At 38.3% G+C, this 72,089-nt stretch overlaps 1 protein-coding gene across 2 annotated transcripts; it reads left to right on the top strand.

Moving 5' to 3' along the window:
* The first annotated feature begins 13,854 nt into the window (after nt 1-13,854).
* Nucleotides 13,855-71,076, top strand: SMG1 (SMG1 nonsense mediated mRNA decay associated PI3K related kinase). Of its 2 annotated transcripts, XM_088523192.1 has the most exons (63): nt 13,855-14,011; nt 21,840-22,003; nt 26,062-26,217; nt 28,010-28,146; nt 28,939-28,997; nt 29,272-29,485; nt 30,276-30,401; nt 30,487-30,559; nt 31,089-31,186; nt 32,753-32,926; nt 33,445-33,669; nt 34,291-34,392; nt 34,848-35,117; nt 35,691-35,821; nt 36,316-36,477; nt 36,837-36,955; nt 37,679-37,766; nt 37,847-37,948; nt 38,956-39,096; nt 39,359-39,558; nt 39,854-40,050; nt 40,586-40,753; nt 41,576-41,730; nt 42,781-42,926; nt 43,572-43,770; nt 44,504-44,613; nt 44,984-45,131; nt 45,496-45,655; nt 46,061-46,181; nt 46,862-47,110; nt 47,402-47,686; nt 48,555-48,699; nt 48,939-49,077; nt 49,371-49,601; nt 49,704-49,881; nt 50,790-50,951; nt 51,261-51,478; nt 51,651-51,805; nt 52,611-52,833; nt 53,168-53,414; nt 53,774-54,003; nt 54,371-54,619; nt 54,993-55,131; nt 55,220-55,329; nt 55,851-56,069; nt 56,456-56,646; nt 57,217-57,389; nt 57,819-58,098; nt 58,849-59,121; nt 59,253-59,487; nt 60,045-60,271; nt 61,050-61,200; nt 61,288-61,477; nt 61,676-62,145; nt 63,147-63,284; nt 64,221-64,373; nt 64,653-64,832; nt 65,037-65,264; nt 65,729-65,940; nt 66,132-66,238; nt 67,328-67,507; nt 67,633-67,739; nt 68,435-71,076. In XM_088523192.1, the coding sequence occupies exons 1-63, from the start codon at nt 13,923-13,925 to the stop codon at nt 68,510-68,512; spliced, it is 10,986 nt and encodes a 3,661-aa protein (XP_088379318.1). In that variant the 5' UTR covers nt 13,855-13,922; the 3' UTR covers nt 68,513-71,076. The 2 variants fall into 2 exon arrangements, with proteins under 2 accessions (XP_088379318.1, XP_088379319.1); XM_088523193.1 differs by lacking the exons at nt 13,855-14,011; nt 21,840-22,003; nt 26,062-26,217; nt 28,010-28,146; nt 29,272-29,485.
* Nucleotides 71,077-72,089: the final 1,013 nt, after the last annotated feature.

Here is a 72,089-nt window from a genome sequence, read left to right as displayed (position 1 = left end):
GAAGCCGGCAGTGAGCTGAGGGCCTGCGGTGACAGAAGGACAGCAGGGGCCACCCCTAAATCCTCTGGGCCCTGTGGGGACGTGTGGGATGTGGCCCTTGTGCTCCAAGGTCATCACATGGAGGTTGCATAAGGGCACGCAGTGTTGTGATCTTTTCAGCCTGAGGTAACTAAGCGAACTTGGGTAAAGCCTACTTGTTTTCTCCTCCTCCAGCCAGTGGGAGTTATCTATCAGATGTTCTCCTCTCCTTCGCCCTTGAAAGGTAGTGGAGAGGTTTTCTAGGAGGTAAAGAGAGGGAAGGTGGCTTTCAAACCCACAGAAATGCAGTGAGTCAAGAAAGGCTTCTGAAAGAGAAGGGCAAAATAATAGCACAGTGATTTTCTTTAGAAAAGTCGCGCTTTCCTAAACAATCTCTTTACATCTCTCTGCTGAATTATTTCTGAATTTTCTCTTTCCCTCAATGCATTTTTCCCTGCAACCTCCCCCCCATATTGCTGGGATTCTTGGCACTGGCTACGGCACTGGTTACTCCTTCAGATGCTGTATCCAGGCGGCAGGTCACGCACTGGGGAGCAGCAGACCAGACCCTACAGAGGGTAAATAGAATAGGGTAAGAAAGGGGAATATATACATGGCAGAGATGCTGAATTAGTGGGATCCAATATATGGATGGTTGCCACTGGCATGAGTAGCTGTCCTTGGGGTGTCCCTTTTTGAGGGGGCTGGGGTGCAGGCCCCTCTGGGGTCGCTATCCTCTCTACTCCTCTGCCAGGAAAACTTTTTTCATTGTTTTACCCAAATATATGCAATTTTTCACTCTTTCTATGCATGTCAGAAAGATGGACATGTCATTTCCAAGCATTTTAGGCTGGCTTTCCTGAGAGAGCCAAGCAATTGCAAAATTTGGACGCAGATGCTGTTAGAAATGCATGCAGCCAAGCCTGTGTGTTGATCACGGCCTTTTCTACTGCTAATCCAGTCAAGTACAGTGGGGTGACTGGTTAGTTTTGCTTTATCCTATAGTTAAAATAAATCTAGGGATAATTGCTGGCGATACTACACAGAGAGTGAGGTACTCAAGCCAGAGCTATGGGGGAATACCTGGCTGTTAGCTGAATCTGTGGACACAAATTCCCCATGAATGAGCAGTCTGAGTTCCAGACTGAGTGTGATGTTCCTTTCCTCAAAAAATATCTGGGCGATTCCTTCACTGTGCTAACTAAAAAGCTCTGTGCATGTTTGTGTACTCGCTTACCTTGATCCCAAGTAGAAATTTCTTTGCAAGCAGTTAAAATCTGTCTGTGAGCTAACAGCATTCACAGCAATTGTATTTGAATTTCCTGTCACGTTTGATAGTTTAATAATATCTCCAGAAGCACTTAATGCTGTTGTATTATACTGGCCACATCTGGTGTAGCATGAATATCTAGCAGTTGCAAAATTGGAGGTTGTGTTTTTCATGAAAACTTTTGAGGAGAGGAATGCAGTTTTCACAGCGCTTCATCATGCGCTCGTTCCTGTTTGCCCATAGCTCAACGCTGCATCACTGAAGCCAGGTTGGATTATAGTTCCTATTAGGCCATTTGGGCAATATTTGTCTTCAAGAGACTTCTCTAACTTTACGCAAGATGTTTGACTTCTTAGAGACCTGAGCAACCCCCTGTTAATGTCTGGGATGGAAATGGTGACCCCTCTGTTCAGACCTGCTGCTGAGAGGTGTCGGGCTCTATTTCACAGCTATCTCTTTCTGCTCTGGAGGCAGAAACGGTGAAAGAAACCTCAGGCTGGAGAGCTGGCAAAGTTAAACTGAGCACGCGTGGAGTCAAGTCTTGCTGCAGGACAAATGTTTTTGCTCACACAACACGAACGAGATCTATCCCAGGGCTTACAAAGACTGTCAGCTTTGTATGCATGGATAAAGGGCACTGAGGAAAGCTCACTTATTTTTCAAACATGTTGTCCTTCCTGGGACTTACCTGTGCTGGTTTTGTGCTCCTGTACTGGATGCATTTGGAAACTCTCCCCGAGTGGTGTGCATTTGATTGGCTTCCTGGGCAGGCACCTCATGTGATGCAGTCTGTCTCATTGGCAGCCTGTGAAATATTTTTCCCCTGTTCTTTTTGATTTGGCACACGCAGATGCTTGCACGCCAGGTTCAAGACACTAGTGACATCATAGTCTCTGGAAGAAACACTTTCATCAGGAGCAGGGGCAGTCCTTGTGGCTTTGTGCTATTTCCAGAAGGGAAAAAAAAAGAAAAAACGCTCCACTTTTTTTGTAGAGAATGAAAAACACCAGACAGATAAAAGGGGATAATAGCATTGAATACTAGAACATGACATGATGGAATGAATGCAGAGGTAACACAACAGTGCTTTGCCCTGTAGCAGCGATTGCACCACTAAGATGAGTTATGGGTAGGGTCCACAAGGTCATGGAGGAGCTGTTGGTGTTTGGTGCCTATCCGAGCCACTCTCCACCAGCCTTCCTGTTGCTCCAGCTCACTGAATCCATCCTCATGCTTGCAAACTGTGGTGCAAAGTGATCTTCCGTGGGTCACCAGCAGCTCACCTGGGTGAAGGCAGGTAGGTGGGATGGGGTTAGTTTTAAACTGGAGCTTGCTATGCCCTAGGTTGTGACATGGAAGCTCTCCTGTGGTTCTTGCTTTTCTTCCCCCAACTAGTGGACTACTAGTGGTAGTAGCAGATGGTAGAAGTCCTTTTTGCTGACATTACTGTAGAAAGCTTCCTAGATTCGTCTGGTTTCTAGGAAATGCTGAAAATGTCAGTGCAGGGAATAGTTGGTTGGTAAGGAGAAGCACACTGGAGGTATGCACCTTTCCTTTGACATTTGCATCTTGGAGCTAGTAGGATCCAACAATGGAATTAATTTGAAATTGCCTGAACAATCAAAAGGCAATTATGTCATTTAATTAGAAGAAAGCTGAGGGAAATCAGTAGGATTTAATTGCAATAAAATCTCAATTCAGTTGGAAGTTTTATTTACTGCCAAAATGATGGAACTTGCTGTTTTGCAGTACTCTATATACCTAAAATATTGTGCTTTGTCTTCACTATTAACATGATAAATGATGGTGCGGACTTTGCCTAATACCCAGTCACGATGCTACATTTTATTAAAGAATAAAATGGGGATCTATGCTCTGCTTTTAGGTTGCAGATCCAAGGCTGTCTGGCAGTGTCTGTCCTCAGCGCCAAAGTTCACAGGCCCCAAAGTTGTATTTGTGCAGTATTTACTTATTTGAGCATTGCTTATGAATTACACCCTTTCTATCCCCAAAGTATCCTAGTCGCTTTAGCACGTGGCTATCCTGAGCTCTCCCTCGCGGAGGTGACGGGTCCCCACGAGGTCCAGCGAGAGCCCGTGGGAGCAGCATTTGGGTACTCTACTATGGAGTAACCTGTAAATCTAGGAAAACAGGGAGAGAAATGAGGGGAAAAAAAAGTAGCAGCTGAATCATTTGATTGTTGGAGCAATGCATGTGAGTTGGTGAATCGTACATGTGTAGAGCACTTCTGACTTCCTGCTGTTCTTACCCTTGTAGCTGCTGTTGATGTTTTAGCCAATATTTTTAGCACTATTCCAGTTTGGTAACATTTCACCTTGCTTGCAATACTAACGCTGCAGAAATTTTCATGAGGGAATTTATTCCATCTTATGAATGTGTTTGCACAGCGTGAAGTAAAGAAGGCCTGAGGCAAGCTATCGAACAACGAGGAGAAGACAAAATATTGACTCACCTGTTTAGCATCGCCTGCCTGGTGCACTGAACAAGGTGGGGGTCCTTGGGAGAAAACCTCACTTGATCATGTAATTAAGGAGTGTCTCATAAGGTGAATGAACACAGAGGCTGCGCATAGTTGCATGGCTTGTATTAAGCCTGGTAAATTCTGAATACTTGACTCTGCAATGTGGGAATATACAAAAAGTGTGTGGAATTTGTATATGCGAGCAAAGGGGCTGACACACACATTGCCAGCTGGGGTAAATCATTTGTAGCTTCATTCCTGGCGTTAGTGGCCCTGTTTATTCTTGTCCCTGTGCCTGTTGCTGTAATTTGGCGTAGCCTCCTTGTGCTGTCCTGAGTCACTGAGGCCAGGGAGGCCGGCGAGGACCTGGCTGCAGCTCTGCTAGGCAGCTCCAAGTCCCAGGCCTTGTTGTTGTCAAGGAGACATATCTCTGGCATTTATCTTCTCTGTGGTTTCTCTTCTTAGCAGGCTTTCCCATTGCTATGGAGACTATCAGAACCTCATTTAGCAACTCCCAGCGCCCTGCCTGGACCGTGTGTTTCGTAACTCCTGCTCTGGAGGAGAAGCACAAGAGCCTGAGGCTGCTGCCTGGCTGGGATGCCCACGCCAGGCCCTGCTGAGGGCACGGCCTGGCTTGAAGCTGTGGGACATGTGGTCTCTGCAGGGTGGCTCTGAAGCTGAGGCAAGGCTGACGTGCTGAAGGTGTTTGAGGGCTTGTCCTGGCTGTCTGGCTTGCTGTGCACGTATGGAACCTCCTCAGCTTCATCCCCTTGTGTTGTGCTGAGCGCTTGTGCCCTGCCTGTCTCGAGGAGAGCCCTTTGGATGAAGGAGTAAGTGTTGGGATAATGGGGGTGACCTGTAACTCTGCAGACCTTGAGGACTGTCTCAGCAAGACCAAGGGCTTCATGCTGGGGGCACACAGTTACAAGAGAGGTTATTAGGAGGCAAGTCCCCAGCCATGAGAGGGACTGAACCAGCCAGGGCAAGAGCAGGAGCAACTCATGGGCTCCAGGCAGGGAGCAAGGAGTGGGGCAGGGAGCGCAGGCCAGGTGGGCTTCCTTGGTCATGGTGGGAAGCAAAGGAGATGCCCAGTTGGAGCTGCATGAGCAGGGCCACGAGAGCCACGTTGGTGGCCAGGGCAGAGTGCCAGGTATGGGCAGGGCTAGTAGGGATTACGGGCATGGGGGCAGACAGCAAAGGGCTGGCTCCGCAGCTTCATTTGACTGCTCCAAAGCCCATCCTCACCACTCACTGCTGGACTGCAGACCTCTGATCCGCATTAGCGTGTCAAGGGCACCCTGGTACCCAGCGAGCAGCTAAGGCAGCAGGTCCTGGCAATAGCAGAAACCGCCCCGTGTCCTGGCAGCGTATGCGGAAACCACCATGGCCAGGAGAGTGGTGCAGGCTGTCACTAAGAAAACCAAGACATGAGAGAAGTTGTCATTTGGGGTTTGCGACCGCTCACTCTCGGGAGAGCGGTCGCTGCTGGGCTGAAGGGCTGGCAGGCGGTCGGTTTCTTCTTTCAGAGATGGGAGGAAAAACAGATCTAGTACAGCAGGGGCTCGCAAGAGCAGGAGGCACTTCTCCAAGTGGATGCCAAGAGAGCAAGCAAAAAGTCAGGAATAAATAGAGCAGCCTGCAGGAAGGATGAAATTCCATGCTCGGCCTGCAGTTTGTAGCTCTGCTGCGGTGGCAGGAGAGGCCTTGGTGCCCCCCCACCAGTCCCAGTGCCCGCTCCAGTGCTCCGGCCGCCCCAGCAGCACGCTGCCTGGCTCCAGGCTGCATTAACGTACCGGTCTGAGCCGTGCAGGAGCTCGGGAATCGGGATACTGCTGCTTGGCTACGGCACTAGGAGGCTGGAGGAGGCTTCCGACATGGAGGCAGTCCTCCCTTAGCTGCTGGGATGAAGCATGGAAATCTGTGCGTGGGACTTCGGGGCAAGAGAGCCGGCCCAGAGCGCCGCCTTAGTGCACCAAAGGTCTGTATGTATTTAATAGATTAAAAAAAAAAAAAAAAGGTGAACCCAGCTACAAGAATTTAAATATGTTATTCAAATGGACTATTGATATTATTTCAGGCATTTTACAAAAATGTGAGTCTATTTTACTAAGCCATATGATTTCTAAGGAGAAGGGTTTGGGGAATTGAAAGAAATTACACATGTTCTGTCACTATGCAAGTCACTGATATTCTCTGATTTTAAAAAAGGGAAAAAAAGTTATCTCCATGTTTTTAGCAGGCTGCTGTGTGTCTCCCTGACGTGCCTTGGCTCTAGTTTATGCGTGCTGGGCTGGGGGAGTTTCAGCACGGCGCGAGCCGCGCTGCTTTAGGAGGCATCCCCACCACGACCCGCAGTGCTGGGGAGCCGGGGCTGCCGCTCACACGCGTGGGCAGCACAGGGTGAAAGAGGAGGCAAGCGCATTGAGAAGCTCCCCTGCATGATGGATTTCCTTCTCGCTTTGAAGTGATGGGCTCCTTTGTAATTTGCCTCTGTGTCATTTTTTAATCTTTGGGAGTTCAGAATTTAAAGCACGTTTCCTTCAAAATTCCCCATTTCTTTTTTTCAAATTGGTTCCCAGAATTAGAGTAAATTGATTTTGTTGATCCAAACAGTATGTGGAAATGTATGCATGTGTATATAGTACACGCACATTTCAGAGTGGTAGCTACACTGAAACAATTATTTGTGCGTCTGTAGCATTTGCTGCTGCAGTTCTTGTTATCAGTTTTCTGTCTCATCATGAATTTCCTTTTCTGTGTTTAAACACTTAGGTTGTTCTTCAGCCATGTGATTTATCCACCGGGATGTATATGTCTATGAGGATGTCATTAAGGGGCTGGGGGACTGTCCTGTACATTCAAAGCTGAATTTTGTTTGACTGCAGAGTAGGTGTTTAACTAATGCAGAATAAATGCAGTACTGCTTCCAGTGTCAGTGTTTTACAAAAACAGCTGAACAAATGAGTTGAGACCAAAATATCGCCTGTTTCTTATATCTGGTGAACAAAAATAACGAGAAAACACTAGTGGATCACTGATTATTTCAAGGTTAATTTCTATTCATTCTGAGTGATGTCTGTATGTGCAAGACTGAGGAATGATAAGTACAAAGATCTGCGAGAATTAAGTAATTGCACACCACACCATATATTAAAATATTCTAATTAATATCACAAATAAGAATTTAACTGGCATGAAAGACAACAATGAATACGTGTCACTTGGCTCCTTGCCTTCTAAGTGAAAAAAGGCCAATCATGTTTATTAAAAGACCCTTGATATAAGGACTATAAGGCTGCTTTGTAGGCCGGCTGTGTTTTTGGTGGCCCAAAGGAGGATAACTGCACTGCAAGGAGTTGTGCAAGAGTGTAGTGTCAACCGGAGTCTGGTGAAGCAAGGAAAGGGTGGACACAGGAACTACGCTCTGCTTGAGAGCTAATCCTGCTTCCAATGATAAGTTCCCACTGACTTCAGGCTCTTGGCCTCTTCTACAGCATAATTATTAGCCTTAATGTTATGGTTGTGCTCAGAGACCTCAACGAGATCAAGGTCTTGCTGTGCTAGGTATAGGCAAAGATGTCATTTCTGCCCAGAAAGTTTTACGGGATGCACAGTTTTCTAGAATAACATCAATTTTTACAAGAGAAACAAAGCACTGGGGCCTGAGGAATATAAATTATATTTAAATCACAGAAGAAACATTGAAAGAACATGTAAATATGATGAAAGCTCTGCTTCCTTTCCTTCTGTTCCTTGAACATCAGCATAAAAAGTTGGAGTAAAAGAACTTTATGAAAGTTGCAAAATCAAAACTTATGAATGGGGAAAAGCCAGAATTAAGGTTAAATATATTATGTACAGTTTTTGTGTACAAGCCCATGTGCTGTTTCTTCAGCCTGACCTGGGGCTGAGTCAAAGGTGTGCACTGAAGGAAGCTGTGGTTTGTAAGGCTGCTGTTACAGAAGCTGGAAAGTATAGTGATTTAGATAGGGCAATACAGGAAGATGATGTGGTGATTACAGTGCTAGTATGTTATTTAGGAAATCAGACTCTCTTTTATGTAATGCTGGGCAGCTCTCCTAAATCAAGCTTTTCACAGACTCAAATTCATGCAATTCATCTTTGCACTGAATATATCCAGCAGGAGGAGACAATTTATTCTTGTTTGATTCCATTTGAATTGTACTGGATGTTCCTGTTTAGGCACAGCCTTCCTCGCAAAAATATCATCTAAGATAACAGTGCAAGTGAGGTTTTGCTTAAGTAGTGCCTGAGACCTTAATTCTGCACATGGAGACTTTGACCTCTCCTTGGGGCTGCTCTAGCTTGTGCCAGACCATGGTGGCCACCGAGACCCCCTTGGTCACACTCGGCCGATCGCTGAACACAGTTTTCAGGTGTGCTGACTTTATCTGAGCTCTGTGCACATGACACACAGCAGAGATCATCTCCATTTGTTTTCTGTGGGTGTTTTCCACCCTGGCAGCAGCACATGATCATGTAACATTCAGAGGCGTCGATGACTTTGTCATTTCTCCTGGTTTCTCATGGAAAGGGAGGCTATGGGATCCCTCTGCCAGCCTGTGCTTGTGGGCTGTCTGTTAATAACTTCAGGTGCCACTGCCAGGTCTGCAGTCAGGACAGCGCAGCTAGCCTGTTTCTATAGTCCTAAGAGGGGCTACAATAAAAAAAAAAAAAGTGAGACTTAAGAAATATGTGCAGAAAAGATTAAAAAGAAAAAGAAGTATTATATTTCACTTATAAAATCAGTCCGATGGAACATGAATCTCTAGAAAATGGGATTCATTATCTGCATTATTTTCATTAACTTACAGGAATTCTGTAGCTGAGGCATAGAGCACATCACTGTTTGAATCTCTGTGGTCAAAAGGGAAAATACCTTGGGGGAGTTTACTGCATGTTTCACTCTTAATTGTTCTGCACCTCTTATATGAAAGCTAGAAGCAAAATTGGTTTAATTCCTCTATCAGTAAGAAGCACCAAAGTGAACTAAATTAACAAACTGCATTAATGACACTGTCCAGACAAACTTCCCCAGGCTTGCTCTGCCTTAAGGGCCTGGGACTTTCCTCTGGCAGCCTCTTTCACAGTAGCTCTCCAACAAACACGCTACAGAGCATGTGAGCTTGTGAGAAAGCTGCTATTTCAACAGCTAGAAATTCTGAAATTCACTGGAAAGGTAACACAGCATCAGCTAGACTATTAATTTGTGAAAAAGACTCCACTGTATCATAGTCCTGTACTATCGGCATCTGCAAAGAAAGGTAAATGCTTCTTGCTCCACTTTGTCTTTTTCTGCAGTGCAGTACAATTAACACCAGCTCTGTTCGAGCATTGTGCAGCAATTTCATAATATGCAATTTCTCCTAAGTCCTGATTCAGCTTTTCACTCTTGTAGGATGCAGTGTTTTTCAGTAAGCTCCAGCCCAGGCGCTCCTGAAATCAAGCAAGCAGCCCACATCTCTGTCAAAACAGCAACATGACCCATTCCATAGCCACCTTGTTTGGCTTGCAGAACACAGGCCCTCTCTGGCAGGACCTTGGATGCAGCACCGAGAAGAGAGAGTCTAACTGGATTCCTAACTGATCCCAAGAGAGGGAACCACTGCTCTTCGCACATATTTTATTCGTCGTGAGTTTATTGGGCGTTGAGTTGCACACATTTTATTCAGCATACTTGACTCTCAGCCAGTGCTACCTTCCAATCAGAAGTGAGCTTCTTCCACAAAGAATTTGGTTTGTGGAGATGCAGAGACATTTTTTTTAACCAAGTTATTATGATGCTGTCAATTTAACTGTGTAATCCACTGCATATCTACTATGACTTTCCTTTAAGGCATTCTGCGTGATTTCCAAAACTCATAAAAGGGTTGCTGCACTTCATGCTCTCCTGAAGACCAGTGTAGAAACTACTGCTTTGGGCTATCTTTCCATTTTCACCTTGGCTGGAATTTAACAGATATAACAGAGTTCATTATATTAACTAAAAATATACTATTCTACTATGTTCTCCTTGGTCATTTTAATGAGTATTTCAAGACCTATATCTATTTTAGGTTATATATTTGTCATCTTAGAGTAATTCCAACAGCTACATATTTTGGTACCATTCAATTAAATTAAAAGGCTCAGGTTTATGATTATACGACTGTTGATTGTTACTGGTAGCATTTAAATGGTATATAGAACATTGGTAACCAGTGTAAATTCAGTAGAACAAAAATTAACTTTACTAGAAGTTACATGTAAGTACTTCAATTAAGTACTGTATTTCCTCCACTGATACAGAGGAATATCGTCCAGTAAAAGTTATCTTCTCAGAGAAGAGGAAATAGGGCAGTTTTTCATGTGCCATGTCACTTAAATTTCAAGTAATTTCATAAATACTCAGGACAGGTAAAATATTTTCCTTTCTCTTTTATGTAAATAAAGAAGACAAAAGATGATTTTTATTAGTGCTCAATTCACAGTGCATTTATGTATTTCTAAAATGTAAGATTATGGGGTTTTTTTGCATTAAAGAGATTTGCAACACAAAATCCAACACTATTTTCACATGTTTTGTTTTCAGCACCATTTTTGGTTTGTATCTAGACATTAATATACCCAGAGGGAAAAATTCAGTTTGGGATGAATCAAAGTAAGGCCCAGCGCAGACTGTACCATTTCTTTGCGATAGGCAGTATCTTTGCCTGGCAGTACAATCTACACGCATAATTATTCCTACCAACATTTTTAATGAAGAAAACAGTGGGAGTCCTGCGGGACCTCCTGTGCATGCGCTGAGGAGCGGTGCGAGCACCACGAGTACAATCTGTTCTGGCCACCCGAGGTCCCTGTGCCTGCACAGATGGGCCATCCACGACGTGCTCGGAGGCTGCTCTGCCCAGGAAGCAGGGGCTTGCTGCGTGGGGGGCCAGTGCACTGAAAACCTGGTAAGTCACGGATAAACACAGTACGCTGCCACCGAAGCAGTAGAATTGGCAGGTGTAGGGAATAACTATTCTAGGAATCCTCACAATTTTCAGGAGGCATGTGTCTGCGCTATTCAGGCTACACAATCTTGGTGTGTGGTACTTCTCTGCTCCAGTTAAATACTGTTTTGCTCTTTGGCTTCTGTCCTATTTCCAGAATAGGAAATGGCATCTTTTCCCCTCTTGTGGTTGGTGATTGTTTTTCTCTCAATCTGTAGCTTTGTTACGGATCATAGGGAGCCATTGGGCCAAAAGTGGCTTGCAATTTTCAGCATACGCTGATTTTTCTAGAAATACTGCTTAGTAGAAAAACAAATTAGTAAGGGGTGAAGGATGCAGCATGGTGCTTGCTACCATATTTAAGCACATTATGTATATATATATACACAATCTACACTTTATTCCAAATAAAAATGTCTCTAATTAATATAGTCTTTTATGTATTAAAGAAATCATTATCACGAATTGAAAAGCACATCTTGCACTGTCTATCACTGAACAGTTCTGCATTAGGATGGGTACAGACAGTTTGAACAAATGAAGCATAAGCCAGGGATTCAGACTGGGTGTCTACTTCTGCAAATACCATGGAGTCATTCTGAGATTTGGGACAGGTCTTTTAAGTCCACGTATTTTTATTCGGGGGGGTCTAGATTTAGACTTTTTTTTAAACAAGACTCAAGAACCTACAGATTCAATCGATATCGGGACTGGGTATTAGGTATCTAAAGCTAAGATCCAATTAGAGAGCAATTTTGAAAATTCAAGTCTCAGCTTCTCTGAGCTGCTTCATCCATAAAGTGTTGCCTGAATGTCCTTGTCCATCTGTGTAAAGTGGCTGATTGAAATCTATAATTAAAATAAAATGCTACACAAATAATTGATGCAAATGTCTTGCAAATCATTGAGAATATTAACTATTGCTTATAATACTATTCAAATTTCACAATATAACCATTTTTGGCAACTATATAACATTTTACATTTTAAGGCTGTGTATAACAACAGCTGAGAAAGCTAAACATCATCATTTTATAAATGAGACAAGTATGCTCAGAAGAGTGATCGGCATTAGACCTCCCAGACTGCAGCAAATTCACCACCAGAATACATGATTTGTGATACAAAATTTCTTGTACCAACCACTAAATCAGTGGTTCTCAAACCTTTACTATCTGCAGGCAGTGTTGGTCATATTGTACCCGATTTCTTTCTTGAAAGGTACTTGAAAATATACTCCTACTTATTGCCTTTTCCTCAAGCGATTCATGTTGTTACCATTGGGATATTACTCAGTTATGAAATGAGAGGAAAAATCATCACCTGCTGCATTGCCAGTGGCAGGGGATGTTAGACTCTGTTGAAAAGAGTGAGCAAATTTGCAGTAGGCATTGTTGCTCCAGATCAGAAAACTGCATTTTAGGCAATTCTGGATGTCTATCTATCTCAATTATAAAGAAAAAAAAAAAAGCAGTTTATCGTGGCTCATGAAATTAATTATTTTTGCAAAACCGACTCTTTTAATCAAGATTCACAACTACCTTAAGCAATAATGTCAGTACAAATGGAGTTTAATTGACACTATGTCTTATTGCATCAAAATATATCTTGCAGTGAAGTCTTGTGATACAGCTTTTTTGTGTGCGTGTGTCCTGGGACTGCATTTGATACCTGTACCTATCTGAGGGACATCACTTAGAGACTGTGACCCAGCAAGATCGTGTCAGTAAGATCAGGGCTGGGCAGCAGAGGCGACGTAGCCATACGATAAGTGTCAGCTAATTCACCAGCAGAACTGTGGTGTATTATCCATATGGGGATTTAAAACAGCTCCTCAGCAATTTCAGGGATGTTAAATCTAGGATATTGTTTTTAATAAAAGAGATTGGCCTACCCGGTTCTTTCTTTTGCTGAATACCTGACTAAGCTATTATAATTTTTCATAACTTTCATAGGGAAATATTCAACAGACAGGAATCAGGTTTATTAAATAAGGTAATGTAAGTCTCTAGCTCTTGGAGGAGAAACAATGTGCCGAGACAGTCTTTACATCTTTTTTGAGCAAGGTATCCTGAGTAGGTACCAAACAGAGGCAGCTTCCCCCATGCTCCCGTTCCCAAAGAGGCCTCCCCTGCTATTTGCATCCAAGGCCTTCTACCAAGTGTGGCTGCTTCTTCGTACAGAGGAATAACCCAGGATTAGGAAGGAGATTTGTTGCTAGTTTTCTTTAAAAATGCATCAGCAGATGCAGGGAAGAAGGAGAAATCAGCTTTGTGCTGATCAAGGGAAAGACCAGATATGTCCCTGGCAATGCTACACGAGTGATGTCCCCAGGGGAGAGACCCAGCCGGGGGGAGAGCACTGACTTAGGGGGAAGCAGCCCCCCACCAGGACCCAGCAAGGGAGAGGTAGAGAAGCGCTGCAGAGCGAAGCAGGGAGGATGTTCACGGGCTGGTTTGGGGGGACATCCATAGCCCCCATGTCATCATGGGGGAACTTCCACAGCCTCTGTCATGGCGGGACATCCACCATGTCTTAGCAATGACGTTCATAGCCCAGCTCAGGGAGCGGACATGTGCAGCCCTGTCATGAGAGAGCCCTGTTTCACGGAGGGGACATCCCACAGCCCCTGTCAGGGGAGACATCCACAACCCTGTCATGAGGGAACGTCCACAGCCCTGTCATGGGCGAATATCCTCAGCCCCGTCACGGTGGTACACCCACCGCCGTGTCTTGGCAGGGATGTCCACAGCACCGCCATCAGGGAGGGGACATCACAGCCTCTGTGACACAAGGGACACGCACAGCCATGTCATGGGGCACACCCACACCCCCTGTGCGGGCAGGGTGCGGGCAGCGCCGCTGCCGCCCGCGCGGGCTCCGCGCTCCCCTCAGCGCCGCGCGCCGGGAGAGGCCGCCCCCCCCCGCCCCCGCGCGGGGAAGCCCGGCCCGCGGCGGCCCCGCCCCGCGCGCTCCCAGCGTGCCCCGCGGCGGGGGGCGGGCGGCGCCATGGCCCGCGATCCCGGCGTGCCGCGCGCGCGGGCAGCAGCAGCAGCCGCCGCCTCCTGCCGCCGCCCGCGCTGCGCGTGAGGCAGCCGCCGCCCCGCCCGCCGCCCCGCGCCGCTGCCCCGCCGGCCATGCCGTCTCGGGCAAGGTAATGAGCCGCAGAGCCCCGGGGTCTCGGCTGAGCGGCACCGGCAGCAGGCAGCACTACCACCCGCGCAGCTGGAATGACTGGCAACCCAGGTGGGCAGGGCGCGGCGCGGCCCAGCGGCCGCGGGGCTCCCGCCGCGCCGCTTCCCGCTCGCGGGGCCGAGCGGCGGGCGGCGCGGGCGGCGCGCGGGGCGGCCGGGGCCTAGGGGGGGCGGCGGCGTGGGGCTGGGGCCGGGGCCGGGCCCTGCGCGGCGGCGCCGGGGCCGCGGGGCGGGCGGCGTTTCCGGGTGCGCCTCACCCGGCGGCTCGGGGGGGAAACGTTCGTGGGGGCGGGGGGGCCGCCCGGGGCCGATCGCTGCCGCCCTCGGTGTCTCCGGGCTCTTGCGGTTCCTCGTGCAGCTCCCGCAGCCGTTGCGGGGCCCTCGCGCCCCCGCAGGGAGCAGCGCCGCTGCCCTTGGCCCTGCCTAGCGGTGTTTTCCCTTAAGCACCTTAAACACTTAAAAGGCAGCGAAGTTGTTAGGGTGTCTGCCCTGGGTAGGGGGCTCAGGGAGGCCTCGCTGTGGTGGCCTGTCCAGTGTGGCTTTTAGCTGGCAGCTCCTAGGTGAGGGAGGGAGGCTGCAGAAGTGTGTGTGATCTTCTGAGAGCTAGTGAAATAGCGCACAAAGTCTCTGTGTTTTTCTTATGGTGGAGAAGGTAGCTGAGCTGCAGTAAGGTGGGGTGAGCACTTATACAGCATGTCAGATGTGAGCTGTAGTAAGGTGGGGTGAGCACTTATACAGCATGTCAGATGTGAAGGCACAGTTATGCAGGGGGCTTAGCTCCCGTAAGTGAAATGATTCAAAGTCTATTGATGTCTTAGTTGAGTATAGAGAGTGTTTTGAGTCTTGGTTGCTCCTGAGATACTTGATACCAATGTGATTGTTACAGTGCTCTGATTCACTGGGGTAATACCTAAAGTTACTGTGTAAAACTTAAATGTAAACTTGTAGTTTTATTTTTAGTGTGGAAGATCTGGGATTTTTATAGTGTTTTCGAAAATTCAGTCTAGTGAGGGATCCGAGTTTTATAGTGTGTAGCCACGAACAGTCCCATGTACTTGGGAGTGTAGCTAAAGACGATATCTCCAATAACATTATGTGACTTGGATTGATAAAATGGGACAGATATGGATGTAGGCTTTAAAAAACATAGGTGTCACCTCTATCTTTACTGAGGAAGAAGTTTTCCCTTCTGAATAGCTAACAATGTCACCTGTAGCGATAAAGCTAAATACTCAAATACCCTGCATTTAGTGGGATGTGGTCACGTAAACTGTGATTTCTGCCCTTATTGTGATGCTTGGTTAATTCATTCATCTGTGTTTTTTTTTGTTGTTGTTGTTTTGTTAGAAATTTGGCAGCCTTGCTGGTAACTTTTTTTAAAGTTCTGCCTAGATCTTTGTAATAGTGAAGACTTCCTGGGGTCTATGCAGTGGGTACCTCTCTTATTCCTTAGTTCTTGGTTCAGTTTTCTGGGCTGCTGCCTGGAATTCTGGGCTCTAACTGTTGACCTAGAGTTCCTACCTGGAAGAAATTGGATGTACATCTTGTGTCTTGGCAGAGGATGGCTCCTATGTATGCTTCCTGGGTGGATATATTAATTTGTCATGAGTTCTATCTTATTTTTAACTTAGAAAAATGTCTTACAGGAATGAAGTTCTTCCTGTGCTAGGAACATATTTAAAGAATATATCTAAGGGGTTGGGAAGGGAGTGAAAAGAAATAGATATTAAACTAATTGTCTTTGTCACTTTTCTGTTAACTGATTCTTAAAAAGGATTCAAATGTACCATGAAAAGAGATGTGCCATATAAAACTGAATATCTATGAAATGTTTTCTCTTTCTTTGATTATTTAGAAGGTGTTCTTGGACACACCTGGCAACACGAAATATACCTGAATATACTTTCCCTCCTCTTTCTTTTGCTTGTTGATTGTAATATCGTTTAATGCAAGAGATGTTGCTGATGAATGCTTTCCTGCAGGGTGTGAAAGAGGAAATACACTCGATTGGAATGAAAACTGCCATAGTTGTAACTTTCAGGTTCCCAATACAAAAATTGGACTTTTAATTCATTGATGTGTTTTCAGTTAGATCTTTTTCAAACATTTATTTTTGTGCATGTCTCAGGTTTTAGTAATGCTATAGTACTAATAGCAATGAGCCTTGGATTTGGTATGAAAGATGTCTGACACTGAATGTTGGAGCCTAGATTCTTCTCTAAGGTAGAGTAGTATTTATTTATTTATTTTATTTGTGCCTGCACAAATACAGTCTTATCTGTATACATACAGTCACAGTTGCACATGGAGTGGTCTCTGTAGGGATAGAACCCTATATTACAGCGGAATAAATTGTAATGGTATATATGTGCATATCTGCATGTGTGCTAAGGTACGCAAGTCTCTGAAGAGACTCTTAAGTAACTTAAGAGCAACATGGAAGCTTCGTAGAGAAACGCTGAGTGTATGTGACAGAAAGAGAGAGGTTTATGGAGAAAGGTTGAGGGAATTCTGTTCCCCTCTTCAATCTTTTTATAAAACTTTCTAGACCTTTTTGTTTGTTTCATATTTATCTCTGACAGAGCTTGCTGCATTTCTCCTGGTATGACTTCTGGAGAAAAATTGAGATGATGTCAGTGTGCATATGAGCAGAGTTTATTCAGCACAGTATTAAAGACTGATCATATATTGGAACAAGCAATAGCTCTTGACTTTGATAGGGAATGTACTGGGTGTCTAAGCAAGTTACATGTATTCATTGTATTACTAAGCAAGTCTGGGTGCAGGTTAGCAAATGCAGGGTGCATCATGGTGCTATTTTTTTTTATTTATTTATTTTCCCCTCAGGCCACAGTAAGAGAAGGAGAATAGATTTTAATTAACAGGACCTCTTTTGTCTTTCTCTTGTCATAAATGTAGGTTAGCAGGGAAGTATATGGAGAAGTGAGAAAGAAAATCTTACACATCTAAGAAGTTCCAGAAGTGTCTTGTTAGATACAGGTTCAGTCTTGGAATTCGTTCTTGAAAATGGAGTGTATCCTTCTCATACAATGTAAGTCAACCTCCCGAATTACTTGTTTCTGTTAGTATAGTGCCTACCAAATCAAATTAGGTATGAGATCCACATTGTGCTAGGCACTTCCACACAAGAGAGTAAAATACGGTTCTCCTTCCAGGCAGTCTGTAACGTAAGCAAGAGAGCGGTATTGAGTAGTGCCTTAGAATCAAAGACAAGCAGCCTGTATTTAACATGAGACAAATGGGAGGTTTTGACAGAGAACGAAGGTACTGGTCAAAGCAAATTAGCTAAGAAGGTGATGTCTAGGACCGTGCTTTTACGTAGCTGCGAAGGCAGAGGCATGCCCTTTTTTAAATGCAAGAAGTAGTTACTTTGGCTGTTAATATAAAGAGAGCATGGACAGGACTTTCAGCGAGTATATCCACGTGCAAGTGTGTATTAAGCTGAGCAGAAATAGTCTGTGAACTGTAGACGTAGGGGTGATATGAGCGGTTAAAGGTCTTGCTTGATAATGCTGGGGTTAATGCATTGAATGGCAAACACAGTGATAGTAGTTGGTCCTGTGAATAAGGAGTGTTGAGATAGATTTGAACTCGGCCCTAGCTCTTCTGAGTTAGCATTTACAGCGAGATATGCAGATGATGGTGTCAAAAATAGGAGGAAAACTTAGTATAGAGAGGGAAATAGGTTTGTAACAGTAGTCTTCACAGAATGGTTAGGGTTGGAAGGGACCTCTAGAGATCATCTAGTTCAACCCCCTGCTCTAGCAGGGACACCTAGAGCACGTGGCACAGGGTGGCATCCGGGTGGATTTGGGAGATCTCCAGAGGAGACTCTGGGGAGTCTTTCATACAAGAATGGCTAAACTAGTTCAGTCAAATGGTTCATCCAGCCTAGTATTGTCTCTAAAAATGGCCATCAGCGTATGGCTATGGAAAAGTACAAAAATGGTGAGTACATGTGGTATGTTTCCTTGACATAGTCTCCTAACACACTTCGCAGGATAGGAGGAGCATTGAACTACTATGTAAGAAAAGTGATACAGAAGTGAGGTGATTTGAAAGGCTGCTGAGATTGAAGGTAGTTGTCTAGCAGAGCAGATGGCAAAACTGGAGTAGAAAAATAGTTAATTAGTTATTTTTACACTTGTAGTAAGCATGGCATTTACATTTTCACTCTGTCTCTTTCCATACAAGACTGCAAATAGAAGTAGGCTTTGGGGTAGCCTGAGCCAGGTCTGGGGGCTTGACAAAGTCAAGCAAGGTGGTGACAAAAGAGCATGGCAAAAGTAAAGACAGAGGGAGAAAGAAATAGTATTGTTGTTACTCTGCAAGCAAGTGGAAAGAACAGTTGGAAACTTGATGGAAAGCTGTCAATCTGATAGGGTACAGTAATTCTGAATTTGGAGTGTTTTATTGCTACCGATTTCAAGTAGTGAAGAATTTATGTGCATTATAGCAAATAATCTTGGCAAACAGAGCAAATAACCAAACCAAATTGACCATTTTAGATAAGCCAACTACCGCAGCACATTTGTCTCCATGTAGCTTCTGTAGTTAGGAATAGAATAATTAAATGATTTTTGTTTTGAAATAATATTGATATGACAGGATCATTCTGAAAGAGCTATAGATAATAAATAGGATATGTTAGGTTGATTGTAGCAAGTTTTTTGGATGAAAATTCTTAAGGTTTCCATATTTTTTATTTCTTCAGTCGTAAATTGTTATGGTCACATCATCTCTTTTGATGCAATGAGACAGACTTTTACAAAAACAAGTGTATATGTTTCCTTTCATGTTTCCTATAGAAAAAATTAATCGACTTTTTTGAGGGAAACATTGTGGCCATTTCTGCATATTTAGGCAAAGAACTACTATTTTTTTTTCGAATGGATAAAAAGATTAAAATTACTTAACATAAAACTGAATGGGGACTCTCCGCTAGAAACAACATTGCTAAAACAGTTTTCACAGGAAAGTGGTGCTAGTGTCTATGGTTAACCTCTTACCCGTAACCAGGCACAGACTAAAAAAATCTGTGCTCTTAACATACTTAGTCTCCATTTGTGAGCTTTTTAGGTAGAAATACAACTTTTGACAGGGTTGTGTGATGCATCGTCAAAAATGTATTTGTCACCCTGTAAGATGACCAGTCTTGTACATTTTTGGGCTATGAACATTGTTTTGTCCATTTTTGCAATTTTCTCATTCTGAGTTCATCTAATATCACACTTGTATGTGTGTTTATGCTCATATGTTTCTAATATTGTATGCTGATTTTAATACACATATGTATGTTTGCTTCTGTGTCAATGTATATAACCAATAAAATAAGTACACACTTTTTGAAAGATGACACTAAGTGTTATGTTGGTCGCATAACCTGCTATCTGCTTGGTTTGATATAATGGAAATGGAAATGCTACCATGGGAGTAGGAAAAGTACCCTCTTAAAATCCATGCATGAGTTGAGATAGTCAGGAGTAGAGTTCTTTGTATTCAGAGTGTTTGGTGCCTGGTGGAATGATTGCAGGATGCCTTTACTGAGAGAAGGAAAACATTATTTGTAAAAATAGCAAGTACTTGTCCAGAGAGTGGTGAAGTTTTACATCCTAAGTGCTTTTTTTTTCTAAATAATGTTTCTTATATTAAAAAATGGTATTTTTCAGAAACAGATTTGAAAAATGTGTTTTTTTCCTGTGTATGCAGGCTATGCTCTGTTTACACAGTAGTGCCCTATAGTGACCCCAGGCATCTGGGTTCCTCTCAAGGGCAGGGTGGTAATGGGGTAGTCTCCTCAGGTCTTGATGTGTGATAAGTCCATCCTGCAAACCCGCCAGTACGGATGAGGGAGGCTGCAGTGCAAGCCCTTGAATTCCCTTCAGGTCTGACAAATGGTGTGTGTCAGTGGACAAATAAAAAGGCATTGGGAGGGCAACCAGAGATGATGAGCAGTGCTTCTGGGATGACTCTTCCTCCATACTTGTTTCACTTTGAATTCTTTCTTCAAATATAGATTAAAGAAGCCAATTGGGTTACAAACTGTAGTCCTCTGAAAGCAGGTATCTTTCCATTAAGCGGTTTTTCTCTGCCTCATGAAAAAAAAAAAAAAGGTTAGAAACTGCAGGGTGTCAAAACACATGCTTATTGTATTGGGGACAGTTTCTTGAGTGTGAACTACTGTCTCTTAAATCTGTGCACAGCAGGAGACCATTTTTTTTTTTTTTTAATAAAATCTTGTTTGCCTTTTAGTTGAGCAATGATCTGTGACATGGTAACTTCTGAACTGGTTAGCTTGCAGAAAACTGTTTCCAAATACAGACCTAATTAAGTGTATAGCTCTTCCCAGATAAGCAGTATGTTTATATATTTTACCAATAGACTTTTGCATTTTATTGCAATGGAAAACTTTACAACTGATAAATGAGTGTACTACAGGAAGTGAGGATTTTTGAGAACATGTATTTTTTTTCTTCAGTTGACTGGGGTATACCAATGTTCTACTTGACTAACTGAAATGAATTTCAAAGACTTAGTGCTTGACAATAGGAGTTTATAATATACAGTACATTACCTTAAGAAAGGGCAATGCTCTTTGGGAAGGTACAATGTTAAGAACACAATTTAATAATTTAAAATCTTTTAGCCTATTTCATTGGAAGGCTAAAATGGTAAGTGTCTGAAATTCTGCTGCTCCTCAGAGTGAGCTGGTGAGCTGGAGGTCTCTTTGGCTTTCTGGGCAGGGATTAAAACCCACTGTCTCTGTGCCTGCATGGAGAATTTGAATGCAATACAGGCACATATAAAGCACATACTGCTTGAAGATGCAGGAACCTTTTGTGTCATTGAGCATAACTTAGGTGAATGAGGAAGGTACAATATTATAAGCATCTCTACAATCCTATTTGACTGTCGTAGCAAAGATTTATACTAAGGCTTTGCCTGTTGAATTGAGATTAGGATGGTTTATTTTATAAAATAATCCAAGCAAGTGCTTGACAAAACAGTAATGTGATGCCATGGTAAATATTGGATTAGAAGAACAGTGTTACTGTGTATATTTAAAAAAGAATTTGCTTACAGAGCAAAACAGAATAATACCTACCAAGCAAGCCTACTGTCAACTTTTCAGTGTGGAAAAACACTAGCTAGAATATAAACTTGATGCTCCAAGGGATGGAGCAAAAACATAAGTCTCTTTCTAGCCCTATTCCAAATCAATAATACATTATCTTAACATTTTCGAGAGATTGAAGTACATGGGGCTTTATTTATTTTTTTTATTTGCAGTCATCTTTGCAAGAATAAGTACTCATGTTACTACTTTCAGTTTTACTGAAGAGGAGCTGATTTTTTGAAAATAACCTCTGACATTGTTTAAGAAATAACTGTCTTAATTTAGTTACATAAGTATAACTCTAAGTGGTTTTACAGTAGTCAGTAAGGCCTGCGGCATAATATGTAAATATTGATGTTTACATCAGTAATGCCTTTCACTAGTGGTAGACAGTGTTATAACCCATTGTAAAATTATAATTTCAATAGTATTTTCCCTTAGATCTTAGAAAGGTATTGCTCTGAAAATATACCTGAGAACTTTCTTTTTTTTTTTTTCCTTTTCTTTTTTTTTTTAAGACAAGATGCTGACATGCTAGAATATATTTCATCTGCATGCTGCTGTAATCAGTTCTAATCCCAACATGAATTTAAGGTCACTTTCTTAAAAGTATGGTAGACATACAGCTCTTAACAAAGGAAAATACATTTGGGACTGTCATCGAAATATGTTGCATTTTTAAGTGAATGTGAATCCCATTCCTAATTATACCCCTGCATAAAAAATATTCTTTTTTTTATAGAACTGACAGTGCATCAGCTGACCAGGACAATTTAAAATACTCTTCATCCAGAGATCGGGGCAGTTCTGCCTCCTATGGATTACAACCCTCAAATTCAGCTGTGGTGTCTCGACAAAGACACGATGATATCAGAGTCCACACTGACATACAGAATGAAGAAAAAGGTATAGAGATTGCTGTTTCATGTGTAAATTATGAGGGGACATTCAGGGAAAGGTAGTAAACTTGAAGTGGTTCACAAATGCAATAGATTGTTAGAACTTGTGCCACAGTATCACTAAATTGAGGGATTTATCAGGGATCAAAGGAAAATTATTGTGAGGAAAGTATTCTGTTGTGTTAGCAGAAGATTGCAAGAGAAGAATTAATGTGTTAACATTTCTTACTGAAGAATAGTGTTCTGGACATGTCTGATATTCAAGCTGAAATTCCTTCCTTAATATATTCAGCAGTTATGATGTTGGAAACAGACTGCATGATTAAGTGGGCTGCTAGTCTGATAGATTATCTATCGCAGTTCTAGTGATTTTTAACAACAAATTAGAATTTAGTTTGGTAGTCTAACCTATATTTTGTTTTAAATGACATCTGCAATTTTCTGTTCCTCAATTTGACTTCATACTGGTTTGTGTGATAAATATATATTGAAGTATTATGAAGACGACTCGTGAAGTTTTTTTCCATTTTTTGAGAATGCATGAAATACTTTTCTCAAGAAAACACATGAATTTAAATTAGTATATCTTGAACCTATGTATATATACAAAGAAATCTTTATTCTTTTTTTTTTGAATTGCCAAATACAGATAAAAAATAGGTATTTTTTGCAATACCTTTTTTGCAAGGTATTTTTCTTGCAAAATCATTTCACTTGACTATGCAACTCTCTTCAGACATACCAGACCAGAGAACTCAAAATCTCACAATAATACTAGTATGGAAGTTCTTGTGCTTGAGTCTCAAAAACTTGCACTCCTGCTTCTCTGCCTTGTGACTTTCTGTATACAGCTTTGTACTTCATCTTAGGGGAAGTTATGTATGAATGTAACCATGCAAACTTATTTTTTATAGCAAGTAGGTAGTGTTAGTAGGAGAAAAGAAAGTGAAATATGTATCTGTGTTGTCTGACTTTAATCTTATGAGTTAGGTACCTTTGAAGGAGTAACTTAAGCAATGTGACTGCTACCTTTGAGTTTTAGCATGTTTTGAGCAGATTGACGTATTATGTTTGTTAACGTTTCAGAGTATGCTGGTATTTAATATATTTGCAACATAGTGAAACATTAAGTTTCAGATAAATCCACTAAGGTAGCATTTTGTGAAGTTGCTGGAAAACTGCCATTTGAAAAGAAAAATGCACCTAACTTCCCCCCTCCATCCCCTCATACTGTATATTCTGGGACGTGTCTCTGCCAGTGCAGTGCTTCAGCTCAGTTATTTTTTTCAGTTGTGACTTGAAAAGAGATGGTTAGGATATTCTGTTTTATAAAACTGGATTCCATATGTTTCTAGTTCACTTTTATTTTTGTAGAAATTTGTAGTGAAATTTGAGATGCAGAATGGTTTCCTCATTTACTTAGATTTTTGAATTAATGTGTTGGTGAATAAATTAACTTGGGACTTTCATTTTCAGAACTCGTGGCTTTTTTAAGAATCTGAAGTACTTAAATGATTATACATTATTTAACAGTTTCTTTCTGGTGTTAGGAATAAAAATTACGTGCAATTTCTTCATTTCTAGAAGTTGCTTCCTATCTCCTGGAGAAAAATATTCCTTTGATATGAAAAAGTTGCAAGCAAATATATATATTTTTTTTGTTCTGAAAAAAAAATAGTTTTTTTTCCCCTAATGAAACTCAGTAGAATAGAAATGACCAATTCTGTCTCTTCAGTTGGTCATCCCTTGAAAATTTCTGGTCCAAGGGCACTTTAACGGCATGTACTTTTATATTCACTTCTTAGTTACTTTATTTTCTATTTTGTGGTAATGATAAATGTATGTTGTTGGGTAGTTTCACTCTTTTGGGGGTAGTTCTCAGTATGCAAAACGTAGTGCTTTCTTTAAGTGTTGTTAATATATTGGTAGCCCAAAATTTACTGGCAAATCCATGGGTTGTGCATCTACTCTTCTTTATCAGACAAGCCACTTCCTTCCATTAAGACCTTTTCATTAGGAAATAGGAAGGTTTTGATTTGTGCTGTGTCCTCTGCAGCAGTGTATAAATATATCTCTACTGCAGATTCTGTAGAATGTTCTGCAAAATATGCATGGTGCTACTAAGTATGTCTGGATTCAAGGCCACAGATGCTTTGTAGCGTAATAGAATTGTAGAGTAAGGTAGAGGGGGCGGGGGAGGCAGGGAACTTCTTGAGGTCATTGGTCCAAAATTCTGCCTAATGCAGGACTAACTACCAGGCTAGAGCGGACTGCGGAAGGCCTTGTCCGGCTTAGTTTCAAACATCTCCAAGGATGGACTGTTCCATAGGCTCCCTCCGCAGCTCATTGAGTGCCTTACTGCTGTCATGGTAAAGAGTTGTTTGCTTGTATCCGATTGAAGTTTCTCTTGTTGCAGCTTATGACTCTTGTCCTTTTGCTCTGTGCCTCTGAGTCAAATCTGACTCTGTCTTATCACTTACGCAGTAAGTAGTGGAAGACTGGAATCAGATCTTTCCCTTTAGTCTTCTCTCCATCATAAAACAAGACTTGAGTGTTTAAACTGAAGCTTTTAAAGTTAAATAAAGGCTTTCTAGATTGTTTATAAGTAATATGTTCTCCATTCCATTATTATTCCTTTAGCTGTGTAAATTTATGATGCACTTGGGGTCCTCCTTGCGAGAGAGATGCTACTAATGTTCATATGTCATGTTATCTGTACATTTATGCTAAAATTAATACCTAGTGACATAGCTGATTGCGTTCCCCTGAGTTTTAGATTTAATGCTTCAATAGACTGAATAGAATTTATATAAATTTACTAGAATTTTCAAAAACTTCTCAGATCAGCCGCTCTCTATAGAGTCATAATGCAGTATTTACTGTCTTTAAGCCCAAGTACCTGATTGCCATGCTGCTTTTTAAATATGCTCTAGAAAGTACCACGTGCTCTTACAAATGAGCAAAAGCAGCTGGAGTTTCTTGAGTGCTGGAAGGAATGTATGAAATATGCTTAAGAACTGTAATAGTATGTGGCAGCATGTATATTTTTGATAACGTTTGTCGTCTGAATGCATGATTATGGGACATCTTCAGTGAAATTACATTTCTTTCTTGCTCTGTGTTTTAGTGATATACTTCTCTTTAGTCATAAACATTGCTATTAGAACTAATTTTCTTAGTCTTTGTTATCACAAAATAACCTGAAGGTGACATTCAGTCTCTTGCAAAGAGTTTAATGTTTTAAATCAAAATATACACAAATTATCTTTACTGTGACTTTTTAATTACAGAACACTACAAAGTCCCGGTGGTAGTTGTGGGGCAGTCCTGCATGTGTAAAAATGCACAGACTTTTACTTGTAGTTCACAGTTGTTTTTGTTTATTTTGCCATCAAGATGATGTTCTTTTCATCCATTAAGATGCTTTGATGTTTGGACCTGATGCAGGTGGAATTGTGGAAATAACATTGCAAGATAGATGCAAGAAATATTGTATATCTTGTTCTGTGTTTAATTTTTTTAGTGGATTCTTCTCTATCTCAGTGGGGAAGGCGCTTCAGAAAGCTGTTTGTGCAGCTGATTCAGAGTGAGCTCTGGTACACCGAGTTAACTGTCGTTCAGGCTCGGTGAACGCTTTAATTTCTCCACAGTGTTTATTGCAGAGGGGAAGAGCCTGTCCCTGCAAATCATGTGGCAGACTAGAAGGAATATGAATATGTAAATTCTTTTGGATGTAGGAGTAAAGACAAACTACTTAAATTACATTTTTATTTCTGTTTTGTCGTGCTACCAAAGGTAAACTTTGGTTATAAGTAATAAAAACTCCAAAATACAAGAAAATACATGTACTGGTAATTTTATAAGCTGGTGAAAAAAAGACTGATTGGATTTTGACTTTATGTCCTGAAAGCTTCCAGGACACAGGAAAAGACTCGTGAAGATGAAAAACTAAATTGGTGATAGAGGATAAAAGTGTTAATTGAAATATGAATTTAATAACTAGTAGCATACAATGCTCCTGTACAGATGGTCTGACGCTTTAATGTCATATTGCTTTTTCTACAGGTGGCTACAGTGTCAATGGAGGATCTGGGGAAAATACTTATGGTCGGAAGTCGTTGGGGCAAGAGCTGAGAGTTAACAATGTGACCAATCCTGATTTTACCAGTGTTCCGCATGGGAATCGTGCTTTAGCCACAAAAGACATGAGGAAATCACAGGGTAAGGATGCCATAGATTTTTCAGGAAAAGAGATCTTTCCTTCACAACCTCTCTCATGTTCAGAATGTGACCAGAAGTTCCTAGTCCCTTATGAATAAACAGCCTATGCAGCTTGTTCTTGTGTAATATGTGACTTGCAGATGTTGATGAAAACTGTCATCTTTAGAAGCCTGTTTCTTAAAATATATATATATATAAATAGTTCTATAATTGGATAATTTGTTTTGTAAAAGGAGGCAGCAGGATCTCATTAGGACTAAAACAAGATAGATTTATTGTTTACCTTTAATAATTACTCCGTAATCTAGATAAATCTCTCAACTCTTTAAAAAAGAGGATATGCTCTTAAAATTGTTAAAATTGATACCTGAGTAAAAACTTGTAAATTTGTGGGGGAAAAACTGTTGTGTGAGCTCAACTGTAGTGTTGCAGCTGACCTGACTGAGAAAGACTTCAGATGCTGTCTCAGAAAATGCTTTCATGGATTGTGATCCTTAGCATATTTCTCATTAGATATGTGGCTTCCCCCCACTACAGAAGGCTGCTGTTCCTAGATAAAGAAGTCTAATTCTTGCTAAATAGATATCTATGTATTTTGCAGCTTCCTGTGAAATCAGGAGCCTTCCAAAAGAAGGATTATTCATACCTGTCGGATAAAATCTCAGCAGATTTAATGTCTCATACAGATATTCTATCAACGAACAAAATGTATATGTGGTCCTTCTGCTTTTCTTGACTTTTTACTGTTTGCCAAGCCCCCTAATCTTTGAAGATGTCAAGTGTCTTTCACGTTTATTGCTTGAACTGATACCTGGCAAGAAACAGATTATCAAAGCCTATTTTATTCAAACTTTTTTTAGTCTTAATTCAAGAAATAAAAGCATGGCAGTAAGAGAATGTTCTTTGAGTATAATACAGAAAGTGTTCTCCTAGGAACTACTGAGGTGCAACTTCAAAAAGAGGTCATATGTAGTAGTCTTGAGTGTTCATATAAGAGTCACTATGCCTAATATAGTCTTTACGTTTTTTTGCGTCCTCTATTTTTTCATCATGAAAAATCTAATGTTAGTCTCTTGAAAAGAAACCTCACTTTACTTTTGCAAATGGGGGAAGTGTATTGATAATGTATTCAGTAAGAGTAAGTTCTAATTGGTATCTAGATACAGTTAACTTAGTTATGGCCTTTCTCACTGAAACCAATGGTCATTTTGATCAACCTATGTGAAATGTCATTTTAGGAAGGTGCTATGCTCTTGTATTATGAATCAAAAGAGGGGAAAAAACTTAAATAAGTGACCACTGTACATAGGTACAAGTGTAACTTCTGTTCCTCAACAGTAGGATTGTATCTTCTCCTTTTAGAGGCAGAACTCGTCTCACTATCAGAAGATGATTACCCCTAACCTTTAGTCTCTTGCCAAAATGAGAACACTGTTTCTTGGTAGTATAATCTGGTTCTTTACTTCAAGGCAACTTAGTTTTCCAAAGGGTTTGCTTTAAACGTTATTTGTTGAGCTATTTTGTTCAGTCAGGTAACTGATTTAATCACACCAAACACAAAAGTTCCATTTACCCTGAAGAGGACTAAATCCAGGACTCTGTTTAGAAGTAAATCCAATTTTTGCTCAGTTCTGGAAGTGTTTTTTTGTGTGCTGGTAAAAATTCTTGTAGTACGCTTTAGGCATATGTAGTAGTATTTTGGCTATTGAAGCTATACGTTTGTCATGAAATGGCATAGCTATCCTATAAAAAAGGTATACAATGTTACAGATAAAATAATTGCCTCTTTCAGAGCGATCGTTGTCTTATTCTGATGAGTCTCGACTGTCAAACCTTCTTCGGAGGATTACTCGGGAAGACGACAGAGACCGAAGACTGGCTACTGTAAAGCAGTTGAAAGAATTCATTCAACAACCAGAAAACAAACTGGTTAGTGCTATTTCCTATTCCATATATACTGAAATACTCGTCTCTTCATAAATGCTTTTTTATAAGCATCTAAGTATTGAGAAATATCTAATGAGAAATAGCTTTTATACCCAGTGAAGGAAAGAGTATTAAATATTGCTGGGTTGTTTGGTCTTCTGGCATATTTTTTTTTTTTCTATTTGATTGCCTGCTAGATGTTGCCTTAAAGCAAAGTGCTGAATGTATTAGCTGTAGGAATAAGTATGCATTCAACTTGCAACTTGCTGTATTTTAATTCATATTAGGCAAATATTTCTCATTAGTGCATATACTAGAAAATGAGTGCTAGGTTATTGGTAATGTCTTGGCCTTGGAGAGTTCCTCTGAAAGTAAAGATTGCTTAAGGAGAAATTTTAATGTTTCGCACTGTATTAGCTGATCAATTGAATGCCAATACACTTGATTGTTAATATAGGATACTGGATCTTCAAAAGATGTTATTGATAGGCTGGGTATTATTGATAACATTTAACCATAAATATAAGACTTATCAGCAAGAAATAAATATCAGCAAAGCCTTGATATCAGGCTGCCAGTGTATTTTCCTGGTTACTGTAACTAAATATGAAATATAACATGTAGGATAATGTTGCAGTATCGCTTAATATAGTTCATGAGTCTGCAGTGGCCGTGGAAGACATAATGGCATTCTATTGGCAGTGGTGTTTTTAATGTGGGTCTCAAGCATATCTAGTTAGCAGAAGATGTCATGACAGTGTTATGTTTATGGCTTTTATGTATCTTGTGTTACAGGTACTGGTTAAACAACTGGATAATATCCTGACTGCCATTCATGATGTACTCAATGAAAGGTGAGCTGAAATTAGGAAAAAAGACATTTTGAAAAATTTAAAGAATAAAAAAATATAAAAAAAGATTTTTCACAGAAAATGTATTTCATATTTTTATTTATACATATATTTTATTTTTAATTTTTTGTATTCATATTTTTATTTTTAGTTGCTGCCATTAAGTAGGAGGGAAACAGCTTAATTCATGCACATATCTATCTTTAGAAAATGTCTCTCCTGCTCTGTTCTCTCCTCTAGAAATATTACATTTTGTTTTTTCTTCTCTCATATACAGTAGCAAATTGCTTCAGGAACTTAGACAGGAAGGAGCTTGCTGTCTTGGCCTGCTTTGTGCTTCTCTGAGCTATGAGGCTGAGAAGATCTTTAAATGGATTTTTAGCAAATTCAGCTCATCCACAAAAGATGAAGTTAAACTTCTTTATTTGTGTGCAACCTACAAAGCACTAGAGACTGTAGGAGAAAAGAAAGCCTTTTCATCTGTAATGCAGGTAAGATTGCAAGTTAAAACAGGAACATAATTTTTGTAAAACAATGCTTTAATCCACTTTTTAACTGGAATGAACAAGAAATAATACCGTGTTGATGTAATAGGTAAGTATAGGTATAAGTACCAGTGGGAGGGAAATTTCTGTTTGAATGGAATTCTTCTAATTCTAATCTCATTAGAAGTGTCGTGTCTTCATAAGACTTCATATATTTGGATGCAGCATTTTAGTATATCACAGATCCAAGATGAAGAATCAAGTTGAAACTGAAAAGAAAGCTCAAATGGAAGGATAAATGGGGGGAAAAAAAGAAACAGCCATTTGATTGCTTTGTGCTCCTTTCATTTACAATTTTTAACTTAAATTTCTGTTGCATTAGTGGGAAGCATGTGTGGCAACAAAAATCTGGTCCCTTAGCTCATGTTTTAAGGTCTGTTTTTTTATTAGTGTAAAACTACTACATTCAAGATCAGTGTTCCAGTTTAATACTGATTTTTATGGAACCAAAGAATTTCAGGAGGAGAAACAGGAGCTTAGGATAGCTATTTGAAATATAAGAAATATAAGAAAATGTCTCCTCCCAGCCTTGAACCTGGATCTGCCATATCCCAAGCAGAGGCCCTAACTGAAGTAGCTGTTTTGAAGCAGTGTATCTTTTTGTCTGTCTGCAGAAGAAATACTGAAAAGTACTTGTTGCTTGAATCAAAGTGGTTTGTGCATGTGTTTAGCTTACGAGCTTCATATGCGCTTTTAATGAAGTGAAATGTCTAGTAGCTTTGCTTTACATTTTTAGCTTGTGATGACCAGCCTGCAGTCCATTCTAGAAAATGTGGATACACCAGAGTTACTGTGCAAATGTGTCAAATGCATCCTTCTGGTGTCCCGATGTTACCCACACATTTTCAGCACCAATTTTCGGGTAAGCTTAGTCAGATTTTTGTCTTGCTTGGAAATATTCTTATAATGTATTATATAATTAATGTTTTTTCACAATTGTTGTTCAGGACACAGTGGACATACTTGTTGGGTGGCATATAGATCACACTCAGAAGCCTTCATTGACACAACAGGTATCTGGTAAGTTTGGTCAAAGAATCACTGATGTGGTCCAGTCTAGCTTGCAGAAAATGTAGATTTACCTGCTTGTGCCTGGTGACACAGACATAATGTCGCTAAGAAACAAAAATTAGTTTCTATCTATGCAACAGTTTTTATTCCTAGTAATTTTGTTTGCTATTTTATGCTATATGTGGGAAAAGGATGCTTATTCCAGGCTCAAATCGTTTATGAAAACAAAAGAATTTCTTTTTAATGCACTTAACAGTTATGCTGGTGGTGAAGGCTGGAATTAGGAAACTTTTTCCTACCGCTACAGCAGTCATCTTAGAGGAACTCACAGCAAATCATTAAACTTACTGTATTGTAATTCTTTGCTCTCCTCAGCCTTGATCTTAAGATGAAGATGGCAAAAGAGAAATACAATTTATTTATGTATTTTTAAATAGCTTCAAAATTTTCAGGTGGATAACCTTTTCTTACTTTACTAATATGGAACTGAAAAAAAATCATTTTGGAATGTTCTAATTGGCTTCTTATTTTTATACAGGATGGTTGCAGAGCTTGGAGCCCTTTTGGGTGGCTGACCTTACTTTTTCTACCACACTCTTGGGTCAGTTTTTAGAAGATATGGAGGCTTATGCTGAGGTAAGCAGGTTTTATCATATATATTGGAATTAATTGCTACCAAGTCATTAAGAAATATGCGATTGTAACTTGATGCAGCTGTGTTATTTGTAGAAAATCAAGTTATATGTATGAATTTACTAGGGAAGTTCAAACTACAGAATATATTCAAAACATGTAGAATGATATTTTTTCAGTGCTTATGAACTATTTGGATAAAATTGAACCCAGTCTTTAAGCCCCAACCTTTGAGATTGTTGTGTTAAAATAGAAATGGAAAAAAAAAAGGGGGCAAACAGGAATATATTTTTTTAAAAGTTGCAGTGAAGATATTCCACTCTCTTCTGATATTTTCAGTAATTGTTCAGAGTTTTTCAGATGAAGTGACTGTACTGGGCTCTGGGGGGAGAGTAAAGAGATTTTTAGTGTTTTAGATTAATGATGTACATCAAACTTTAAAACAGTTACAAACTTTGTATGCAGCAAGAGCCCTGAAACTTTTGCTTGAAGAATGGGGCAGCATTATAGTTTGAAGATTCATTAAAGGAAGAGGATTTTTGTTCTTTTTTTTTTTAAACTTGGTGCAAATCTATTCTGGAACGCTATATGGCTGTAACTAAATAATGCTGTATTATATATAATTAAAATTGCTAGCAGAATTGTCCAGTTTTAGGTGCAGATTTCATAGGTAAAAGTGTCTTTCCAGTGCAATCTATTTCACTAAAAATAAAATGAATTATCCAGTTTTATTAGCATGCTTATATGTACAGGAGGACTTCTGATGGTACAGCTTTCAGAGTTAGGGCTTGCAGACCTTCCCAGCCCTATTCACGTCCACAGAAACCTGCACTGTTGTGATTGTAGATCTGGACACGTGACTGAGATAAAGTTAGTGTAATAAGTCACTGCTTATCAGCTTGGCTGCTGAACTGGACAATGTGTATGTCCTTAATCATGGTAGAATTTTAAGAAAGCATTAACTTAACAACTTAAATCATGGAGGAGATGATTTAAGCTGGTGTGTTTTATCTTGCAGTGGGGTTGACCAAGGCTATATCTATACTAATGAGATCAGTGCTTCTGGGAATGTTCCCAGGCACTGATGCCAGCTGGCGTGAAATAGCCTGCTCATAAACTCCTAGTCTCTAGATCCAAGATAGCTGCAGGTAAACAGTGTGTTGGGAATGGCCCCTGGAAGATCCTGAGTCCCAGGCTGCAGTCAGGAGGTGATCAGGAGAGGAGCAGCCAGTACAGGCAGAGGTGTGCAGCCGCGCGGATGGTCGTGTGCCAGGAGCAAGAACATTTTAAGCCTCTCTCAGTTTGCAAGCTGAGGTCTGAGTACTGTTTCAGTGCCTGAAGTGATGAGCAGCATCTCATTACTGTTCTGTGACTTCTTCCTTGTGCAAACTATTGTCTTGATATGTTTGTGAAGCTAGATATATTGGATAAACGTGTCTGTTTTTGGATAATGTCTTATGGCAATATATTTGATATATTTAAGTATTTTTAACCTGGCATTTTGATCTTTTATATGTATGTTATAACTGTTAATAATGTATACTGATACATAAAACTTGTGCATTCTAGGACCTCAGCCATGTGGCTTCTGGGGAATCAGTAGATGAAGATATTCCTCCTCCTTCAGTATCACTACCAAAGCTGGCTGCACTGCTTCGAGTTTTCAGTACTGTGGTGAGGAGTATTGGGGAACGCTTCAGCCCCATTAGAGGACCACCAATTACGGAAGCATATGTAACTGATGTAAGAATTCAGTCTTTTCTTTTTGCTTGTTTATTCGTTGCTGACATAAATCATCATTATGTGATGACATATCTTCATTAATGTCAGAAGTTCATTGCTGAGTTTCAGAGTCTATATCTGCCAGTTGATAAAGCTTAAATTCAGCTTTGAATACATTTGCTTTTTGGTTTTTGAATGATTTTTGAAGCAAAGATTAAACAAAGCAAAAGTATGTATGGTTAACCTCTTGTTGCTGCATGAGCTACACAATTGGAATTTATGTATTTGTAAAATTCTTTGGGGTAACTTCTTGGGCAAACAGTAGTACAGATTTCTTAACTAATGCCAAGACAATTTTGTAACTTGTGTCTTAGTCTGTAGAGAGTTCTTGCGACACAGTCTAACAAAACAAAACTAGTCCATCTTTCACCAGAGAATAGGAGTTCTGTTGTCATCAAGGATCAGTGGATGTGGATAGGATTAAATAGTGTAAAGTTCTTCTCATTAAAGGCAGATTGTTTCTTTTCTAATTTCTCCAGGTTCTGTACAGAGTAATGAGATGTGTGACGGCAGCAAATCAAGTATTCTTTTCTGAAGCAGTCCTTACAGCTGCCAATGAGTGTGTTGGTGTTTTACTTGGTAGTCTGGACCCAAGTATGACCATACACTGTGACATGGTTATCACATATGGATTAGATCAAATGGAAAATTGTCAGACTTGTGGCACTGATTATATAATTTCAGTCTTGAATCTGCTGACACTGGTTTGTATATAGTTTTGTTATTGTTGTAACTTTTCCCATTGGAAAATATGTATTTATATATATAAAATGTTTATTGCATGTTTCATAGTGAGGTGGATTGATAACTCTTCCTGAACATAAGGAAAAATACTCCTTTTCTAAAGGCTTCTATTTTTTTGATGTGAAGCATATCCTGGCAGCTTGTTTATGCATTTGGATTGTTGCTAAATTGGCTTTTAGGCTGGAGTTTTAGTTGAGAGTTTTAGGTAACCCAGTCTGACTTTCCAAAATTTGAGTGGTTAAAATTCTATTTCCAAAGTTACTGGCTATGGCAAAAGTAGATAAAAATATTATCTAAATCCAGTTCTTGAAGACCACACCACATAAATGTGTTAAATTCTTTTTTGATATAGTTAATCAGGCATCTTTTTCATCTCTGCTCTCAAATGCTACTTGAAAACCTAAAAATTAAATTGCTGAATATGAATTTGGGAAATCAAATATTTTATATTTGTATTATTGGGAAGCTATTTCTATAAGAGTTTTGCAAATGAAATATAGGTAAATATTTGAGATTTATTACAGAATAGTATAAAAATATGATTTTAAAATCAATCAGGTAAATTTCTTTTTTATTGCTAGATTGTCGAACAAATAAATACAAAACTGCCATCATCATTTGTAGAAAAATTATTTATACCGGAGTCTAAACTGCTTGTACTTCGTTATCATAAGGAGAAAGAGGTAAGAGGAGAGGACTTTTCACATGTATTTTACAACAGCCTTCATGTATTCCTTAGATCATGTTTATTAGGCTGTAAAACTTTTTACTCATTTTTAAGTATATATATTATGTATATTTTTCTGCATTTCTGAAACTTCAGAGAGCAGATGTAGCTAGCACTTGTTTCAGGCATATGGATTTCATGGGAATTAGTGAGTTGGCTATTAAACCAGATGGAAAGTCATTAGTTGGTATGTTTTTCATACTCAGCATGCATTATATTAATGGGAAAAGCTGCTTCAGAACACATTCTACAGATTATGTGATTAAGCAATACTTAATTATAGAAAACTGAAGACTTCAGTACATCATATTATACTGTTCATAAAGAAACATACTTTTCAATTCTGTATTGGCCATTGATACATAAATATTTTATTCTAATCAGTTATTTTCATTATTTTATATTCCATAGGTTGTTGCAGCTGCCCATGCTGTATATCAAGCAGTATTGAGCCTGAAGAACATTCCTGTTCTGGAGACTGCTTACAGGTTGATTCTAGGAGAAATGACCTGTGCTCTAAATAGTCTTCTCTGTAGTTTACAACTTCCTAAGGCCTGTTCTGAGATCCAGCATGATGCTTTCAAGAACCATGTTTTCAACGTGGCCAATGCCAAGTTTGTTGTGATATTTGACCTCAGTGCTCTAAGTACTATTGGAAATGCTAAAAACTCATTAATTGGGGTGAGTGGAAATTGTACAGATAATCTGGACAAAGTTTTAAAAACACCTTTTTTACTTCATCTGTGTATTTCTTTTAACTTAAAGGGTAAGTATAAGACTCTGGATATACCATGTTTCATAAGTAGTATGTATATATGATTAAAGGGATTATACTTGTTTCCTGACATCCTATAGAAAAAAGATTCCATTATTAAGATGTACAAGACGCTAATACATGGACTGTATTTTCTGTCTGTGCATGAGAAACAGGTTCTAGGGTATTTTTAGAGTATTTCTAGGGTATTTTTTTACTACTGGTCCTATTATTTTTATTTGAAGAAAGAATGAGATATCTGTAGCAGCTCTGGGACTGTCCTGAGAGTGCATCTGGCATGTGAAAAATCTTCTCTTCAAATTAGACAAAAACCCTTTAACAGGTTTTAAAAGAGAAAAGAAAATAATTACAATTGAGGTCAGGGAATGAACGGGGTTGAAAAAGAAATTGTTGCGAACAGGCAAAACAAAATTAATGGTGTGGAAATTACACTTTAGATCCTGTTTAATTTTTGTGCTTATATTGCAATTGTTTCATAGATGTGGGCCCTTTCACCGACTGTATTTGCACTACTGAGTAAAAATCTGATGATTGTTCATGATGACATAGCAGTTCATTTTCCTGCTGTCCAGTATGCAGTTCTCTATACCTTATATTCACATTGTTCCAGGTAAGAAGATAAATAATTTGTCAGTATTTTCAAATGGACTAGGATGGGTTGGTCTAAATATCTTAATCATGCCCTCAGGAAATATTCCATTACAATTCAGCTCTTACCCAAACTTCCTTAATCAGTTTTTAACTGAGAGCTAGGAGAGACAATGAAATGTAAACAGCAGATTTAAATTAATTTTGGACCTTATTACTATAGAATGTTGCCCAGCTGAGAGAGGATAATGATTACATGGTTTCTTTTGGTGCCTTTTTTCCTAAGCACTTGATAATGAAGATGATTGAAATTAGGATACATAATCCAGTGGTATAATGTAAAATTATAATTTTGTTTTTGATATGCCAAGGATCAGAATACTTCTGGTTTTCTGACTTATGTGGTCATTTAATTTCTAGTAGTGTGTGAGTGCATATTAACTTCTGCTATTGTTTTCTTCTCATTATATTTAAGGAAATATCTCTGTATTGTTTTGTTTTTTCCTTACTTTCCAGGCATGACCATTTCATATCCAGCAGCCTCAGTTCTTCCTCTCCCTCCCTGTTTGATGGAGCAGTGATAAGCACTGTAACCACAGCTACCAAGAAACATTTCTCAATCATACTAAACCTCTTGGGGCTACTTCTTAAGAAGGATAACCTTACTCAAGATACCAGGTAGCTATCATTTTGTTACTGAGTGCAGTATTTTCATCTTGAAGTAACTTTAACTACTGAGATATATTTTCTTTTGAAATATCAGAAAAAGTGATTACTCACTTTTGTGTAAAAAATCACAAAACCCAAAAGCTTAAGGTATAGATATTAAGAGCAGAGCTATCAAAAGTCTTGGAAAAAATCTTTGCTGATATAAAAAAACTCTTACAATATTTGCAAGATTGTATTACCAATATGCTTGAAAACTAAAGGTGTTTTGATTACTGTATGATACAATCTGTAACATGAAGAAAATGAAGTTGTGTTGAAAGACATCATATTTCCATAACTATATAGAGTGACTAATATTTTTTGTAAAGGAAACTACTTATGACATGGGCTCTGGAAGTGGCAGTTCTGATGAAAAAATCGGAAACATATGCACCATTGTTTTCCCTCCCATCTTTTCATAAATTCTGCAAAGGACTTCTAGCAAACAGTAAGATTTTGCAAACTTTTTACTTGATATCTTTTATTTTTCGTAATTATCAAGAGAAGTACAACTAAGATTTAGCCTTAACTCTGTTTATTCTCTTATTTATTTTTTGAGAGGGTTTGCCTCTGGTTATAATTGCACAAATTTCCTCTCCTTTTTTTTTTTTTTTTTTTTTTAACTGTGTTCAATACTTATTTCTTCTACAAATAATTGTTTTCTTAAAATAGTAACTTGTGATTATGCAATCGATCGATCAAGAATGAGAGTAATATGCTAAATTTTGCAAGTGTGATTTGCTTTTTTTAATCAAAATCAATTCTGTAGTGTGATACATTTTGCTGGACTTCAAAATAACCTGTAAAGAAAAATATGGGAACAAAATATTTCCATAACTTCCTGAAACTGGGGATTAACTTTACCTTTCTTTCTCCATATAAAAAAAAAAAAATCATACCTACATACGTGGGTTGTACAATTAATCTGTCAACTTTCAGAGAAGGCCACACAAAACTATAAAAAAACCTTAAGTCACCTGTGTGCTAAGCATTTTCTTGTTATAATGAAACCAGTCAATTAAATCAAAATAGAAGTAATGCACAGATCCTTTCCCTCTTTCTACCAGATATACTATATAATGTCTTTAGATGTTCTGCCCAACCGGAATATAATGAGTAAATTGTCAAATTAAAGCAAAAATAACATCTTTTCTTTCAATTCTTAATGCAGCCCTTCTGGAAGATGTGAATATTTGTCTTCAGGCATGTAGCAGTCTCCATGCTCTGTCTTCCTCCCTACCAGATGATCTTTTACAAAGGTACTTGCACTGAATTCTTTATATTTGAATTATCTGTTTAGTGGAAATGTGACTCTTCTCTGTCCTTTCTGATGTTGCAGATGTGTTGATGTGTGTCGTGTTCAACTAGTACACAGTGGTGCTCGTGTAAGACAAACTTTTGGAAAACTTTTGAAGTCAATTCCCTTAGATGTGGTACTGAGGTAAGTTTTCAGGCTAAATTAAGTATAGAGAATGCTTCGTAGTTTTTTCCTTAAAATTTATCTGAAAAGCAATACCCACCGAGTTTTTTTTTTTTTTTAAACTGTAAAACAAGAAAAGAAACAAGCATTTTGTCTCCCTTCTGCTTTGCTGCAGGTTTAAAAATAGTGAGTAGTACACAAAGCAGTTGGTAACTGAAGTAGTTAAAAACTTTAGTTAAACTTAGCAGGACTTCTTGTAAGAAATGTGAATGCTTGTTAGCTTGTACAGGTTATCCAAAGCTTCAGTAATATTATTTCCTGCAATCTGTGTCCTAAAGACCTGTTCTCTTAAAGCACTTTATCTTAACGGCCAAACAATGTGCTTCCATTCAGTGTAGCTACATTTGATATTATCAAGATAGGTGATTCCGTAACTTAACTTTAGCATGTTCAACTGTGTGCTTTTGTGTAGAAGTACATGCATAGATTTTCTTTCCATATGTTCTATATTGAAGCAGTGTCTCCTGAAGGAACCCAAATCAGTGAGCAGTGTTTAACAGTTCTTACTCTGTGGATTTTTCTCAGTTAGCTTGATGCCACTGATTAATTAATAAATAAATAAATAAACCCTCAATGCATATCCAGCACAGACAGGATTCAGAATTGTTTACATTTCTGTTGTATCTGGAAGTCTCCTGCTCTGGAGAACCTGAACCTTGAGTATCTACTGAAAATGGCTTGTGAGATGCTTTTGGATAATCACACCTATATAAATATGAATATTACACATGTATAAAGTTGAATTTTACAGAGAAAACATTTTTATTGCATACAAGTGTTTTTTCTACTGTAGGTATAGTCTGCTATGGTAATTTCCTACTTTTTGTTGTTGAGGGTTAAGATATTTTCTTTTCATATGTAACTAATGGGAAAAAGATTGACTTGTTTGAAGTCTCTTACTTTTTCTTTTAAAGCATTTAAATTGATTTTATTTGAATATATTATGTGTTTTCTTCCTCTTCCTATAGTAACCGTAGCCACACAGAAATACAAGAGATTTCTTTGGCTCTAAGAAGTCATATGAGCAAAGCTCCAAGTAATACATTCCATCCACAGGATTTCTCGGATGTCATTAGTTTCATTTTGTATGGAAGTTCTCACAGAACCGGGTAAGAACTTTCCATAAAACTGAAATTCATGGATGTCAAATGGATAGTGAACAGTTTCAAAATATATCTAGTTTAAAATGTATAAATCTCCTTACCTTCAATCCTTTAGTACTTCTCTTTAGATACTTAAAAATATATTAGATGCACTTTTTTGCATATTTGCATATACAAACAACTGCAGGAAATAGGCCTGTTAGAGATTTCTTTGAGAATAAGTGTATACAGTATGAACTTGTCATCATGTACTGATACTTTCTTGCAGGAAGGATAACTGGTTAGAAAGGTTGTTCTACAGCTGCCAAAGACTAGATAAACGGGATCAACCAACTATCCCCCGCAATCTGTTGAAGACTGATGCTGTCCTTTGGCAATGGGCTGTTTGGGAGGCAGCTCAGTTTACTGTTCTTTCAAAGTTAAGAACTCCTCTGGGTAGAGCTCAAGATACATTTCAAACAATTGAAGGTAATGTAAAGAAAATAGTGTATATAGTCTTTGTTTTATGTTTTCAATGTTTGATATTTTTTGAAAGATACTGCGCCTAAGAACTCTTCAAGACAAGAGCGTGTCTTTTAGGTGGATTTCAGAGACTTTAGTTTTTGTTTGAAATATCAAGAAAGGGAATTTCAGAATAATTGTTAGTAATGACAGCACTTTTCAGAGACTTAACTTTGGCAGGGCTACCTTTTGATACATTTAAATAGAGTACTGTCTCATAACTTTTTTGTTGTTATTGTTGTTGTGTTTTGGCAAAATGTAGGTATTATTAGGAGTCTGGCAGCCCATACATTAAACCCAGACCAAGATGTTAGCCAGTGGACTACTGCAGACAATGACGAAGGACACAGTAGCAACCAGCTTCGACTTGTTCTGCTGCTGCAGTATCTGGAGAACTTGGAAAAACTGATGTACAATGCTTATGAAGGATGTGCCAATGCCCTCACCTCTCCACCCAAGGTTTGTGTTTCTTACTGTGTTGATGTCACCTAAGAACAGTTCACTGACATGGCAGTATTCAGGTCTGTCCAGATCGTAGTATGGAATCTTTTGGAAAGGGATGCTGTAATCAGACTTTGTTTCCTAATTAGACAAATAAGATGCCAAAAGCCGACTTTGAGATTCTTAATTTGTGCAGCTTTGATTTAATATTATTCCTGGAGAAAATGTGAAAATAGGAAATACATTTCTGGAATACAAGCTTGTGTGGTGATACAGTATCAAGCAAGTTTCCAGTAGCTCTATTGTAGTTCCTTGCTTTGTTACTGACCATCCTGTTATAAAGCAACACCACTCCCTGAGGCTTAAATTTGCTATTGAGGGATAAAATGCTTCTTATATAGAATTATTTTATTCTGGGTAGTTTTATCAGCAAAATGTTGCCTTACATTACAGTTGAACCTTGTTTTGAATTGATTGTTTATAAGTGTTAAGTACTTAGTTCTTCTGTATAAAAATACATTGTAAAATGTGTTATGTTTTTCTGTCTTAAAAGGTTATCAGGACGTTCTTTTACACTAATCGCCAGACGTGCCAAGACTGGCTAACGCGGATTAGGCTTTCCATCATGAGAGTTGGATTGCTGGCTGGCCAGCCTGCTGTGACAGTCAGACATGGCTTTGATTTACTCACAGAGATGAAAACGAATAATACTCTCTCTCAGGTAATCTCTTTTCAGACTTTTTAGACTATGGCAAAAATATTCCCACATGGTAAACGAAGGAAGCTAAGGAAGGATACTGTAAAGGATCGTATTATTTTAAATATTTTAAATTCATGCTCTTGTTCTGATAGGCTTTTCTGGTTAGGCAGCCCTGTAAATTGCAGATTAGTGTGCATTTGGTGAAATACAATTAATAAATGCTGTTGTTCATTTACAGTTTCAATTAAATAACTTATTTTTAAATAGGAGGTTCTGCTTAAACCTTAAGGCATTTGTTTGATAGGTTTGTTACGTTAGTCTGCGGTCTCTTCTGAGCTAGTGACAGGGTCTGTACCAGACTTCGAGCATGAGCAGAATGGGGATGTGTCGTAAGGGAACCTGTTCCCTGCAAAACAGTTAGTATGTACGTGTTGGGTATAAGGTGAAGAAATAAACTGATTCAACCCTTCTTAAAGGTGGAAAGGCAAAAATAGTTTCTTCAGTATGTGACTTGATATGCTTAAATATGTAAACAAAGGCTTGCCAGATGTTCATCATTGCAACTTCATGAATTCCCACATGTATTTTCATGAATAGTGACCATAAGTGATTGCTAATTCAGACCCCCAGCTGTGAATTCAGTGTAAAAACCTATGTCCTTAGTTCCCTTTCCCTGTGTCCCTCTTCCAAAAGAAGTGCAACATAACAGATATGCAGAACATTTCACCTAGTGTATGTACGTAGTGAAAGACTGCTTTACTGCTTTCAAACATGTAGCAATCTAAATAGCTTTTATTGCATGTGAGATCTGTTTATTAAATAAAGCTTTTATTTTGATTTTAGGGGAGTGAATTGGAGGTGACAATTATGATGCTGGTTGAAGCATTATGTGAGCTTCACTGTCCTGAAGCTATTCAGGGTATAGCTGTCTGGTCTTCTGCCGTAGTTGGGAAGAGTCTTACCTGGATCAATTCTGTAGCTCAACAGGCAGAAGGGCGGTAAGTTGTGAGTTGGGGAGTGTGTGTGTGTGTGTGTATTTGGATTGATGCTGGATGGTACATCTTTGGATTTAATTTCTTATTCATGATTCTACTTTGGAATCTTATGAGTTGTGACATGAATCAAGGCTACTGACCTTCATTTCCTTGTTGAGGAAGATTGTCTTTCAACAATCTAATGCAAGATCGAATGCATATTGCACTTACCTATAGTTTTGAATTACCGGGATTTTAAGTACAAATGGTGTTCGCAAGCTGCTTTTTTTCATAGTGACTTATATATTGGAATACTAATTTCACATACTATTTTGCATTGCAAAAAATGACCAATTTAAATCTTTGCTAATTTTCTGTGCAACGGTGCAATTATCAGCCACAGTTTTAGAGAGGGAATCTGAGGACTACTTCACATTTTTGTTTCTGCTCTGGAAATTTGGTTTCTGCTGAAGTAGCATCTTCAGTTACAGATATGAGTCAGTGAGTCTGTGTGATGTATAACACAGAGTTTACCTTAATTGAGAATATTAATAGAGTTTTCATGTACTTAAATGTATCTTTTTTCTAATGGGAAAAGCAACTTCTTGCTTCCCATGTTTAGAGGGGGAAAAAAAAGGCACTTTTTCATATCCTGCTTTCCTATTTTGCAAGACTTTGAGGTAGTGTACACTTTCCTAATACATAAGGAGTTGTCCAGGAATACTAAGTTCAGTGTGCGAATTGTTGTCATAGGTCCAGTTTTACATACTTCTAGTAAATGTTATTTGGCCAATCAGTATTCCGGTTTATTCAAGTAGAAAACACCACAATCCAATCTAAAACTCATGCCTGTGCTTTAACCTTGTTTGTTTGAAGCTGGCATGAATGGAAAAGCTCCTATACTAGGCTATCACCGGGATTTTTTTTTCTCAACTGGTTAACTCTACTGTGTTTTATCTTAACCATCCTTTCTTTTCCCTTAAGTTACACATTAAGTTTTTGAGTTGTGTGGTAAAGAAGTCTTAAAATAAACTGCTTCTGTAAAGTGTTGACTAAAATATTAAACCATGTAAGGTTTGAGAAGGCGACTGCAGAATACCAGGAGCACTTGTGTTCCATGACGGGAGTGGATTGCTGCATAGCAGGCTTCGATAAAGCTGTGCTGAAGTTGGCCAATTCCAACAGTGTCAATAATGCCAGCCCAAAGCACTCTTTGAATGGTAAGTGTTTATCAGTTTCTTCTTTTAAAAGGTAATACAGATTTCCTAACTCTATAGGCAAAGAATTCTAAGTATAATATTCATGATGGAGCCATGCTAATGTCACAGCATCTGATTCTTGAATTTGAAAAACTTTGTCTGCACTTAAACTTAACTGCTTAATAGCAGTGAAGCTAGTATTACCCATAAACATGAGCGTGTACAATATTGGGGCTTAGCTGAGTGAAACTGAAGTGATTGGTAAAGCATTTTGTATTTAAAGTAATTTAGTTCTAAATTGTAGTACACTCATATAGCTTAGGGTTAATGACCAAGTTATACCACACATGTGCTACTGAGTTCAAAAGAAAACTCAATATGAGACTTTGTTTCAATATTGTTTTTCATCTTTGAAAATAGACTTTGTTCCTAATTTGAGAAAATTAAGAAATAAAAAATTCTTTACAGATATGGATTTTTTTTCTTGAGACTTCCTTTGAAGCTGTTCTGTTTATGCATTTAGAAAACATATATAAATAAAGAATGCTGTATATTTTAACACTTTTTTTTTAAAAAAAAAATGAAATGTTTCTCTTGACAATGGATTTGGAAATTATGTTGAGTGCTAGACTTCCCGTTTTAAAAAAATCTGTTTTCATTTCACAGGAGAAAGAAAAACTGTTCTGACAAAGCCAAGTGATTCTTCACCTGAAGTTATAAATTACTTGGGTAACAAGGCATGTGAATGTTACATTTCCATTGCTGATTGGTCTGCTGTTCAGGAATGGCAAAATATGGTTCATGAATTGAAGAAGAATACTAGTAATACCTCAATCAATCTGAAAGCAGATTTTAACTACATAAAGTAAGATTATCATTACTTTATTCAAGCATATCTGTATCAGTGCTGGAAAATTAAAGGTTTTTTTGTAGATTTTTTAGAAACTGCATGTCATTGAAATAGAAGTGTGGTAAGAAGAAAGTTCTCCCCTTAGGGACATGTAATTTAAAAACTGATAGTTAAAATCATTCTAAATCTCTGTGGCTTTCTGCCTTTTTTTTTTTTTTTAGTGTTAGAGCACCTTGACTTATTTCAAGTAAAAGATTTATGCCACATATTAGAAGCTGATGAGTATTTTCCCACGAGAGATTTATTTTAAAAATAAGCTGCCCATTAATGAATTTTATAAAACTTTATAATATTTTTAAAAGCAAAATAATTTGTGAGTCTAGAATAGAAGGGCTGTAAAGCAATATAAAACTGTATGATCTATGCAATGCACAATATTCTATTATTTCTGAAATTTTCATGCAGACTGAAGCTTTGAAATCTAGGCCTTGTGACAACATGAAAAAAATTCCTGTATTTGTCCTTTAATATAATAGAGAATTTAGAATATAGAATTTAACCATTTAGTTCACTGTTAATAACGCATGCTGATCTGTGAAAATGTTAAACTTGGCTTAGAATTAGTTTTATAAGTGTTAATGTTAAAATTTCAGGACTTTGTTATGTTTTAATCTATTGCCGTTTTGATGATGTTGCATTTAAAACAAATTAAGAAATGTGAAATAAAACTGTAAACATTGAATTGCAGATCTTTGAGCAGCTTTGAGTCTGGAGAACTTACTGAATGCACAGAACAACTAGAGCTATTACCAGGAGAAAATATAAACCTACTTGCAGGTGGATCCAAAGAAAAAATAGGTATTAATATATAAATTAACATTATATACAGAAGTAGTTTTTTTCTGTATATTTGTCTCTGTAAATGATGAACTGAATCTTCCAAATACAGCGTGCTGTATTCTGTGCTGTAACCTTTATGAACCAAACCTCAAAATAATTGACAGTGATGAGTCTAAATGTCATGACAGTTTTTTTGGAAATGTATTTACGGAGGTAATTACTCTTTCATCTATCACAAATTACTGCAATGAGTTGTATATACATGTGTGTGTATATACATGCACACAAGTTATTTTCCCAACTTCTTTGCTTTCAAAAATGTATTCTCAAACTCTGATGCTAAAATTCAGCAGTTGTAGTTGGTTTCAAATGTTTAATCTCCTTGTAGACATGAAGAAGCTCCTTCCTAACATGCTAAGTCCTGACCCGAGAGAACTTCAAAAGGCAGTTGAAGTGCAACTTCTGAGAAGCTCAGTATGTCTGGCCACAGCTGTAAATCATGTGGAGCAGGAGCAAAAGTGGCAGTCCATATCTGAGTAAGTTAGTGTGAATGAATGTTGTGTGGTGTGAAAAGCTGCTTTTAGCTTGTTAACCACGGTTGTGGAAGAGTGTGCTCTGATTGCTACTTCAGCATCTGTGGTGGAGTTTACGACTGTTTTGCTGTTGTGGGTTGTAAACACAGAGGGGAAAATAAACTGGTGTTCAATTTGGAGTACATACAATTCTTTGTTTGTTTAATAAAATACTGTTTCCTGTCAACTTAATAGAGAAAGTATCATGACTATAGGAGCATTTTTTCTCATCACCTATAGGAAGTTTATGCTTGCTGTTCTTTAGTATTTTTAATGTTGTTTTTTCTTAAACAAAGCAGACCACTCTGATTCTTAATTTTTATTTCAGAAATGTTATAAAATACTTGAAGCAAACATCGCGAATAGCTATTGGACCTCTAAGACTGTCCACACTCACTGTGTCTCAGTCTTTACCAGTGTTGAGCACTCTTCAGTTATACTGTTCTTCTGCTTTGGAAAACACTGTATCCAACAGACTAACATCAGAGGTGTGTTTGTCTTAAATCTACGTTTCAGTAATACCTTTTAGTTGCATGGTCATGTTGTGAAGTATCGAACAGATATTGTAAATTAATTGTTCTGACTTCTATTCATGGCATTGTAAAAATGCCTCATTTAATTTTCTTTACAGGCTTTAACTCAAAAGCATTTTTAATTTACACTTCATTTCGACTTCTTTTTGTGGTTTTTAATATACATTTTTCTTTGATTGTGTTTAATGTATGCTACAGCATGCATTAACATTGTGTTTAATGTATGCTACATTGCTGAATAGCAATGAAATTGCAGTGTATGAAAAGAACTGATCCATAAACATTTCTTAACTACCCATAGAACTTTGAAAATACTATGAAAGTAACTTGAAAATATTTATGCAACTTTGCCTCTTACAGGATTGTCTTATACCTCTCTTTAATGATGCTTTGCGGTCGTGCAAACAGCATGATGTAAGGCCATGGATGCATGCCCTGAGGTACACAGTGTACCAGAATCAACTGATGGAAAAACTGAAAGGTATCCTAACTCTCATTTTAATGTTATGGAAGGTGAAGGCAGAGTTTCAGCTCAAAGCTGCTGTTAAAAGCAGGCGTGTTTTTGTTGAATAAATAGGAATGGATTCCTGTTTATTTTTTCTTATTTTTTTAAAGCAAGTTTGTTACTTAGGCATCCTGTCTTTATACCAGGGGTCTCAATTTTGACTGTAGTCGTAGGAGAAGAAAAAGCAAACAAGTTCTTAGCACCTATAAACTCATTGTTCCCACTGCACTTTAATGAATACTGATTCTTTTTTATATTTTTTATATGCTTTTACTGTTGAACACTTAAATGCTGTCAATAATTGGTCTTTAAAATCGATCATGAAAGCTGTTTAAATGTGTAATACAGAAAAAAAGCTAATGGAAAGTGGGGGAAAAATAACATTAGGGAAGGAGTACATTTCTTAAGTAGAATGCATGTAGTGAAAATGATTGGTTTGCCCAGCAGATGATTTATAAATATTTCTTTTCTGTCAGATATAATTATTCTAGCAGAATTGCAGGCATTAAATTTCTGAAGAAGTTGTTTGGGATAAGGGCTGAGCACTTTTTGATGTCCATATACAGAATAAATTGAGTAGAAATTATCTATCTGGATAAACCAGATAGAATCATTGCTTGTTTAGTTCTTCTGTTCAGAATGTCTGTCTTTTTCAGAGCCAACCGTCCCGATTAAGAGCCATCTGATGGAACTGGGCTTAACAGCAGCAAAATTTGCACGGAAACGAGGCAATATTGCCCTAGCTACACGACTGCTTGCCCAGTGCAGCGAAGTTCAGCTAGGAAAAACCACCACTGCACAAGATTTAGTCCAGCACTTTAAAAAATTGTCTGCACCAGGTCAGATGGATGAAAAATGGGGTCCTGAACTTGATATTGAAAAAACAAAGTTATTATATACAGCAGGTGAGTGTGATCATTTTAGATACTTGAGTTTCTTTTCCTTGTAATCAGGCTTATTCCCCTGACCTTGAAGAAATCACAGTAGAGCAATATCATTAGTAATTTCATCCTGTTAGCTATTGTCTCAATCTGAAAGTGTTTTCAAATTGAAATTAAGGATGACTAGTGAAGAAAAACCTAATGCAAGCCTTCTCTGTAAAATGTATTGCAAGCTCTATCTGAATATGCTGACTTTTAGAAGCACTTTGAATTAAATTAACACTTTACTGAAAATACACTCTTAATGATATGCAGGTCAGTCCACTCATGCTATGGAAATGCTGAGTTCTTGTGCCATATCCTTTTGCAAGTCTGCCAAAGCTGAATATGCAGTCGCTAAATCTATTCTCACTCTGGCTAAATGGATTCAGACAGAATGGAAAGAAATATCGGGACAATTGAAACAAGTGTATAGAGCTCGACAGCAGCAGAATCTCACTGGTCTGTCTACCTTGTCTAAAAACATATATACATTGATTGATCTCCCAGCGGTCAATACACTAGAAGAAGAATACCCCAGAATTGAAAGTGAATCTACAGGTAGAGATGTTCTGCTCCTTTTTTTTATTATTTTATTTTTTTATTAGTAACTGATTTTCCTAAAATGTAACCACTGTGAAATTGGTAAAGGCTGAGTGCTGGGTCACTTGTGTATTTGTTTGCATGTACGTATAAAATACATTGTACATAATTGCACGATTTTTAAAATTAATGTTGATGCATTATTATTTTACTGATATTTTTGCTAACCAAGTGATTATATACTGGACAAGAAGGCCCTTGTGAGCATGCAAAAGGGTTACCTAAAGTTTTCTCGTGATGTTTAATCTACATTTACTTTGAATACTTCTTGTATTTTATGGCAACAGTTTAAGTCTCTGCTTTCAGTAGAGAAGTCTCTTCACATCTCAGGATAAAGTTTTCCCTTTGTTTAGGTCTGGTCTTATATAAATTTAGTTTCCCTCTTGCAAAGTGTAAAATTTATTTATTTACATTCATTCATATTTATTATGTTGGTTAAATAAGCGGGTGAGCCCCTATTAGGAAATGCATAGAAGTTTCCTTTCTAAAGCATACTATCTGGGTGTTATGGAGATCATAAGGCTTTAGCATACTATCTGGGTGTTATGGAGATCATAAGGCTTTAATTTTACTTCCATTTTTCTAAGAAAGTGAGAGAAAGCAATTGTAGTGTTGTTAGTATATGTAAATCTGGTCTTTGCTTTGCCAGCCATGTCAGAGATGAAGAAAAATTGTTATTTGGAAAACTGGACTTTTGGGGGATACTAATTGGTCAAAAGAATACGATGTACTTCTAATACTTTATTACTCTGTGTGCTGAGGAAACTGGTAGCAGATTTTAACTCATAATACATAATCATGCGTGTTGCTTTTTCTCCCAACACAGTAAATATTGGAGTTGGAGAGCCTGACTTCATTTTGGGACAATTATATCACTTGTCTTCAGTGCAGGCACCTGAAGTAGCCAAGTCGTGGGCAGCCCTTGCTAGTTGGGCTTACAGATGGGGCCGCAAAGTAGTTGATAATGCCAGGTACATTCATCCTAACTTTTAATTTATAAAACATAAGTTACCTCTTTCAAGAGGAACTGTAGCTTTGTATTTATGGCTGGAGTTCTCTATAAGTCATGTGAGAGCAGAGAATTGCAAGTGTTCTCTTGATTACTTGCCTCCTCTAAATAGGAGGGAGTTTTATGATGTTTTAGATAATGTTAATAGGTTCAGTTCTGCAAATAATACTTTGAAGGTCTATAACTCATTAAATATTACAGTCAGGGAGAAGGTGTTCGCCTGCTACCCCGGGAGAAATCTGAAGTTCAGAGCTTGCTTCCAGACAGCATTACAGAGGAAGATAAAGAGAAAATCTATGGAATTCTTGGGCAGGCAGTGTGTCGTCCAGCTGGTATTCAAGTAAGTGGGAAATTTACTTGCTTAAAAAAACTCTGCTCTGGTTTGAAACTTGATTTTCCTCTACTTGTGAATTGTATTAGTTCTTGTAAATATTTGAAAGATAAAACTGAGATAATATAAAAGCTCTCAGGAAGTCACTGATCAGCTAAGTAGTACCACATCTGCTCTGTAGCTGCTGATAGTATGATTGCATAAGGCAGCTGAGTGAGTTGCCCGAATAAGAACTGGATGAGCGTCTGATGTGTGTTTGTAGAAGTAGTGGGAGGACTTACTATCTCTTTATTTACACTTAGGATGAAGATATGACTCTACAAATCACTGAAAATGAAGACAATGAAGAAGATGATATGGTGGATGTTATATGGCGTCAGTTATTAACAAGTTGTCCCTGGCTTTCAGATCTTGATGAAAATGCAACAGAAGGGTTAATTAAAGTGTGGAGAAAAGTTGTAGACAGAATCTTCAGTCTCTATAAACTCTCCTGCAGTGCATATTTTACTTTTCTCAAACTGAACGCTGGTCAGGTTAGTGTCGTACTGGTGAGGAGAGTTTAAATTACAAATATTTCTAAATAATGTGTGCTAAATGGTTAGCTAAGAGTATTATTTCTGTGCTTGATATATAAGGTTCCTCTTGATGAAGATGACCCTAGGTTGCATTTAAGAAATACTTCTGAGCAAAGCACTGATGATGTTATTGTGATGGCAACCTTAAGATTGTTACGTTTGCTTGTGAAACATGCTGGGGAACTTCGACAGTATCTAGAGCATGGACTAGAAACTACACCTACTGCTCCTTGGAGAGGTAATTGCATGTTAGTTGTTGAAAAAATAATTTTTCATTTTCTGCTTATTTATATTTAGTTAAATTATTCATTTTACTTTCATAAAGTACATATGTAAGCATGATCAAGACCGGGCTTTTTAAATTCTGCTTTTGCTCGATATTATTCAAGATCTTCTCCAGTTTCAATTACTCTTATTTTTAGAACAGATCACTAAAAGGGGTTCTTTCCCCTCCTATTTCTCTTTAAAACATTGAAAGGAGAAGAAAAAAAAAAAACTTAATTTGAAGTACTGCTGTATGTTCCTTTAAAAAAAAAAAAAAAAAAAAAGTTTTTTTCTAATTAGTTTGAAAAACGCTTCACAGAAGAGATGTATCTTTAAGCATCTTTAAACTTCTTAATAACCACTGTCCAAAGACAAATGTTTTGGTAGACACAGTTTAGCACCGCACTACTGGTCCTGATTAATCAGAAGCCTTCACACAAAAAAAATTGTTGAGTAAAAGTGCAGAAGGCGGTACAGGAAGAGATCAGCTGTTGCAAAATTGCACTGCTCTTTGAAAAGCATCCAGTTTCTCCGAAACAAAGAGCTACTGATGTGACCTTTTTCTAATTTTGTGTGCTTTTTTGTTTGTTTTCTTTTTTACAAAAAGATACCACAAATATAGTGTGCAAAACTCAATTCCTGGTGCTTTATTGCAGGATTTGTACATTGCATTTGATGTCTTTGGCTTTTGAATAGAAGAAGAAAATAAACTAGTATCTGTATTGTAGAAAACATTATTTAAAAGAAGCTCTTATTGGGAAACTGGCCATTCTGTTAATGCAAGAATAGCTGTGCATTTTGTTTCTCGTTTTTTAAAAAGACAGCGCTGTCATTTGCGATGTGCAGAGTGACTCAGCACCCTTTCTTGTCCTGTGTATAAAGGTATTATTCCTCAGCTCTTCTCCCGCCTGAATCACCCAGAAGTGTACGTTCGTCAAAGTATTTGCAACCTGTTGTGTCGAGTGGCTCAAGATTCTCCTCATCTCATACTGTATCCCGCCATAGTGGGCACCATCTCACTTAGCAGTGAATCCCAAACATCAGGTATAGAAGAAAAACATTCAGATGTGTTTTAGCTGATGTGTTTTATATACTAGCTAAAATCATACTGATTTCTTCTTAGTGACTCCTTGATACTTTCCTCCATAAGATCTTCAGTATTGTGGGACATGACTAATATCTTTTGATATAGATTTAAAAGAAAAAAAAAAGTCATTTTTTTCAATTGTGTCAACATGTACTTGCACAGGAATTAGTGTAATGTGGGGTTCTGATGCTAAAGACGTGTGGCATGGTATTGGTTTTTGAGGCCAGACCAGCAGAGGTAATATTGGAACATCTTTTTATATTTAGGGAACAAGCTCCCTTCTGCCATCCCTACTTTGCTGGGCAATATTCAAGGAGAAGAATTACTGGGGGGTGAATGTGATGGAGGGAGCCCTCCAACTTCTCAAGAAAGTGCTAAAGATGACACAAAAGTTGGACTAAATGAAGATCAAGCAATGATGCAGGACTGTTACAGCAAAATTGTGGAGAAACTCTCTACCGCAAATCCAACAATGGTATTGCAGGTAAATAAGCAAAATGTGTGTTGCTAATGCTTTCACTTGAAATCAAAAACATGTAATTTACATATCTTGCGTGGAAGGAAATTGAAAGTTTTGTTGCATCTTAATTCTGTTAGACTGTCGTCTTTTTTCCAAGTTGTTCATCTACAGAAGTAAATAAATGTTTGTTATACAGGTTCAGATGCTTGTGGCCGAATTACGCAGAGTTACAGTTCTCTGGGATGAGCTTTGGTTGGGGGTTTTACTGCAGCAGCACATGTATGTCCTCAGAAGGATTCAGCAACTGGAAGATGAAGTCAAGAGGGTTCAAAACAACAACACTCTACGGAAGTACGTTTTTGTGTATTATTTGAGTGAAAGTTGTGACAAAAGATTGTTCTTGGGTAACCTTCTTGGGGAAACATGCAGGCAGTTTTACCACCAGTGTTGTTGCTCCTAAATTTGCATGGTGCTAGCTACTTTTGTGCGAGCCAGTTTTCAATTCATGAGTGTTTTGATTTTTATGGCTCGTTATGTAATCAAATCAGAAGTGATAAGAGCAGCAGTGTCCATCTGTGAACCCTTGCTGTCATTCACATAGTGATAATATGGTAAATGTTTTTGCCATCCTATAGTGCTATTTCCGCAGTCTGTCTTACAAGTCTGCTGAGATGAGGAAAGGCATGTTAAGGGTAGTGGCCTGTTTGAAGTTTATACTAAATGGATAGGATAAACAGAATTCCTTAAACCACTTCTGTTTTTTAGTATTTAGCAAGCTTTATTTCCTCTTGTACCTGTGTTTCTGGCAGTTACTTTGAATGGATTTACAGAAGAGGAAAGCAATTCATCGGGTGCTTACTAAGTTGAAAAATACCTCTTGAATTCTGTAGTCAAGTCTCCCTTGGAATGGGAAAACAGAATATTTAGGATCACTGTCTGAGTTTCTGTTCAGCAGTGAAAGGTCATATTCAGTGTTTCAGTACAATTCAGAAGCATATGTGTTTACTGTGGAAGGAAATAGTTTTTCCTTTTAATATGGCCATCCATGAAGGCCTCTTTTTAGAGATGTAAATATTTTCTTGTTTGAGGTCTCACGTGTGGTACATTTTGATGTTCAAGTTGTTTATGGAACTAAGAGAATTTTATTTCTTAACAGAGAAGAAAAGATAGCAATCATGCGAGAGAAGCACACAGCGCTAATGAAGCCCATCGTATTTGCTCTGGAGCATGTCCGGAGCATCACTGCAGCTCCTGCCGAAACTCCTCATGAGAAATGGTTTCAGGATAACTATGGAGATGCTATTGAAAATGCACTAGAGAAACTTAAGAATCCTTTGAATCCTGCTAAACCTGGAAGCAGCTGGCTTCCATTTAAAGAGGTATAGTGTGAACAGCCTAATAATATGATATAAAGGCTGTAAACATTCTTGTTGCAGTATGTGCTTGAGTCTCTCCTTAGCTTTTTATTGCTATTCTTCTGTCATTTTGTAGTTGCAGCCAGCATTCACAAAAGGCATGTTTCAGAGTAAGAAACAGTAATTTTTTGCCACCTTAACAATTGCTATTGATACCTCGACTATGTACATTGTTATCTTTCTACCTGATGGAATTATTTTGTGTGTTTTTTGCTTGGTTGTATGTGTGTTTTGTTTGTTTGTTTTGTTTTAATGCTTGCTGCTAAGGTGAACCTTAACAAAAATTTCTTTGGAATAGGTTATGCTAAGCTTGCAGCAAAGAGCACAGAAAAGGGCTAGTTACCTTTTACGACTTGAAGAAATCAGTCCCTGGTTGGCTGCCATGATGAACACTGAAATAGCCCTCCCTGGAGAAGTATCCACCAGAGACACAGTGACAATTCATAGTGTGGGCAACACTATCACAATTCTGCCTACCAAAACCAAACCGAAAAAGCTGCTTTTCCTGGGTTCAGATGGGAAGAACTATCCATACCTTTTTAAAGGTAAGCTATAGCTTTTTTCATAAAAGTTTGTCTCTTACTATAGATGAGACAGATTATAACAACTTTGGGAAGATGTGCTGTTGCAGCTTTTTCATGTAACCTCATGATATGGAGAGACTGTTTGTACCTTTTCCCTCACTGCTTTCATGTATATTCTAGGGTTTTTGCCCCATGAAGCTCTAAATAAAAGTTTTCATATCTGTTCCTCTAGAGTTGCATCAGAAACAGTATTCTGCTTGCCTGTTGATAGGATCAATCTGAAATGAGTTATGATTTCAGAAATGCCGTATTTTGGCCTTGTTTAAGGATAAGAATTTTATTTCTAGAAACTGAGTTTGAAACAAAATTAATTAACACAGGTTTGGAAGACTTGCATCTAGATGAAAGAATCATGCAGTTCTTATCAATTGTGAACACAATGTTTGCTACCATTAACCGCCAAGAGACACCAAGGTTCCACGCGAGGCACTATTCTGTGACACCTTTGGGAACAAGATCAGGCTTGATTCAGTGGGTGGATGGAGCTACACCTTTGTTTGGTCTTTACAAGAGATGGCAACAGCGGGAAGCTGCTTTACAAGCACAAAAGGTAACAACTGTTTTTGCCAGCTGATACCCTTCAAAAGGAAACCCCTTGATTTGTGTTACGGTCTTACTTGGCTTTAAATAGCTGATTCAGAGAGAACTGTTTTGGAATAAACTTGGTTTAAATCATCTTAGCGTCGCATCCTATTTTTAACTTCATTTTCGATATAACTTGGTGGGAGTTTTGGAATCGACCTTGGTAGTGGCAGAGTTAGGCTACAACAAAATTGAATTGGAATTTTAAAATAATTCTTTGAACTGTGAAAGACTAGAAAAGTCGATTTCATGTTGTTCTTGCCAAACTGACTTTGAGATGCGGCTCTGTGGTAGTGAGCTGCAATATGTAAACTAGCATTATTTCTCTCTTCTAGGCTCAGGATTCTTACCAGACTCCTCAGAATCCTGGAATAGTGCCTCGACCCAGTGAGCTTTACTACAGCAAAATTGGACCTGCTTTAAAGGCAGTTGGGCTCAGTCTCGATGTGTCTCGCCGTGACTGGCCCTTGAATGTAATGAGGGCTGTTCTAGAGGAATTGATGGAAGCGACTCCACCGAATCTTCTAGCTAAAGAACTTTGGTCATCATGCACTACACCTGATGAATGGTGGAGAGTTACACAGGTAAGCTGTAGCAGTTACATTTTCTATTTTGAAAGGCTATATTCTTAATGGGATGTTTTTTATCCATAATGCTCTCTAGTTAAGTGAGCTAGCACTGCTGCTGTTTCACATAGCAGGAAATGTTGCCTGACAAACTGTGCCATCTAGAGTAAGAAAGGAGAATATACCCGATAACCACAGTTTGTTAATGTAGAGCTGTTAGCTTACAAAATGAACTGTTGTAAGATACCATCAGACAACAAACAGCTTGGGATAAGTTGGTTTTGATATGTCTTACACCTACAATTTCAATAATATTTTAAGATGGTAGTCAGTCCAGTGTGTTGGCAGAAGATTCCCACAAATAATTTTTTTCCTGAAACTCTCTTTAAAGTCGTATGCAAGATCCACTGCAGTTATGTCCATGGTTGGCTACATCATTGGTCTTGGAGACAGACATCTGGATAATGTTCTTATAGATATGACTACAGGAGAAGTTGTCCACATAGATTATAATGTTTGCTTTGAAAAAGGTAATTTAAAAAGTGCTATATGTTATTCAAATAAAAGGATTCATTTTTCTTACTTTTAAAAGAACCAACTTTAACTTTTATCTTAAAGGGAAAAGCCTTAGGGTACCAGAGAAGGTTCCATTCCGGATGACGCACAATATTGAAACAGCACTTGGCGTGACAGGAGTAGAAGGGGTTTTTAGGCTTTCTTGTGAACAGGTAAGCTAGGAAACGTGCCAAAAACAGGGCTTTCATTTACCATATGTTGTTTTAGAATTTCCCTGGTAAGCATTCTGCTCCTTCAATGCTGTACCAAATGAGCAAGATGGCTCTTCATAAAGCTTGTAGCCATGACACTTTTGTGTTTTGTGATTTAGTCTTCTTCCATTTTGAATCCAAAAAATATTTGAGTAAAGCAACTTACGAAGTTTTGCTTACTCTCTTTCTTCATGCTCTATAACCATGACAAATATGATTACTATGAGGAGGTGTTTCTTCCTCAAGGTGATGTTGTTAAAGAGGATAGAGTTGGTGAGGAATGTTAGACTGCAAACTTAAATTTTAGTAATGGTACAATAGGCTAGTTGAATTTGTACATGGTGGTGATGATCCTGTCTTTGAGGTGGTTATGGATAAACTATGGATTTCTATGCTTATTGAAATACAGCATTTTGCATTTAAAATTTCACTGATCTACAGTGACAAACTCAGAATAAGTCTGTTTAAAATATACGATGCAGGTGCTACATATCATGCGGCGTGGGAGAGAAACGCTGCTTACGTTGCTTGAAGCTTTTGTGTATGATCCTCTGGTGGACTGGACAGCAGGAGGCGAAGCAGGATTTGCAGGAGCAGTCTATGGTGGGGGTGGCCAGCAGGCTGAAAACAAACAGAGCAAAAGGGAAATGGAAAGAGATATCACACGTAGCCTCTTTTCTTCTAGAGTGGCTGAGATAAAAGTAAGCTCACTACAATAACTCTTTTAATTTTGCAATAACTTTTTATTACATAACCAAAATAGACCATATAACATGGAGGTGTGGTGGAGGTGAGGTAGTCATTTATTAGAAATAACTGCCAGCTCTATTGTGCTAAATTGGGGAAGCGCTTATATGGAACTTGGGAATATTTAGTTTTTGGTTTGTCTGTGTGCTCAACTCTAAAACATGGGTGGATAAATAAAAATAGAAGTTTAGAGAGTGGTCTAACATGTCTTAATATTTAGACCTGTAGCATTGAAGGTAATTCTAAATGAACATGATTGAAACCTTGGGTTTTGCCTTACATTTTTTATTGCCCGTTTGAACTAACCCTAGTTTTACAATTTTCTGTATCTTGCTTGTAGGTTAACTGGTTTAAGAACAGAGATGAGATGCTCTCTGTGCTTCCAAAATTGGACAGTAGTTTAGAAGAATATCTGAACTTACAAGAACAGTTGACAGATGTGGAAAAATTGCAGGGAAAACTACTGGAGGAGATAGAATTTCTGGAAGGTGCAGAAGGAGTGGATCATCCCTCTCACACACTTCAGCACAGGTATAGAGGAGCCAGGCATTCTGTCAGGGATCTCAAAGCTTGGTATTGTTGGTAACTAGTGTTATTGTAAACAGCTCATTCTTTGTGGAAAGCTACTGAAACACATTATTCTACTGAATTATCTTTATGTCCTATGCCTCATATCTCCTCATTAACCTCTGCTATCATGTGTTCCAAATATACTGACAGCCAGCAGCTGTCAAATCACGAACATAATGCCTGAGATAAGCCTGCTTTTTGCTTCAGTATGGTTACTAATTTGGATCACTGCTCAGCTGCTGATAAATGACACTTTTTTTTTTCTTAACTCTTCAAATCATTTTTCAAGTTTATTTGAAATCGATCAAGGATTTCAAAATTGAATGAATAAGTGTGCATGCACGCACTTTATTTTGTAGGAAACCATAATTAACACAATGTTTATTTCTGTAAGCCTCATGTAACTGGTAAGGGTATCTTACCCTACTACTCTGATGAAAAAGAAGTATTGTTCACCATAGTTTTCAGTATACTTCAGTACTTTTTGTTTTCTGGTAGTATTTACTTGATTTTGTGACTTCATTAATTTAGATATTCTGAGCACACACAGTTGCAGTCTCAACAAAGAGCTGTCCAGGAAGCAATCCAGGTGAAGCTCAACGAATTTGAGCAGTGGATAACGCATTACCAAGCTGCTTTCAACAATTTAGAGGCAACACAACTTGCAAGTCTACTTCAAGAAATAAGCACGCAAATGGACTTAGGTATAAAATAGTATCTCTGTGCGTGTCTGCTGTCTTTTTGGGGAGGGGTGGTGGTGGTGGTGTTTCTATTTTGTTTTCCCTGGTGAGTTGAAAATAACTAGAGTTTAATGTCAGGAAGCATTATGAATATACCCAATTTAAAGGCATTCCTGTATGTGGAATACATGAAAAGACAAGGGTTCTCCAAAGGTGATTTAGAACAGCACAAGTCTTCTGTTTCAAGCTGCCTGAAAACGTGAGCTTGCCTCTCTTGCGCTAGCCATGTACATTATTCTTTTACCTTGGATATAAAATCGGCAGTTTAAATAGTCAATACCTTCTTCACCACAGGTGACACTGCTTTGGAAAAGACTTTAATACCTGGTGCTCTGAAGTATGTGGGCTTTGGAGTTCAATGCAGGTTAATTGTTTAACTGTCTTTCTTAAAAGGTCCTCCCAGTTATGTACCAGCAACAGCATTTCTGCAAAATGCAGGCCAGGCCCATCTAATCAGTCAGTGTGAACAATTAGAAGGGGAAGTTGGTGCTCTTCTTCAGCAGAGAAGATCTGTTTTACGTGGTTGTCTTGAACAGCTGCACAACTATGCAACTGTAGCGCTTCAGTATCCAAAAGCTGTATTTCAGAAGCACCGAATTGAGCAATGGAAAACTTGGATGGAAGAACTTATTTGTAACATGACAATAGAGCGCTGCCAGGATATCTTCAGGAAGTAAGTTTGCAAAATAATTGATTTTTCTCAAGAAGAATAATTTAGTGTTCAAACTATTTTAGAATTTTATTTTTTAAATTAAAATAGAGTTTTGCTGTGTAATTAAATTGGGGCTCCCAAAACAAGTTTAAATAGTAATTTTTCAGAAGCCTGAAGAGAGGGGGAAAATAAATAATAGGTTGTTTTAAATACCTTGCTTCAGAATCTTCCTATTGATTGCAAAAAGAAAACTAAGTAACTTTTCCTTGTCATGAAAATATAAATGACAGGGTGTGGCTTTAGTATAGTTTTAACTGGGGATTTTAGGAGAATAATATTTAAAAACCACCACATCTACCAGGGACTTTCTTTGATCAAATAAAATTTTCTAACTTTTTTTTTCTCCCCTCTCCAAAACCAGGCCATTACAGCATTCCTAATGCTTAGCCTATGTGTTTTAGTTTAGAATCAGGTGTTTTTACTGAAATCTGTGTCCTTCCTATTCCGTATCATCTCTATTTGCCTAGATGACTTCTATTTGGATGTTCTCTGTGCTTGCAGATAGTAGTGGAATGTCATGTTTTCTGTAATGCTTTATGAAAGGGTCGGCAGGACAGTCGTTGACTGCTGGGGTATTTTAGGTTGATAAAGTGCATGGTGTGATAACCGTTCAAATGTGGTGTATTTTTTTTTTTTCCTTCCCAGGGAGTAGAATGCAACTTGCTAGAGCTTGAGAAGGGAGAATGTTGTCATTGTGCTCTTGCTTTACAGGTACGAAATGCAATATGCTCCTCAGCCGCCTCCAAGCATGTGCCAGTTCATAACTGCTACGGAAATGACTCTGCAGCGCTATGCAGCAGATATAAATAGCAGGCTTATCAGGCAGGTGGAGCGTTTGAAACAAGAAGCAGTTACTGTACCTGTCTGTGAGGAGCAGCTGAAAGAAATTGAACGTTGCATAAAAGTTTTTCTTCATGAAAATGGAGAGGAGGGCTCTCTGAGCTTAGCAAGCGTTATCATCTCTGCTCTCTGCACGCTTACGAGGTGAGGCGCCTCTTGAGACTTTTTTGTATTTATTCATGTTTTAAAGGAGTATTCCAAGTGACATGTTAATGCGGGGCATGCAATAGCATGTGGTTATCCACTCATTAAACTAAGCATCGTAACTGGTCTAGGCGGAATCTGATGATGGAAGGTGCAGCGTCTAGTGCTGGAGAGCAGCTGGTTGATCTCACCTCGAGAGACGGAGCCTGGTTCTTGGAGGAGCTGTGCAGCATGAGTGGGAATGTCACGTGCTTAGTACAGTTGCTGAAGCAGTGTCATCTTGTACCTCAAGACTTGGATATCCCCAACCCGATTGAAGCATCAGAAGCTGTACATTTGGCTAATGGAGTATACATCTCGCTTCAGGTGACAATTTTTCTTTTTGCTTCCCTCATACTGAACCTTTTAAACATTCCCAACAAATCCTGCCTAAAAAACAGTTCAATGCTTGTTCATGGTATTGCTGCTACTGTTTGGGGTGTTACTCCACTTCTTCACTGAGTTGATGAGCCATTTACAACTTCTATTTACATTTTTATTGGTCAGAAGAAACCATTTCGGTCTATACACGACAAGGTTTTTAAGACTACTGTGGAATAACCATGAAAAAAGTTGATAGCAGAAGAATAGCTTAAGAATAGCTTTGTGTCTTATTCTTTAATTCTTTTGCTGCTAGTCCAGAACAACTTCAAATATGCTCTGTTTTCCTGCACCTGCAAAGGCTTAGTTGAACAAGAGAACAAATCTAGTCTGAAACAAATTCTGAAAACCTATTTTATAGAGCCAAGTATAATAGTTTAACTCATTTATAGTTCCATAATGTGAAAGAAAAATGTAAATCATTTGGAAAGATGTTGTATGTGATTTGGGGGGAGGAGAAAAGTTCTAATGAGTTCTAAAAGTTCTAACTTAATTCTCAACAGGAATTAAACTCAAACTTTCGGCAGATCATTTTTCCTGAAGCACTTAGGTGCCTAATGAAAGGAGAGTACACTTTAGAAAGTATGCTTCATGAATTAGATAATCTTATCGAGCAAACAACTGATGGAGTCCCTTTGCAAACGCTGGTTGAATCTCTCCAAGCCTATTTAAGGAATGCAGCTATGGGACTGGAGGAAGAAACACATACTCATTACATTGATGTTGCAAGGTAAATCACATACACTTCGTGGTTCAGCTTTAGTACAGTCAGAAGTCTTCATATACCTTCTTGCTGATAAATTTGGCTATGTTGGATTATGTGTTTGAAATACAGGTTTCTCTTTCCATGGAATACCCCTAAGAAGATATATAGATTTTTATAGTAAATTACACAGCTACAGCAATAGAAACATTTATATCTGCTGAAGGTAGTCTTGAGTTGTTTGATAGTTAACAGTCTAAAATATTTATGTACTTGTGATTTTATATTTGAAGCTTTTAAGGAATGATGGGGAAAAGAAAAAAAACAAAATGGGAACTGCTCCACAGTTCTGTGGGAGGAACATGGTTGAAGAGAGAGCTTGTAACTGTGGCACTTGCTTGTCAGGAGCTTTGGCCAGTTTTTGCCTAATGATTCAGTGATTTGCTAGCCAAACTTGTGCAATTGGTACCACAGGACAGTACTTTTCTGGACAAGCGTTTCCTAGACAGCTGAGGCAATTCAAAAGCTTCCTGCCAAGTAAAAAGCTGAGCCAGTTAGGTGGGGCTGATCTAAACCATCGATGATGTGGTGAATCTTACCCCAAAAAAAAAAAAAAAAAACTATAGGAAGTATGGTTGGTATCCTCTTATCTGGATGAGGAGGGGGAAAAGAACCTGCAGAAAATTCACTTAGTTGAACACAGTTAAGATTTGTTTCAGATCTGCTCTAGCTATGGAGAAACTTTTTTTTAATCCTGCTTTTTAATTGTAGACTAAGCAAAGATGTGTAACTTTTTTTCTTTAAGAGTGCTTCATGCTCAGTATGGTGAGCTGATACAGCCAAGAAATGGTTCAGTTGATGAGACTCCAAAAATGTCAGCTGGTCAGATGCTTTTGGTAGCATTTGATGGAATGTTTGCTCAAGTGGAAACTGCATTTGGCTTATTGATTGAAAAGGTATGTGGTTATTTTCCCAAAGTACTCTTTGAGTCAGGAGTAAAAGTTTTATAAAACAAAATTAAATATTTTCTTTATATCGCTCAGCTAAACAAGATGGAAATACCCGTTGCTTGGCGTAAGATCGATATAATTAGGGAAGCCCGAAGCACCCAAGTTAACTTCTTTGATGATGATAATAATCGACAAGTTCTAGAGGAAATTTTTTTTCTGAAGAGACTTCAGACAATTAAAGAATTCTTCAGACTCTGTGGTACCTTTTCTAAAACACTGTCAGGTAAATAAATATGTTGTCAAATATACAATATTGTTTTGTCTGCTTATATTTTGTATATGGCCAGGAGCTAGAAGTTTCAAAAAAAAAAAAAAAAGTAAATCCTCTAATTTTGCTACGTTTCTAAATCTGATGTATCAAATTAATGTATCACATGCTTAATTTACAACTAAAATACTGTCGCTTTCTTCCTTTTGAAAGGAATCAGTTCACTTGAAGACCAGAACACAGTAAATGGACCTGTTCAAATTGTCAATGTGAAAGCCCTTTATAGAAACTCTTGTTTTAGTGAAGACCAAATGGCCAAACCGATCAAGGCTTTTACTGCTGACTTTGTGAGGCAGCTTTTAATTGGCCTTCCAAATCAAGCTTTGGGACTCACGCTGTGCAGTTTCATCAGTGCTTTGGGTGTGGATATCATTGCTCAGGTAGAAGCCAAGGACTTTGGAGCAGAAAGCAAGGTTTCCGTGGATGACCTGTGCAAGAAAGCTGTGGAGCACAACATCCAGATTGGCAAGTTCTCACAGCTGGTCATGAACAGGGCAACAGTATTAGCTAGCTCATACGATACAGCATGGAAGAAGCATGATTTAGTGCGCAGACTTGAAACCAGCATTTCCTCTTGCAAGACGAGTCTTCAGAGAGTGCAGCTGCACATTGCCATGTTCCAGGTGAGACTGTATGTTCTTGGCAAACATTTTCCTATGGAAAATAAGTTTTAGTTACTGTGTCTGAGCACTGTAGGGACTTTTTGTTGAATGAACTTTAGTATATTTTAATTGACTTAGTATACTGTTTAATTCTTTTAATTCTTCCCTAAATATATAGGGAGCCAATTACTCTAGAAGATAGCTGCCTTTTAAGATGCAAATGTAACAATATGTAAATTCTTTTTTGACTAAATGCACAACTTTTTCAGTAACCATGAAGTCATTTATTAGAAAAAATGTAATTTATTGGTTTTCTTGCAAGCAATGTTGTGCTATTTTACCCCTCTAAAAAGAAAAAGTAGGAATTCAAAGAACGTGCACGCTTAAAATATATATTGTTGGCTGTCATCTTGTATTGTTCCTACAAATTTCACTGTTTTAATTCACTCCTTGTTCCCCTCTGCCTCATGGAACAAATATAAATAGCAGCTGTATTGGTCATACAAACATTCTTCAGTGGCTTTAGATAAATGTAATTGTGTGCATTGAATTGTATGTCTGTACTCAGTTATGTTGTACTATCACCAATCTGCATTCTATAGTGACTTGTAGGTTTAGGGTAAAGGCATTGTCCACATCATTACTAACCCTTTACATGGGTTGCTAAGCAAAATTATGTCTGTTTTGTAATGTATTGCAAGTGAACTCTCTCCAAAGATCGAGGGGTTTTTCTTTACACTAAGAAAATGTGTGTAAATCACTTCCTCTAGTAAGCTAGGGACTGATTAATGGCATAGTTATATGATCTAGCAAAGCATGGTTTATGCTATTTATAGAATGTATTAATGATTCAGAAATTGAAAACCTGCTGGTGTCATCTTATACACATAGCCCTTTTGAAATGTCCATACTACAGGATGTACCAGAATGCTAGATTTGCTGTTTGAAGTGAAGTGTTTTGTGATGAGTAATATTGCTAACCAAGTCTTTTCCTATTTAAAAAAAAAAAAAAAAAAAAAAAGTGGCAACATGAAGACCTTCTTATCAGTCGTCCACAGGCCATCTCTGTTACTCCTCCACCTCGGTCTGCAATTTTAGCCAGCATGAAAAAGAAACTTCATACTCTCAGTCAAATTGAAGCTTCAATTGCAACAGTCCAGGTACTGCTACGATTGGGGGTGTTTTTCGGCAGTGTTGAAATATGTCTCTTCCTAACCACACATTACAGAATTATCTGCCTCCTCCAGATAGCTCGTCATGTTATCTAAGCACACATTTGATGGTGTTTTCATTGCTCCTTCAGTCTGCTTTGCCTTTGTTTTGCTCTGTCTGCTGTATACTATTACACTGTTGTTTTCAGTCATCTTACAGTACACAACACTCTTTCCTGGTGTACAAGTAAATCTGTTCCATGGACAAAAAAAATACATAAAAATACCCTGTCTTCTGAAGGCTGGTCATACTCATATTGTTTTAAGTTTCACTTCTTTAAATGATCCTCACTACCATTTTGCTTGAAGTATTGAAAGCTTCTTCTTCTAATTGGGCAAATGCTTTATTTTGTGTTAAAATTTCTACGTGTTGAAAATCTGCCCAGCTTTACAGGCTGTTCTAAAAATATTTTTTGGTGTGTTTCTATTTAAGACTTTAGGGTATTACAGTAATCGAGGATGTTGGCTGTTTAGTACATACTGTGCAACTTGTTGAATCTTAATTTTATTTTTATTAAGATACTGTTCATAATCTCTTTTTATGAAGATTACTTGCACAAAGGTCTGATATTCCTGTAATTTTATTTTGTTTTTAATCTAGATAGGTGGTGATTTAATTTGCTGACATTCTCTAGTGGGTTAAATTCTAGACAGGTGTTTTTTGTTTTCATAACAATCAAATCCAGTTGTGATGTGTGCTGAAAACAGTCTCAGCTTACATCTGGCAGTCATGTTGACCACAATCTTTTACATAAGTGGATATAAGAATCCATGTGACTGCATAAATTATTATGTATAACTTAAGCTTAATAGACTGTGTCATATAATATATAAATATATGTTCATATGCATGCATATTTTCTATTATGTTTTTTCCCATTGCAGGAGAAGCTAGCAGCACTCGAAGCGAGCATTGAGCAGCGTTTAAAATGGGCAGGAGGTGCTAATCCTGCACTGGCACCAGTTTTACAAGACTTTGATGCGACTATTGCTGAAAGAAGAAACCTTGTCCTTAAAGAAAGTCAGAGAGCAAGTCAGGTACTACTGTCTACATGAAATATAACTGAGTTGGGTGAAAGATTTTTTTTTTTTCCCCTTAACATTTTAAAAGCAAGTATAGAAATCCAAATACTTTGGAGGTTCCCACTTTAAAAGCAATATGAGTCGCTATTACCGCAGGATTGGAAATGATATTAGTGTAACAGAGCAGCTTTACTGCTGTATTTAAAAGTCATTTTTCTAAGAATATGGAACATGTGCAGTTTAATACATGTTTAATTGGGATATCTTCTTTCTTGTTTTTGCTTGGATTCTCAGGTTACATTCCTCTGCAGTAACATCATTCATTTTGAAAGTTTACGTACTAGAACAGCAGAAGCCTTAAATCTGGATGCAGCACTATTTGAACTTCTCAAACGCTGTCAACAAATGTGCACGTTTGCATCACAGTTTAACAGTTCAGTCTCCGAACTGGAGCTTCGCTTACTTCAGAGAGTGGTGAGTGAAGGTTAAAGGTTATAACATGACACAATTACTGTAATAAACACATTATCTGGAATGAAAGGCAAAAATGGAGAGCTTATCTTCTAATGAGTAATCGATAACAGTTTGCATGATTGCTGTACATGTGGTCATAGCACCTACACAGTAATTGAGTTTCACCTCTGGATGTAGCTAATTATTTACTCCTGACACTTTTAGGGCACTGGTCTTGAACATCCTATTGGTAGCTCTGAATGGCTTCACTCAGCTCACAAGCAGTTGACCCAAGAAATATCTACACAAAGAACGGTACAAACAGAGAGAGAACAGCAAATAGAAACTGTTTGTGAAACGATTCAGAACCTGGTGGATAGTATTAAAACTGTGCTTACTGGTCATAACAGACAACTTGGTGATGTCAAGCATCTGCTGAAAGCTATGGCAAAGGTATGCCTGAAATGTGACTGAATTTTATTGCTGGAAACAATGTCAGTATGGTTCAGCTTATAAAGTATGCATATGTATATACAATATGTGCCTATAAAAGCAAAATAGGGAATTTTGTTCATGTCTATAGTAGTATATTATTCCAGATGTCAAATCCATTTTATAAAGTTGTGTCTCTAGAGCTGTTAATCATGTTTTGGTTGACCTAAACTTTTTGGCTATTGGTAGTTGAAAGTGGGTGAGTATTTTTTTTTAAAGTGCATTTAAAAAAATTCTAGCTTTTAATCAGTAAAACATAATCTTTTTTCAAATTTATTTTCTTGAGATGCAGTCGTTGAAAATAGTGGTTTCTTTATGGCCAGATGATGAACTGAGAGGTTGGAAACACTAAGAAATGCTATACTTCATTCTATTATTAAAAATGTAACGAATAGTTAAACATTTTAAACACATCTCTCTTACAGGATGAAGAAGCAGCTTTGGCAGATGGTGAAGATGTTCCCTATGAGAACAGTGTTAGGCAGTTCTTGGGCGAATATAAATCGTGGCAGGATAATATTCAGACGGTTTTGTTTACATTAGTTCAGGTAATGGGTCAAGTCCGCAGTCAGGAGCATATTGAAATGCTGCAGGAAATAACTCCCACCTTGAAAGAACTAAAAACGCAGAGCCAAAGGTACGTTCCCTTCTGTTTGTTAGAGGCACAAGCGAAACGCCTTCATCAGAGGCACAGCACCACCTGCCTACTTGGTGGTTGTCTTAACATGCTAAAATCTTCCTGCAAAACTTGATTTCTGACTTTCATTTTGAAATTTTGAATGACTTAAATAGCCACCTGAATATTATCAACTGTACTGTGTTTTCCAGTGTCTACAATAATCTAGTGGGTTTTGCATCGCCCTTAGTCACGGATACATCGAATGAGTGCTCAAGCCCAACATCATCTGCTACATATCAGCCAACCTTTGCTGCAGGTAACGCTTTAAAAAAGTACCAAAATTCAAACATGAGGAATTGATGTTAGAGAGAACATCATAATTCTTGATTCATCCTGCAAGGGCTAGCTGTTTTTCAAGATTTTAATAGCCACTAAAATTCCAGACACGTAACATTCAGTGCTGGATGATCAAGTAGCCTTCAAGATGTGGATTTACTTCACAAAACCCAGAATGCATGAGACCCGTTACTGTGTACTATATACTGTTATCATCTAAATGGTAACTAGTGTTGAAACTTATGGTAACTTTGGAATAAATTCTATAACTGTGCAAATGCATTCATGTTCATATTTTTCATCACAATTCACAAAAACATGTATAAAATTAACTTGGGTGTGAATTTCTTATTTAAAGAATTATTCTGCTATCAGTATTTGGACTATAGCTTTGGAGTATAGCTTCCTGATGCCCATGAAGGACCAGATTGCTTTTTACTCCTGCCACACACAATTGTAGTCAGGCTAAGAGTATGTTAACTTATTTTTTATGTAAGTATTTTGTGGTAGAACAAAACCTGTGGTTTAGTTCTGTGAAGTGAAAGGAAAATGCTTTTATTAGAGTAGGAAATGGGGGAAAAATGGAGAGAACTGTTCAGACAAAGAAGCATTTGTTTATATTGAAGTACTGAAAACTGTATTTGATAATACTTCCTAACAGGCAAAATGCAATCATGGTAAGAACAAATATCTTCTATTTGTATAGAACAAATATCTTCTATCTATTTCAGACTTCATTGAATATATAGTTTATCTACCTTAAGGCTCCTTTTTCTTAGGCCGAAAGGCATTCTTGAAAACACAAGTTGAAGCTACTGGAGTGAGACATGATAGCTCAGTTAAGGCACAGTCTTCACAACCGTTTGTTTTGATCCTAAGAGTTCATAAAGGAAGATGAAGAAATCATTATGCTGCAAGAAGGCAAAGCTAAAGATAGTGGATGGTTTATTTGGATGAATATATTTTTAATTTAAATGTATTATGAAAGCAAATTTAGTTTCAGAAAGTAGATTTCAGTGAAACTCTGTAGCTTAATTCAAATTCTTTAAACTTTTTTATTATTTTACAGCTGTACGGAGCAACACAGGGCAGAAAACTCAGCCTGAGGTGATGTCACAGAATGCAAGAAAGCTAATTCAGAAAAACCTTGCCACATCAGCAGATACTCCTCCAAGCACAGTCCCAGGAACTGGCAAAAGTGTTGCCTGTAGTCCTAAAAAGACAGCTAGGGACCCTAAAACAGGAAAAGGTAAACACAGGAATGCAGTGGGCTTTTTTTCTTTCTTTGTTTTTTCTTTTTTTAATTTTTTTTTAATGAAACAAAGTATGCTTCTGTATTGGAATGTAAAATACAATCTTATTTTGTGCTTTTAGCTGTGCAGGAAAGGAATTCGTATGCAGTTAGTGTGTGGAAGCGAGTCAAAGCCAAGTTAGAAGGCCGAGATGTGGATCCCAACAGGAGAATGTCTGTTGCTGAACAGGTGAGTTGAAATTAGTAAAGCTCAATTACTAGGCCTTGCTTTGAATATGTGTGTCTGTACGCCCACGTGTGGATGTGGTTGCTAAAATGCAACTTTAAAAATGAAACAGTATGGTGAATGGGGTCTGGTTTTATCTCTTGATGTGCTGTTTATATTTCAAAGCAGGTCAAGTATGCAGTTGTCCTGTGTTGCTGAATTCATTTTTTTATCAAATGTTCGCACTTCTTGCATCATAAATTTTATGTAAGCTCATGAATCTGATAAAATTGCTGTTGTATCTTAGGCGAATGTTGGTTGCACAGCTGCTGGTAGCCAGCAAAGGCATTAGATTTTTTGACAGCTGTCTAGTGGACAGGACTTGTCTGTTGACCGGTACAACATAACAACCCCGCTGTCTGTGTGAGTTGTTAAAGTCAGCAGATGCAAATGCCTGTGTAAATTGGAGAATGGTGGGACTGTTCTCCAAACTGGAGTTATGAATGAGATGATCCCTTTCCCTAACCCCTTTCACCAGGGCACACTAATTTCTTCTGTGGATTATGTGGAATTATGTAAGATTACAGGTACAGTTGCTGTAGATTTTTTTTTCAGTGAGGCTTTATATATGCAGGTAACATTCAACAGCTGATTTTTAAGACCACTGAACATACTTTAAAATCCAGTGTATTTAAATTTCTTGTTTGACTTTTTAATAGGTTGACTTTGTGATTAAGGAAGCAACTAATCTAGATAACTTGGCTCAGCTGTATGAAGGTTGGACTGCCTGGGTATGAGTAGGGAGAAAGCAGACGAGTCTGGTTCAGCGAGGTCAGACATCCACCAGAATCAACTCGGCCTCAGGCATCCATAGCCGCACCACAGTCGGTGGTGATGCACACCGGGGCTTAATCTGAGGAAACCTAGGAAATCTCGGTGCGCTGGGAAGTGAATCCTGCAGGATAGCTGCACTCAGGGATACGCTAAACACAATGGTCTGCAACCCCCACGGTCAAGGGTGAAAGCTCACCGCTTGAGCAACACGGTTTGTGTTTCTGCTCCGGAAGAACTGCAAACGTGTCTGGGGGTTAGCCGCAGAAAGAAATCGGGATGCTACAAACCGCAGAGTGATTTGGAACTCAATTCCACCTGACCCTGTGAACAATTCAGGAAACACCAAACCCTGTTCAAAGAGAAATGGAAAAAAATGGGGCCATGAAGAAATCACAGCAAAGGAAGATTTGATGCATTCAGATTCTTGTTACTCTTGTTGCTTGGCAACAGTGCTGGTTGAGATGACCAGTTAGTACAGGAAAAGGCTACAAAACGTAAACTTCAGAAATAGACTGAAAGCGAAGAGCTGTACATCTGATAAACGCTGCATTGGAAGAACTTCTGAGATAGAAGAAGAAGCCTTTTGTTCTCTTCTCCTTTTCCTCTTTCCTTTCTTTCTTCCCCTCCAGCCTCTCCTCGCATACCCCTTTCGGCTTATTCTTGTAGTTTAGGTGTACTTCCAATCTGCTTTTTATTTCAATCCTTCTACTTCACAGTTTAGTCAAACTAACAACTTAAATTTTGTTTGGTATGCAAATTTTCCAAAAGCACTGAAAATACAGAACATCAATGATTACTTATGAGTTGGATGGTCAAATGCAAAATGTAATTTTGGTTATTTTAAAGTCATTTCTGTGATTCTATCATGTACAGTTTCTCAAAATTGTCACTGTGCATTTAAAAGTAATGAATCCTACAGGCATTTGATTTAATGTGCACTTCCCTCTGCTTGCAGTGTACACTTTTTTGTAATACAAATTGTCCCTCCAATTCATTCTACTGTGATTGCTGTAGTTTCTTTCGTACAACGTAGCTAATCCAATGTAATCTTTACCTTTTAAAAAACCAGGATAGAGTATCTAGTAGAGTTTTACATTGTTGATGACAGATAAACAATAAAGTGATGTTCTGGTGGAGGTAGAGTGATATGCTTTTTACTTCACTTTTCTAATACTTTTAGTTCACACTTGTAAATTATAATGCTTCAGTTCACAGGGGTATACATGTAATCCAACAAATGAAGGACTCTCCAATTTCTGTTCAACTAGATTTGTAAAGATTTCTGCAAAGTAATTTTGCTTTGCCATATTACTTCTATAAATGGTTGTTCAATGATGCATTCATAGTGAATCTTCCACCAAGGCTTTTTGTTTTTTAATCAGTTCTGCACTCAAAGTGTGATTATGGTCAGAAAAGTCTCGCTAAAAATGGCATCTTCTTACTTAGAACTATGTACTGCTTGTCTGTCAGTTCTTCCTTTTAAAAGTTCGGACTGTCTTTGGCTCTGAAACACTTTTAGGAAAAGGAAACATGCCTTTCTTAAACCAACTAAACTGAACATAATTGAGTTATAACTACAGAATCTGTTACAAGTGATATTCAAAGCAGAAATGCACATTGGCTTTCTCAACTCAGATAAATTTGCATAGCTATGTATATAAAACTAAACAAAAAACAACTTTGTAAATTTGGTGAATTCTTTACATGCAGCTGCTGGGGGGAGGGGAAGGATAACCATGGGATGTTCCTTTATGCCATTTTAGTCACTTTGCAGAGTGAAAAACACACTTTGTTTTTTTTCAATCAAAATTTGCATTAAGGAATTTGGGCCAAGTTCCCTACTAGCATACAATGCATTTAATTGAATGAATTTACCGCAGTTAATCTGAGTAGAAAACTTGGCTAACAATTTTCAGATAACAAAATTAACACCAGGCATAAGTAAAAGAAGAATTTTTATTATTTTCAGTATTTGCACTATGCTAACTGCTCTGCCTCCTAAGTAGGTCTTAGAGTTCACTTTCTTTTTTCTGTTGCCAATTTTTCGTGGACATGCACTTCGAAGTGAGGAATTTCAAGAGACATAAGGCCTTTTTTCTTTTGTGTTGCGTTCTGATTGCCTGAGTAGCTCCAGGGAAGTCACAGGCTTTATATTTAATGATACTCATGTGCAAATGCATTCCACAGTCATCGCTGCCTGAACCCTCTGCCACGCCGCGTATTGCAAGAAGGTGTTTGAATGTTGCAGTGAAGAACATTCATACGCAGAACAAGATACTTCACGCTGTTAGTCCTTTTTACTTTTCTCCAGTTTAAAAAGAAAAAAACTTATGAACAATCTGTTTGGAGTACCATAGAGTAATAAGAGTGTATTATACATGCTGTTTTATTTCTTGGAAGTCGGGGGAAGGGAGGGGTAATGCACTCACCTGTGGCTCATGTATTATACCTCTGCTATCCAGAAATGAAACACCTGTGTGGAGATGGGTTCTTTACTGCGTAATTTAATAAAGTTTTAAAATAAAAATTATTTGTATTCATAATTTATTTATGCAAATCTGCTCGTGGTTCTGAAAATTATGGAGGAGAATAAAAGGTCAAGTACATAGCATCTCTGGTTAGGACTGGATTCTAGAAAGAATTGTGTGTGATATTAAGGGGAGCTCGCATGTTTAGGAGTTTGTGGGGCTGTCAACATCCATGTGATGAAGTTGAAATGCTTCCTTTAACAGGTGGTGACAATGGTGAATTGGTACCTTCACCACACTTACTGAACCTAGAATAGAGCTCTTGTGCAGAGTGTGTGCATGCATGTTGCATGTTAGGTCATCTTTTTAAATAAATGTCCTTACAGGAAAGACAAGGTTTCTTTATTTCAGTAAAACTGAGAGATCTACTTTGCTGCTCTAACAAAATACAGAATAATGCAAATCTATAATCAAAATCTTCATGAATATACAAATCAACTCAAGGGAGGAGAGGGACAAGCAGCTGGACAAGGCTGGGAGCTCGTGTGTTTGCTGCAGGGGCAGTGCCAGGCCCTGCCTGCACAGCAGGGTGTCTGGGGACACTCCTGGGCCCTGAGGCAGCCTGCAGCAGGCCCACGGGCATGGGGAAAGGCAGCAGCCAGGCTGAGCCTCACGGGGCAGGTGGCAGCTGCAAGGAGCAGGGGACATCCATGATCCTGCACTGGGGAGGGAGCGAAGGGCAAACATCGGCGTGGACATGGTCGAAGTGCAGTGCAGGGCTTTCTCAAGAGACTTTAATCAGAAGTGCTGCTGGCAGTGCTTTCTTACGAAATTATTTTATTGTAGAGCAATAGTGGATTTTGAGGGTAGAGTCCAGCATTTCCAAGGTAAGTGCAAAAGAGTGCATGAAGATATTCACAGCTCTTGGGAACCATTAATTAATTCAAAGGTTGTACAGTCAAGTCTATTCCTTATAGGGCACTCTTCAAAATATTTCAAGAGTCTAGAAGATCAAAAACATGCTAAGGTGTCATCCTTGTTCCTGGATAAAGTGCAGCGCTGCCTCCTTTCT

The sequence above is a fragment of the Tinamus guttatus genome, unplaced genomic scaffold (assembly GCF_059628265.1).
Source record: "Tinamus guttatus ecotype Peru unplaced genomic scaffold, ASM5962826v1 Tinamus_guttatus_pri_ptg000172l, whole genome shotgun sequence".
In the NCBI taxonomy this organism is placed as follows: domain Eukaryota; kingdom Metazoa; phylum Chordata; class Aves; order Tinamiformes; family Tinamidae; genus Tinamus; species Tinamus guttatus.
This window is presented reverse-complemented; position numbering and strand designations above follow the sequence as displayed.

Bases quoted from the DNA above. Each gene is read 5' to 3' on its own strand.
- SMG1 (XM_088523192.1), top strand. From the start codon at position 13,923: ATGAGCCGCAGAGCCCCGGGGTCTCGGCTGAGCGGCACCGGCAGCAGG. The intron at 59,488-60,044 runs GTGACAATTTTT...AATTCTCAACAG, and splicing joins GAGTATACATCTCGCTTCAG to GAATTAAACTCAAACTTTCG. The intron at 61,478-61,675 runs GTAAATAAATAT...TCCTTTTGAAAG, and splicing joins CTTTTCTAAAACACTGTCAG to GAATCAGTTCACTTGAAGAC.